This window comes from Pelophylax lessonae (assembly GCF_965119305.1).
Source record: "Pelophylax lessonae genome assembly, chromosome: 4".
Lineage (NCBI taxonomy): Eukaryota > Metazoa > Chordata > Amphibia > Anura > Ranidae > Pelophylax > Pelophylax lessonae.
In genome coordinates, this window is record NC_138771.1 from 620,720,486 (window position 1) to 620,792,574 (window position 72,089).

General features: G+C 40.9%; 1 protein-coding gene across 1 annotated transcript; it reads left to right on the forward strand.

Moving 5' to 3' along the window:
• Positions 1–6,927: 6,927 nt before the first annotated feature.
• LOC309552848 (mucin-17-like) lies at positions 6,928–52,584 on the forward strand (the record flags this gene model as incomplete). The annotated part of the gene is made up of 12 exons (XM_082253761.1): positions 6,928–6,982; positions 12,217–12,936; positions 17,056–17,157; positions 21,831–21,952; positions 23,963–24,021; positions 25,889–26,097; positions 31,474–31,536; positions 31,620–31,788; positions 33,386–33,550; positions 35,402–35,514; positions 41,745–41,815; positions 52,006–52,584. 12 exons carry the CDS (start codon positions 6,928–6,930, stop codon positions 52,039–52,041), a joined length of 1,884 nt encoding a protein of 627 aa, XP_082109887.1. The 3' UTR covers positions 52,042–52,584.
• Between the last annotated feature and the right edge of the window lie 19,505 nt (positions 52,585–72,089).

Consider the following 72,089-nt stretch of genomic DNA (forward strand, 5'->3'; position numbering starts at 1 on the left):
ATAAAGTTTTGCATTGTTGCCAAAAAGCTCAGTTTTGGTTTCATCTGACCAGAGCACCTTCTTCCACATGTTTGGTGTGTCTCCCAGGTGGCTTGTGGCAAACTTTAAACGACACTTTTGATAGATATCTTTAAGAAATGGCTTTCTTCTTGCCACTCTTCCATAAAGGCCAGATTTGTGCAGTATATGACTGATTCTTGTCCTATGGACAGAGTCTCCCACCTCAGCTGTAGATCTCTGCAGTTCATCCAGAGTGATCATGGGCCTCTTGGCTGCATCTCTGATCAGTCTTCTCCTTGTATGAGCTGAAAGTTTAGAGGGACGGCCAGGTCTTCGTAGATTTGCAGTGGTCTGATACTCCTTCCATTTCAATATTATCGCTTGCACAGTGCTCCTTGGGATGTTTAAAGCTTGGGAAATCTTTTTGTATCCAAATCCGGCTTTAAACTTCTCCACAACAGTATCTCGGACCTGCCTGGTGTGTTCCTTGTTCTTCATGATGCTCTCTGCGCTTTAAATGGGCCTCTGAGACTATCACAGTGCAGGTGCATTGATACGGAGACTTGATTACACACAGGTGGATTCTATTTATCATCATTAGTCATTTAGGTCAACATTGGATCATTCGGAGATCCTCACTGAACTTCTGGAGAGAGTTTGCTGCACTGAAAGTAAAGGGGCTGAATAATTTTGCACGCCCAATTTTTCAGTTTTTTATTTGTTAACAAAGTTTGAAATATCCAATAAATTTCGTTCCACTTCATGATTGTGTCCCACTTGTTGTTGATTCTTCACAAAAAAATTACAGTTTTATATCTTTATGTTTGAAGCCTGAAATGTGGCAAAAGGTCAAAAAGTTCAAGGGGGCCGAATACTTTCACAATGCACTGTAGTCTGTGGCCCTCAGAGCTTTGAGAAGCACGTCTGATTTCTGTCCTGGTACAGATATTTGCCAGTTCTGACATACATTATAATCCTGCTGTAAACCAGGACCACGTGAATAGTTAGCATGTTTCTAGTTTAAAGTCTTCCAAAGGTTTGAAGTGTGCAGGAACTGTGATAAAACTGCAAAGAAAAGGAAACAAACTGATGTTTTTCTGTTTCCTGACGTGAAATCAGTAATAAAAGGCACCTTAAGGAAATGGAATAGATTAACTTATCTTTTTTGGTTTGAACTATTATCAATGTATTTTATTATTATTTGACGTTACTAGCAGAACAACACTGTGCTGATGGTAAAGAACTTTTTTAAAGTAGATCTTATCATTCACTTTGTGCAAGATAAAATATATGATAAATAAATGTAAAAAAATGATATATATATATATATATATATATATATATATATATATATATATATATATATATATATATATATATATATATATATATATATATATATATATATATACATATATATATATATATATATATATATATATATATATATATATGTGTGTATATATATATATATATATATATATATATATATATATATATATTTACAGTATCTCACAAAAGTGAATACACCCCTCACATTTTTGTAAATATTTTATTATATCTTTCCATGTGACAACACTGAAGAAATTGTGGGGGGGGGGGGGGGGAGAGGGTCATGGTTAAGTTCCTGCACCTATTTTCTGAGAAAAAAAGCCCTGGTGTACTGTATATATGAATCTTTCTATCCAGGTAGCTCTGTTAAGGTAAAAACAAAAGCTGAACATATTTCCATATTACTGTATATGATTTATGATTATTGTAAATCAGGCTGTTTACGGAGCTGTTTTTAGAATTTTTATTAGCTCTTGTGGGAAACTTTCGCCTACAGTCGCATGAGCTAAATCGGGCTCTCAGATTTAAACCACTTGCTGACCAGGCCTTTTTCTTATACGCTTTGTTTACAAGTACAAATTTGCTAGAAAATTATTTAGAGCCCCTTATATATATATATATATATATATATATATATATATATATATATATATATATATATATATTAGTATCTCACAAAAGTGAGTACACCCCTCACATTTTTGTGAATATTTTATTATATCTGTTCATGTGACAACACTGAAGAAATTACACTTTGCTACAATGTAAAGTAGTGAGTGTACAGCTTGTATACCAGTGTAGATTTTCAGTCCCCTCATAATAACTCAACACACAGCCATTAATGTCTAAACTGCTGGCAACAAAAGTGAGTACACCCCTAAGTGAAACTTTCCAAATTGGGCCCAATTAGCCATTTTCCCTCCCTGGTGTCATGTGACTCATTAGTGTTACAAGGTCTCAGGTGTAAATGGGGAGCAGGTGTGTTAAATTTGTTTTTATCACTCTCATTTCCTCATACTGGTCACTGCAAGTTCAACATGGCACCTCATGGCATAGAACTCTCTGAGGATCTGAAAAAAATTGTTGTTCTACATAATGATGGCCTAGGCAACAAGAAGATTGCCAAGACCATGAAACTGAACTGCAGCATGATGGCCAAGACCATACAGCGGTTTAACAGGACAGGTTCCACTCAGAACAGGCTTAGCCATGGTCGACCATGGAAGTTGAGTGCACATGCTCAGCAACATATCAAGAGGTTGTCTTTGGGAAATAGACGTATGAGTGCTGCCAGCATTGCTGCAGAGGTTGTAGTGGTGGGGGGTCAGCCTGTCAGTGCTCAGATCATACACCGCTCACTGCGTCATATTGGTCTGCATGGCTGTCATCCCAGAAGGAAGTCTCTTCTAAAGATGGTGCACAAGAAAGCCTGCAAACAGTTTGCTGAAGGCAAGCACACTAAGGACATGGATTACTGGAACTATGTCCTGTGGTCTGACAAGACCAAGATATACTTATTTGGTTTAGATGGTGTCAAGCGTGTGTGGCGGCAACCAGGTGAGAAGTACACATTTTGACTTAGGGGGTGTACTCACTTGGGACCTTGTAACACTAACAAGTCACAAGACACCGGGGAGGGAAAATGGCAAATTGAGCCCAATTTGGACATTGTCACTTAGGGGTGTACTCACTTTTGTTGGCAGCAGTTTAGACATTAATGGCTGTGTGTTGAGTTATTTTGAGGGGACAGCAAATTTACACTGTTATACAAGCTGTACACTCACTACTTTACATTGTAGCAAAGTGTCATTTCTTCGGGGTTGTCACATGAAAAGATATAATAAAATATTTACAAAAATGTGAGGGGTGAGATACTGTATATATATATATATATATATATATATATATATATATATATATATAGTATCAAGTCAACTAAACTCCTGGGATATTGATCTGGTCAGTTAAGTAGTAGAGGGGGTTGGTAATTAATTTCAGCTGCTATGGTGTTAATGAAATTAACAACAGGTGCACTAGATGGGCAACAATGGGAAGACCTCCAAAATTGGTAGCATGAGGCGATACCTGGACCCTATAAAGATTGCACAGGAAGTCCAACTCCTCCAGGATGGCACATCAATATGTGTCATTGTCAGAAGGTTTGCTGTGTCTGCCAGCACAGTGTCAAGAGCATAGAGGAGATTCCAGGAGACAGGCAGTTACTCTAGGAGAGCATGACAGGGTCGGAGAAGGTCCTTAACCCATCAGCAGGACCGGAATAAAATACTTGGACCCATAGTCAGACCTTATGCTCATGCAGTGGGTCCTGGGTTCCTCCTGGTTTCCATGCAATACCCGGCCTCATGTGGTGAGAGTATGCAGCCAGTTCCTGGAGGATGAAGAAATTGATGCCATTAAATGGTCCCCACACTCGCCTAACCTAAATCCAGTAGAACACCTCTGGGAAATCGTGTTTCATCACACCTCAGTCTGTTCAGGAGCTCAGTGATGCCCTGGTCCAGATCTGGGAGGATATACCCCAGGACACCATCCGTCGTCAAATTAGGAGCATTACCCCAATGCTGTCAGGCATGCAAACAAGCAAGTGGGGGCCATACAAACTACTGAGTACCATTTTGAGTTGCTGCAATGAAATTTCAGCAAAATTGACTAGCCTGCTGCATCATTTTTTAGCTTAGATTTTTGGGGTGTCTTTGAATTCAGCCCTCTGTAGGTTGATAATTTTCATTCCCATCAAACAGTGTGGCATCCTATCCTTCCTAACACATTACCTAGTCCATATCAGTATAGATATCCAGCATTGAGATTTATTTCGTTTTCAAAGTGTTCCTATATTTTTTTGGAGCATTGTATATATATATATATATATATATATATATATATATATATATATATGTATACATATATTTTTTTAATACATGTATATATATTGTATTTGTTTTTCTTTTTTCTTTTGGAGGGGGGGGGTCTAATCTGAGCAGGAGAAATCTGTGGGATAGATCCCCATTTCCAGAATATGATCCTTTCAGCACCACCATCAATATTTTCTAAGATATTCATATTTCCCTTAAAGTTGATCTGAACCTAATCACCAAAACCCTCATATAAGCTTTGAAGTGGAAGAAAAGCCTAATTAAAAGCCTAACTATCTAAAACATGTTCCTTCCCCTTCCTCCTACCTATCCTGCCTAACCTGTATCTCATCTTTGTTCTTACCTATTTTCAATCCGATCTGGTCATGTGATCCCGCAGCTCTGTGTAAGGGATCTACAGGAGCTACAGTATTTCTCTGAATTCCGGGAGCCCTGACATCACACATAGCCCAACTGTTATTCATGCTCCCTCCTCTCCCCTGCAGCAGCCACTGACTGACACAGGAGAGTTGGAGCTGCAGTATAACGTGATCTGATTGCAGAAGATTAAAAATAAGTACACAGATATATTTATACAGGTTAGGCAGGATAGGTAGGAGGAAAGGGGGGGGGGGGCATTTTTCACAAGAGATATAGTTAGGCTTTCCTTCTACTGTAACATATGAATTATTTCAGAAGCTGTTTTGTCTTTTAAAATCTTAAAGTATGACTCCGCTTTTGTTGAGTTATACATTGTAAGAATTTTCAAAAGCCTTGTAGAAAATGCCTTCCTTTTTCTGTCCTGAAGAAATAGCTGCTTGTTTCATCATGTCCTGATTCTGAATGGAAGGTTTTGGTTCATTAATGGTTTCAGTGGTTAGATGGGGAAAGTTGCAGTGTCTGCATCCCTTTAGAAGTATTTAATCCTTAGGGAGTATCTCACCAAAAAAATGAAATTGCTATTGCAGAGGATGCCTAAAATCTGACTTGCATTTTAGTGCAGATGTCTAAGAAAATCACACAAACATTGGGGACATTCTGTACATCTGGTGACAGGTTCTTTTTACTGACTCGCCTGTCCCCCATTGAAGCTAATGGAGCACACCAGGACTTAGAAGTGATGTTTTAAATGTTGCTTTCAGGTACCTAGTAAAAAGAGGAGATTGGCAAATTGATGCTTCCTTATCTCTGCCCCCTTTACCCAGCAACGCCTGCCATGCCAGTCCTGGGTCTGTCAAAGGGTGCGTGGAGCCTGGGAAACATGCTGAGGGTATGCACAGTTGACTTGTCAGATATAGACACACTCATAGTCAGGGCTCCAACCAAGTCCCTTCACACCAAACTCATCAAAAAATGTATGGAGCTGTATATGTGCAAAGTCATGCTGGAAAAGCCACTGGCCACCACCGCCACCATATGTATGGTGGTAGCAGTAAAAGTATTAAAAAAAATACCCAGTGATGCTGCCATAAAGGTCCTTGTTCATACAGTTCCTGACATAGATTGACAACTATCTCTTTATTGGGTCCCTGCATTGTCATTTTGTCATATGCTTCCCTGGTGGATACCACAAGTGGCTGTACCATTACATATTTTGCGGGGATGGTCCACCATTGGGATGCTAGACCAGAGATTTGATGTGCAGCTTATGCTTCAGCAAATGCATGTATAAAGGAAGTTACACAGTTAGGTTGAAAAAAAAAGGTCATCCAGATCAACCAATAGAACAAAACAAATAGAGGACCTCCATATACACAATCTTATACCAACATTTGATCCAGAGGAAGACAAAAATAAACCCACTGACGGATGGTACAATTTGCTCCAGTAGGGGAAACAAAATCCTTCCTGATTCCCCAGGATGCAACCGGATATTCTCTAAGAGCCCATTCAGACTAGCGCGACACGACTTTGGGGGGCGACCTGTGAAGTCGCGTGCACCGATGTGCACCGCGACTTCGGCGCGACTTGCAGAGACTTCACCTAATGGAAGTCTATGCAATTCGCTCCGAGGTCACCCCAAAGTAGTACAGGACCCTTTTTCTATGTCGGAGCGACTTGTGTCGCTCCTATTAGAACCGGTCCTGTACTACTCAATGGACCGCTGACAAGTCGCCTGACAAGTCGCGCTAATGTGAATGGGCTCTTAATCAACAATCTCAGGTTCTATTTTCTAAAAATATTAATTTTCAGTTATATTTGTACTCTGCCTGAAGAAGGCAAGGGAGATCAGCAGCACTGAAATAAAAAAATGAAAAAAATAAATAAATAAATAAAATCAATATTTTATGGGGCCCAAAAAAAATTGTAACAATAGGTTAATAAAAAATCCCAGAGAACTCACATCCTGAGCATTTTCTTTCGTGAGTGGATGAGGAAAGGCAAAGTGACAATATCTTCCTGGTAATAATTAACAAAAGCTACGATGTCTTGTATCAGCTTCTGAAGCTGTCTAATGGACATTTCTACTCACCACGCCCATAGCCATAATACTTTTTATTATGATACATAGATTTATGCATTGACACAACATCTCGGTTTATAGCTCTAAATATATGCATTATCCTACGTAATGTGACAAGCTTAGGAGGAAGATCATTTGGATATATATCTGGGTTGCTATCTTAAATCTCTCATTTTGGGCTTGGAAGTTGCTGATGTTAGACAGGACCTGAAAGCATCTACTGATTGACAAGCAGCAAGCTATAAGCAAGCATTGACCATGGAAGCCAAAGCACTCATATCAATAATCCTTGGACTTACACTACTAGTAGCTGGTACGTAATTATAAAAACTATAATTTTTTTTCGATATACTTTTACCGATTGATATTCTGGCAATTTGTTTTTTTTTTTTAATTTTACTTGCTTTTTTTTTTTTTTCACCCTGTATTATCATTTTTGAAAATAAAACATCAATGTAGTGTATCAGTAATGGATTACTTACAATTCTGTCTTTTTTTTTTTAACAAGTTCATGTAAACCCCAACTGAATGACATTTAGACTGTCCATACACTAGTAGAATTTTATTCAAAAGTCTTCCCTTTAAGAACGTTCATTCGATATTCTAATAATTAGTGGATTAAATCGGTGTTCATTTATGACCACAGTGATAAGAAAACGCAAAGGAGCAGGATGCAAAATGTTTGTATTCCAGAGATGGCCACATAGTATTTCCTGGGGATGGAGGGGAGATATTAGTTGTGGGGGGTAGTTGATGGTAACACTTGTAGACCATGTCTGTGTATTATTTTTCTGAAATGGCCACTTGAAGTCTCAAAAGGAAATACATGTGGCAGCATTACAAGGCAGAAGAACAATTTGGAAACAGGAATGGAGCATTGATATATTGAGCATTGTGTCACCAACTACTCTTCACCGAATGTCTCTGTCTGATTAATAATTAAAATTGTTGCTGTGCCTAAAATGAGAGAACCACTATACTGTTATCTCTTTAGCTGTGCCTACCATGTTCCAACATCAGTTTGTTGAGAAACTATATAATATTCTAGTATGTTTTGGGAAGAAAACAAAACCAAAGAAAATTACTAGTTTTACTTACTAGCCAGCCTGCAACCAACCAAATTATCCCGTCTAACAGTATGCATTAAAAACAGGGGTTTATTTTGCAACACATTTGCAAATTCATGCGTAGGCTGCAGAGCCACTTCACGGCATTATCTGCAGTCCTAACTCTATACATTTTTTAGATCCTCCATAGTAGAGACACATGCATAATAATGGCTAGGGAAAGGGCATTTGCTTGTATGTTTTGGAAAGAAGACCACACAAACACGGAAAAGGCATTTAAGCATCATGCAGAGAGCAACAGTTTAAAAAAAGACTATACATATATACATATACATATATATATATATATATAATATGACAGCTTAAATGCCCAACGAAAACCAAATAAAGGTATAAGCTATCCCAAGCGCTTCAAATGAGGACCACTCACCAATAAATAAATTGGCTATGCAGCTACTTAACTAAAACATATGGAGAAAGATATATAATAGATAGATACTCAGCAATATCCCTATATATATATAGTAGCCGGGGCGTGACCAGGCGATGTAACCAGGCTGTGTAAGAGGAGTTCGGATTACCCAGAAGGCGCGGCGTCCACGGCGTGGAGCCTGGACATCATCTCCCGAAGGGTATCCCTCCCCTATTCGTGACTGTTTTTTTGCGTTGGATGACATACAGGACATGTGAGTGTGTTACCTTATGTTTTATTTTATTTAATAAAACCCTTTCAAACGGTATCACGCTATTGGGATTATGTTCTCTCCTCCCCATATGCTGCTGAGCTTTTTTTGACTGCGCTGGTGCGATTCCTGTTGTGGATACTCTGGACCAGTGACCATCATTATAAGCCTGAATGCTCAAACACGAAAGTGGGTTGGGCCACAGCATCTGGTGAGTGGGCAATTCTCCTCCCCCCTTGGAGCACGGTGGTGGTGGTGATCCTTTTGAGAAACACGTCTTCGTACATTATCATCCCAGGAGATAGAGTGAAGGATTATGGACTGTTTGAGTCATTTCTGAACTTTTTCCTGCTGCCTATGTGACATCTATTGCATTTCGGACTTTTGTGCAGTGGGCACAGTATTTTTTTTGGCACTTGCTTCTTGACAAGTTTGCGCTACTATATATATATAGGGATATTGCTGAGTATCTATCTATTATATATCTTTCTCTATATATATATATATATATATATATATATATATATATTTACAGTCTGTATATATATATATATATATATATTTATACACATACGAATCGGGGGAAGACCATTTTGGACAACTTGGTCTTTTTTCTGGCATTACTCTTTTTTTCTGTGTTACAAAAGTATCCCTGGGGACATGATTTCCAAGAACAACAATGCAAATCGCTTTGATATATTTTACTTCTGTATCTATGCATTTCATTGTGTTTAATATCTATAGTTTATATTATTATTATCATTATTATTATTGTTGTTATTTTTATTATTATCATTATTATTATGTTTGTAAATAGAGAATTGAGTGTAGCATGCAAAAACTATAAAGGGTGTGTTAAGCTGGCTGTATACCAGTAGAATTGTGTTTACAAATTTAAATTTTGTGGACGTTTGTTAATTTTTCTAATGTTTAGTTGGGACAGATCGACAAATGTTTTCAACCATAGTGAAAAAGCAGGATGGGGTTTTTTTTTTTTTTTTCCTGAATGAATGAAACTCTAACTGTGAATGTGGTTTTCATTCAGGGAAAATTATACATGTAATAAGACCTATTTAATATGTCTTGGATGTCATTCACAGTAGGTCTGGATAAAATGTAAACGGCTTTTCGGCTGGAATTAGAGGACACAGTGATGGCAAGAAAGAATTTTCAAACAAACAATATGGCCCCCTATTTAGTCAAAATATTTCTTAAAGTCCAACCAAAAAAAAAATGTTGGCAGTTTTAAATAGAACCAGGAAGACCTACAATTTCTGTTGGGTTTTTATTTCTGTCTATGACCCCTTTGGGGAGATATTCTCTCACTTCTGTTCCTTGTGAGACCTGCCAGGAATGCAATAGTCACCAGGACATCCCAGTTTGAACTCTTCCCTGCTGCATTTAAAATTGCTTTTTTTTTGTCCCCCTTGGAGAGATTTCCCATTATTTCCTATCCGAACAGGTATTGTAATGCATACATGTGTATTAAATTGATATCTAGAGGAAGTAGCAGAATGCATCAAATTATGTATATATATATATATATATATATATATATATACCGTATTTTCCGGCGTATAAGACGACCGGGCGTATAAGACGACCCCCCAACTTTTCCAGTTAAAATATAGAATATGCATAAAACAGTGTAAGTGGATTAAACTTTTCCAAATTCACTCTGAAGCTGAAAGGAAGTATAAAACAATAAATCCATGGGAGCTGCCATGCTCCACAACCCCCCTCCTTGCATCCCAGTCCCCTCCACAGTACCCCTCCTTGTATCCCAATCCCCTCCACAGTCACCCTCCTTGTATCCCAGTCTCTTCTACAGTTGTCCCCCTTACTTGCACATTACTCACAGTCCCCTTTACAGCCCCCCCCCCCCTTACCTTACACAGCAGATAGAGGATGCAGCATGTCCGAGCATAAGGCAGGAAGTGTCCATCTTTCCATTTAACAGGCAGATTGGTTGCTAGGACCGCCCCTAGCAACGACAAATCACAGGCTTTTTAACTTGGACAGCGGTGGAGGTAGGGGCGGGGGAGCCTGGATGGGAGTTCTGTCAGCTTAGGCAGTCCGTGTGGCAGCATAGCTGAAGTGCTCTCACTCCCCCACCGCATATTCTCCAGTTCGGCTCGAGCATCCGCCGTATAAGACGATACCCGGCGTATAAGACGACCCCCAACTTTTGAGAAGATTTTCCTGGGTTAAAAAGTCGTCTTATACGCCGGAAAATACGGTATATATATATATTAAATTGAAAGATGGATACAAGTTGGAATGATGCATTCAATTTCCTCAGAGCTGCCAAGCAAAAATTTGGATGTACTATATTTGGACATCTTGTTATATTGTCATATTAGCGTTTCTTCTAATGAGAAAGGTTGCATTACGGTAAGCGTGGTAAGCATGTGGAATAATGAATAAATGAATACATTCTCAAATGTGTTGTACAGTATGTGTTCCATGCAGTTAAGGATAACTGTAGTTATAAATATTACAGGGGCACACCATCCAGAGCTAACAATTCAGCTTTGGATAGATGTTGGCATGTTGCAATCCATTCAAAACTAATATTGCAGCTTTGAGTAGATTCTGGCTTGTTGAGGTCTTCTGGAAAAAATTGCTACTTCTCCTAAAAGCCACAGAGTTTTGAAATGTCCTTTTTAAACTTTTTATTTATATCATAGTAAACAAGGAAGTAAATATGGTGTTCCCGAAAAAGGACCGATACAGTCCAATTCTTTCCAAAACTGATATATTATTTGGTCACATTTTCCCTTCCATATTTGTGTTTCCTCCACCTGGCACAAGTCTATAATAAAGGTGCCATTATTTCGTAGCTGGTTCACCTAGTCCTGTATTCTAGATCATTATAGAATAGTGTAATTTGGCTTATATAGCTCTGCAAAGACCACATTATTAAGGCTGGTTTGAGAGCTCTCACCAATGGGTTTCCTACTTGGGAAACAGCAGTGAGGTATTTAGGGCATCACAACTGGTGTGTTTCAAACAGAAATGGGCAAGAACCAGAAAAAATGTGCCACGAAGGCATTGGCTTGGCCAGGAGAACTCCACCCAACTCCCCCCAATAAACCATCAAATTTTCAAAATGAGTTTATTTTTATGAACTCATTCACTAAATTCTGGGGAAAATTCTGTTGCACAATGCTACTTCATCTGCGAAGTGAACAGCCTATTTGCCTTTATTAAATCAACCCCAATGTGTCTTCTTTTAACCTCCCTGGCGGTATGATTATGTCAGGAATTATGTACCAAAAGCGGTACAATTTTTTGCATGGAAATTTGGCGTTATGTATTATAGGCCTACGATTCTTAGCAATTACTGACTTAAACCTGACCAAAACAAGACTCTAGTAGACATCCCAGATGTGATAAATTTGAAACACAAACGCATGAATTATAATCTAATCAATAATATAATTTTATTATAATATATATATATATGTATATATATATATATATATATATATATATATATATATATATATATTATAGTAAAATTATATTATTGATTAGATTATAATTCATGCGTTATATATATATATATATATATATATATGTATATACACACACATACATATATATATATACACACACATATATGGTTGTTTAGCAGCCAAATCCTCCGGGGCTTAAGTGGTTAAGGTGTATACTTCTGAAAAAAAAAAAAACATTTTGACATCATGGCTAGAATTTTTGCATTACTGATTTATTTGTAGCTTTTTCATCCTAAATGTTTCTAAATGATAATGTGTCTCTATTTCTTTCTCCAGTGGCAAAATGGAAGTGGAATGTTCAGCCAGAGCCAGGTTTAGGGCCCCGAGATTTAGAAAATGAGCAAAAAACAAAATATGTGTTGGACCAAGAAGAACAGGAAAAAACAAAACAACAGGAAAATGTTCCTTTACCAAACAAACAGAAGCAACCAAGAAATACAGAAAACATTTACATAAGAAGAAAAAGGTATCCTGTCATACATCCTCATTTAAATAAGCAATTAATTCATGCCAAACAAGAGGCAGAGCTGTTACAGGAAAACTTTGCTGATTGGTATTCGCATAATGTTGAAATCATAGCAGAATCAGATTCAGAATCTGGTTTGAGATATGCTGAAGGCTCTGGAGACATGAAATCAACAACACCGAGGGTTGCACAAACATACACAACACCAGAAGGCTCTGGAGAAGGCTCTGGAGACCTTAAGACAACACCATTAACTACTACTGAAAAATTTACGACACAAGAAGGGTCAGGAGAACAAGAGATAACATCATATACAGATGCATCATCAACTGCCACAGCTGTAATGACAAACAGTACTTTAACCACTGAGATTCTGTCCACTACTCCTGAGTCATCAGCTACTGATCCTCCCAGTTCAATTTCACCCAACAGCACTGCAATAACCTCTGTCAACGATACCACAACAGCTCCTAAATCTCCAACACCTGTATCTCCAACAACGACAACAGGACCCGGTGGCCTAACAACATGTAAGCAATATTTATTTATGTATTTATTTTTTATATTAGTAAACTGTTAGACATCAAGAAAAAAAGAGTGAAGTAGATGCTCCCCTAGTCGTGTAGTCAAAGTGATAGATGTATATATTTAGTACAGATGACTAATACAGGGTACCGGATGCAATAAAATGGAACAAAATAAGGCTTCTAGCTATATTTTTAAGCCATCTCTGTGAAAGTTAATGATATATGTAAAAATCCTTATGGCAGACATGTGTGGTCCAATTTATTACATTCCAAATGGTGTGTCCTGTACAGGTACTAAAAGAAAATATGTCTGGATGGAAGAAGCGTTACTTTTTTTTTCTGTTTAACTATTACTACACCAATGTACACAATTTGTTTTTTTCTTTACTACTGGCATATTCGAGTCTTCTTAAAACATAAGGTTTCTATATGTCTTACTTTTATCACAAATATAAAATAAGGGGTTTAAACCATACCAAACACGCATACCAACTGTACATAAAGAATCAGGTGCAACTCCAGGGCTCTATATTAGATAAACCAGCAGTTCAGTGTAGCCCTGTAATTATGTGATCCTTGGGGTGCCTTTAAAGTCCATAATTCCTTCTTAACCAATTGTCAGATTAGTTACATTACAGTTAGCATGCTCTCAGCACAGAAAAAAAAAATACCCATAAATGCATATGGTGGCACCTCTGTGTTAAAGCCCACCCAGCCACTGGATATATCTGTATAGCCGGCATAAACAGGTTAAAGATCCTCAAAGATCACAGCAAAAATGATAAAGTTGGGTTTTATTTGGTCTTCAAGTATTTGATTTACATGTGGATAAGGGGCAGTAAAACTGGGCAGTTGAGCTGTAGTATTACCAACTTCCACCTGAACAAGGGCTTACAGCCACACAGGGCTCTACACATGCTGCGGCCAAGATGATGTGCTTTAAGGATGCATTAAAAATTAAACAGCATGTTGCGGTGCAGTCTACTTTGTCCACTGAAGGGGATGCCGGGCCATGGCAGATTTGCAGAGGGAGGGGGGGGGGGGTCAAAGAGAGCATGGTTCCTTTATGGTTTTCTGGGTCACTGGGGGAGCTGTCCAATTGGATGCTGGCACCCCATCTGACTCTGGCTTTAGACTTGAAACGTATTTCATGTGTGGGTAGTGTAGGAACAGATCACCCGTCTGTCAGGGACGATGATTAGCAGCACGGAGAGGTTCCAGATTAGAAGGGAAAGTGTACGGACTCGCCATCCTTCCTGGAAGCCTTCCCATTTGGATATAGACTGGACAGGCCGCATTCTGTCCCTCAAACCAACACTGTTGGTGTACCCGAAACCGGCTGTTATACTCTGTGTTGCAACATTCTGTGAGTGTGCATGTTTAGGAAGTATTCCTTGCGGGTGGTTGTGCTTTATTGAACTTTAATTACAATATAGTTCTGTTATTGCAACAGGACTCCAAGTGTTCGCTGCCACCACACCATGCTATCCCTCCCCACAAGCATATCACATTGTGTGGGCAATACTGCCACCGCCATGCAAGTTTACTAGGTTGTGCCATAACAGTCCCACAACTCCCCTGCAACAGCCCTGCAATGCATGGGATGAAGGCATGGTGGCGCTGTGTTTACTGAAAAGTAATCTACTGCAATTGGAGTGTTTTTACATTAGAAGATTGACAGTCTACCAGGATCTACTAAAAAACTAAGCTTTCACTGCCTTTTCATTGCGTCACATCATTCTTATGAAATGCGTAGGGAAGAGACTAGAGCATCATTGCATCACTTCTGGTTTCGAGTTTCCTGTCTGTGGAACACAGGGCGTTCCGGGCACAGTGTTCTGATGGATTGCTTTCATTCTTTGTACCTCTGTAAGTGAGTTTTTTGTTTTCAACAAATAAATGTTCATAGTATGGACTTACACTATGAGATGCCTTTTTTGTCCATATACCCTGTGAGGAGAGTCCCCAGACTAAGGATATGGATTACTAGAACCATGTCCTGTGGTCTGATGTGACCAAGATAAACTTATTTGGTTCAGATGGTGTCAAGCGTGTGTGGCGCAACCAGGTGAGAAGTACAAAGACAAGTGTGTCTTGCCTACAGTCAAGCATGGTGGTGAGAGTGTCATTGTCTGGGGCGGCATGAGTGCTGCTGGCACTGGGGATCTACAGTTCATTGAGGGAAGCAAGAATGCCAACATTTACTGTGACACAATTCACAATTCCAACATAACGACCCCAAACACACCTCCAAGAGGACCACTACCTTGCTAAAGAATCTGAGGGTAAAGGTGATGGACTGGCCAAGCATGTCTCCAGACCTAAACCCTATTGAGCATCTGTGGGGCATCCTAAAATGGAAGATGGAGGAGCCCAAGGTCTCCAACATCCACCAGCTCTGTGATGTCATCATGGAGGAGTGGAAGAGGACTCCAGTGGCAACCTGTGAAGCTCTGGTGAACTCCATGCCCAAGAGGGTTAAAGCAGTGCTGGAAAATAATGGTGGCCACACAAAATATTAACACTTTGGGCCCAACTTGGACATTTCCACTTAGGGGTGTACTCACTTTTGTTGCCAGCGGTTTGAGACATTAATGGCTGTGTGTTGAGTTATTTTGAAGGGACAGAAAATTGACACTGTGATACAAGCTGTACACTCACTACTTTACATTGTAGCAAAGTGTCATTTATTCAGTGTTGTCACATGAAAAGATAAAATAAAATAATTACAAAAATGTGAGGGGTGTACTCACCTTTGTGAGATACTATGTATATATATATATATATATATATATATATATATATATATATATATATATATATATATATATATATATATATATATATATATATATATATATATATATATATAAATGTAGTGATGAATATTTACAAATGATAAATATATATCTCAAATGTGCAATATAATTATCTGTAATTAAAAGCATTATGTTACCACCTCATTTCATGAGCAACTGCATTGAAAATTGAAAGGGTAACGTCAGGTTTGTTAAAAAAAAAAAAAAAATGATGTAATAAATTGTTTTACAAGTTTTTCTGAAATTATCTTTCTAGTTCAATCTACAGCCATGAGTTTCTACAAATTCTTGACTCGGGGAAGTAGTTTGTTTTTCTTAGCAAAAGTGAATTTACAATTTGTTTGCCTCTATTGTTCTGGCTTGCATGAGTTCTGGGCACAGGTTAAAATGTTGGGTTTATTTACCAAAATCTATGCAAAAAAAGGTGAACAATTGAATGATATGCAATTCTAGTCAAAAATGTAAAACATAAAAAATGTTCTAACTCTGACTTTGTGCTTAAACATTTGGTAACTTTCACAGTGAGGCTGGGTTCACATTTAAAGTGGAACTACACTGCACCTGGGCACCACAAACAAAAAACGCTATTTCATTCATTTTTAGTAATTAAAACAAACTCCCGCATCCATCCCTGTCTCCATGCTTTATTCTGCTGAGAAATAATTTTAAAAAACGCCCCCTGGCATTTCTAGTCGTGGCCATCTTGAGTAAGGGCAGATGGTTCATGTATCATTTACTTCCTGGAATTCGTCTCAGGCATTGGCTGAACTGAGAACCCTCCCTCCCTTCCTCAAGACTCCTGGGATGTATGACATCATTTGCTAAGGCATGGAAACCAGGAAGTAACTGAAGAAATGCAAAAAAAAAGTGTAAAACAAGTAAATATGATATACTTTCCTATCTATTTACTAATGCTAGCAGCATAAGGTTTAGAAATAGTCCATGTTGATTGAGAGAGTGAAGTTCCACTTTCATAATGATGCGGCTCACAGCAGGGGTCCGGTGCATTCCTGTTCTCTGTTTCAGCGATGAATCAGGCCCCAATTTTTGCTTAAATTCGGACCTAAAACGGAACCAACCAGGACTCCTGTGCAATCCGCTCCGCAGCTGCCTCGGAGATATGTGGACCAGCTCCAGTGAGAGCCGGGCACATTCTCCTGTCATGCAAATTGGATGTGGTGAAACCCACATCTAATTCACACTAGTGGGAACCCAGCCTAAAAGTATAAGGTTATTTAAACATTCCACATCTGAATTTTACTTTACTGAATCATGTCCATTTAACAACCCTTTTTTTTCACAGCCTATTGTCAAAATGGAGGTTCTTTTGATGGATCGAAATGTATTTGTCCAGAAAACTTCATTGGAGAATTTTGTCAGACTGCCCTTGACAGAGTTGTTATTGGTAAGTCCTTCATGAATGTTTAAACCATTGCTGTGTAATCTAGACATGTGCAATTTGTTTTGGCCCGAATCTAAATTCAGATACATTTTTGGTCATTTGGAGATTCGGATGTATCCGGATCTCTGAATGACAATAGTAATGAATTTCGTTGAAATTTGTTTAGTTTTGTCATTTTGTTTACTAACAATTTCCAAAATTTAGATTCAAAATGATTCAAATTTGGATTGACTGATCCAAATTATGTGTGAAGAATAGCTGGGTATTAGGGAGCGGGCTGGGAAGCCAGCCACTGCATCCTTAACAACCAATGACTCATCAGCTGTCAAAGGGTTTCCTCACTGACAGCTGAATGTAAAGAAAAGAATTGGCAGTAATGAAAAATTAAAAAAAAAAAAAATGGCGTGGGGTCCCCCCCTATCCATACCAGTCCCTTATCCAAGCATGCAGCCCAGCAGGCCAAAGAATAAACATACCAGGTCACATGCCCTCAACATGAGCGGGGCTTTGGGGCAGGAGGTCTTCCCCCAAAGCACCTTACCCCCATGTTGATGGGGACAAGGGCCTTTTCCCCACAACTGTGGCCTGGTGGTTGTGGGGTTGCTGGGGGTGACTTATCGGAATATGAAAGCCCCCTTTAAGAAGGGGGTCCCCAGATCCCAGTCCCCCATGTGAATGAGTATGGGATACATAGTAACCCTACTCAATCACCTAAAAAAGTCAAAGTTAATAAAAACACAACAACAGTTTTTGACAATGTCATTATTAAAAAAAAGAACATAAAAATGCAGACCCAGATTAAAAAAAAAAAAAAAAAAAAAAAAACGCCACCTGCTGACCACAGCTGAATGACAGGCAAACATAGGGGCAGGGGCTACCCGATGATGTAACCGAGTGATTTCGCCCCCATGTCTACCTCTCATTGAGAAAGTGTCATTATGGGGTGGGATCACCCGGCGACCTCACCGGGTAACCTCTGCCCCTATATTTACCTGTCAGATGGCTGTGTCCCAGGAAGGGAACAGTTGTGTTCAGTGAGCAGTGTTTTCTTTTCGTTTGGGTATGGGTTTTTAGGGGGGGGGGGGTTAATAAAGGACTTGTCAAAACCTGTTGTGGTTTTATTAACTCTCTGAGCTTCTTTTGGGACTGAGAATGGGCACTACATTCTCTTTCACATGGGGGGCTTCCAGATTCCAATAAGCCCCCCGCACGCAGACCCCCACAACCACTTGGCCAGGTTTGTGGGAAAGAGGCTTTTTTCTCCATCAACATGGGGACAAGGTGATAGCAGGGCAGCAGCTCCTCTGCCCCAGAGCAAACCCCATGTTGAGGGCATGTGGCCTGGTATGGTTCAGAGGAGGGGGTGCTCGTTAGTTACCCCCCCTTTCCTGGCCTGCCAGGCTGCATGCTCGGATAAGGGTCAGGTATTGATTTTTGTGGGGGGGGGGCATACACCATTTTTTTTGTTATATTTGGAATGGGTTCCTACTTAAATCCACTTTAGACCTGAAGGGCCTGGTATAGATAGGAGGAAACCCCACTCTGTTTTTTTCTGAAGTTTTCATTGCAAACAATTCTTCTGTTTACATTCTATTCAGCTGATGAGTTATTGGTTGTTAAGGATGCGGCGGCTGGCTTCCCAACCTGCTCCTTAACAATCAGCTATTCTTCTCACAAAATTAAGATGAGTCAAACATTTTTCAGTCGATCCGAATTTAAATTGTTCCGAAAATTTGGAATTAATTCGAAAATGAATAAATTAAATAAAACAGAATTAAAGCGGAGTTCCGGGCACAAAAACGATATTTTTTTTTTGTGCCCGTCCGCTAGTTCAGCCTAACCTGAAAAGGAATTGGATAGTTAGATTTTTTTTTTTTAAAAACTCACCTTGTAATTGACGATCGTAAATACTCACCTATGACAGCTTCCTCCCTCGGAGCCGCGGCTCACCCCGTCACTTCCTGTCTCGCTATGATTCCTGGGAGCTGAACGTCATAGCTCCCAGGAATCAATGCGCCGCACCGGCCCCGCTCGTCATTTCCGGGCGACGCCGCATTCCCCTGCTAAACAGCTTCTGGGCATGCCCAGAAGCTGTTTAGGAATGCGGCGCCGCACCGGAAGTGACGAGAGGGGCCGGTGCAGCGCATTCTGGGACACGAAGACGCGGAAGAAGACGGAGAAGAGGACCGCGCCGGCTTCAGCTGCCCACAACCGAGATGGAAACGCTGTGGAAGAAAACTTCTAAGTAAGTATTTCTTCTAAAAGGTAAGTGCGAACCGGGACAGATCAGAGGCTAGCCATTGTGGAATGTGCTAGCCCTGACTGTCCCGGGGGTATGTTAAAAAAAAAAACGATTCTCTGCCCGGAACTCCGCTTTAAATGAAACTAAACAAATTACAAAATAAATTAATGAAATGAAATTAGTAACATAACAAATCTATTCAAAACTAAACACATTTTACTGTTCTGCACATGTCTCCTGTAAACAACAAACATTCAGTTATACACTGAACAAAATTATAAACGTAACACTTTTGTTTTTGCCCCCATTTTTCATGAGCTGAACTCAAAGATCTAAGACTTTTTCTATGTACACAAAAGGCCTTTTTCTCTCAAATATTGTTCACAAATCTGGTTAAATCTGTGTTAGTGAGCGCTTCTCCTTTGCCAAAATAATCCATCCACCTCACAGGTGATGCATATCAAGATGCTGATTAGACAGCATGATTATTGTACAGGTGTGCCTTAGGCTGCCCTCAATAAAAAGCCACTCTAAAATGTGCAGTTTTATCACACAGCACAATGCCACAGAAGTCACAGGTTTTGATGGAGCGTGCAATTGGCATGCTGACTGCAGGAATGTCCACCAGAGCTGTTGCCCATGAATTGAATGTTAACCACTTGCCGACTGCCTAACGCCGATCTACGTCGGCAGTCAGCCCCTCACAGGCAAAGTGACGTAGGGCTACGTCACTAGCTTGTGAGGGTCTAGGGAGCGAGCGCGCGCCCCCGGAGGCGCGCTCCCGCTCCCGCGTGGTCACGGACCCCCCCGCGCGTGTGACCAGTGGACCCGATGTCCGCCGGTCACTCGGCGATCGGCGGGGGAGAGGGAGAATGTCAGGCAGCTTGTGTAAACAAGCTGCCTGTCATTCTCCTCGCTGTAAAGACACTGATAAAACTGATCTAGTATGTAGATCCGTTGATCAGTGTCCTTACAGCTCAAGCCACAGCCAATCACAGTAGAAAGCACGCCCCTAGGGATACACACAGCCCCTCCCTTCCAAATAAAGTTAACCCCTTCACAACCAGTGTATTTTTACAGTAACAGTGCATATGTATAGCACTGATTACTGTAGAAATGTCACTGGTAACCCCAAAAGTGTCACAAATGTCAGTCAAGGGTCCGATCTGTCCGCCCCAATGTCGCAGTACCGCAAAAAAAATCGCAGATCGCCGCCATTACGCGTTAAAAAAAAAAACAACAAAAATGACAAAAATCTTTCCTTTTGTTAGTAAACGCGATAACTTTTGCGCAAACCAATCAAAATACGCTTTTTGCGATTTTTTTTACCAAACATAGGTAGCATAAAACAAATTGGCCGAAAATTTTAAAAAATTTTGATTTTTACTTTTTTTTTGGGGGGAATTTCATATAAAAAAATGTGAAAAATATTGTTATTTTTGCAAAATTGACGCTCTTTTTTTGTTTATATCGCGTGATCAAAAAATCGCACAGGTGATCAAATACCACCAAAAGAAAGCTCTGTTTGTGGGAAAAAAAGGACGTCAAATTCGTTTAGGTACAGCGTCGCACGACCGCGCAATTGTCCGTTAAAGTCACGCAGTGCCGAATCGCAAAATACCCCCTGGTCAGGAAGGGGGTAAAATCTTCCGGGGCTTAAGTGGTTAATTTCCCTACCATAAGCCGTCTCCAAAGGCATTTCAGAGAATTTGGCATTACATCCAACCGGCCTCACAACCGCAGACCACGTGTAACCACACCAGCCCAGGACCTCCACATCCAGCATCTTCACCTCCAAGATCATCTAAGACCAGCCACCCGGACAGCTGCTGCAACAATCGGTTTGCATAACCAAAGAATTTCTGCACAAACTGTCAGAAACCATCTCATGGAAGCTCATCTGCATGCTCATCATCCTCATCGGGGTCTCAACCTGACTGCAGTTCGTCGTCGTCGTAACCGAATTAAGTGGGCAAATGCTCACATTGGATGTTGTCTGTCACTTTGGAGAGGTGTTTTCTTGGATGAATCCCAGTTTTCTTAGACCTTTGAGTTCAGCTCATGAAAAATGGGGGCAAAAACAAATGTTGCGTTTATAATTTTGTTCAGTATATTATGTTAATAGAGGTTTTTTTTATACTATTACAGTTTTTTTATTTCTGTGGGAAAAAAAATGACACAAAATTATTTTTATATCCCTTCTCTTGTGTTTTTCTTTTATTGTGTATTTTTTTTTTTCTACAGAAATGATAAAAATAGCAAAAGGGTAAAATAAAAAGAGTGACATTCCCTTTATTCATTTTTTTGCTGCTGGGGAAAAAAATCAAATAACAACAAAATGCACAAAAAATAAAAGGATGGACATACTAGAAATTGTATGGGTATATTAGGACATTTATATACATTGTTAACCCAGTGTTTATCTTTCCTATAGGCAAAACAGTGGTAGCAACAGTAATGGTGGAAATTAAAATCACTAACAGAGTTTATCAGCCTGAGTTACAGAATTCCTCATCTAATGAATATAAACTGTTTGAGGCTGAATTTATAACAGAGGTGAGATTTCATTTATATTTAATACCTCACTAGATTTATTTGTGAAGAGCAACTCAAAGCGCAATTGCATTGGTTGCAGAATGTTTCATATTTGTCACTGAATGTTTCTTATTGGTCAAGGAATGATCCCGTTGGTCACTAAATCCCATTGGCCACTTAAATTTCCCATTGGTTGCCGAATGTTTGTTATTGGTTATTGATTATATCTTATTAGTCATTGACTGTTGCCATTGGTAAATGGGTGATCCCATTGGTCACTAAATACCATTGGCCACTTAAATTTCCCATTGGTCGCTGAATATCTGTTATTGGTTATTCATTATATCTTATTAGTCTTTGACTGTTGTCATTGGTAACTAAAAGTTTCTCATTAATAATGATGAAATGTTCCTATTGGTTGTTGATAGGAATGATTAATTCTGCGGGGTTTGAAAAGCGAATCCTGTTATTAAGTTCTTACCATCTATAGGGCTAATAGGGCTAACAGATAAACTATGTTTAAAACAAAAAAACATTGCACTGCCATGGGGGACATGTAGCAATGAAAAAAAAAAAAAGTTAAAAAATACTGTCCAGTTTCTACAATTTTAACAGACATGGGTTGATTTACTAAAACTGGAGAGTACAAAACCTGGTGCTGTTATGCATGGTAGCCAATCAGCTACTAACTTCAGCTTGTTCAATAAAGCTTTGAAAAAAAACCTGATTGGCTCTGAAGCAGAGCTGCACTAGATTCTGCACTCTCCAGTTTTAGTAAATCAACCCCATAGTGTCAGCATTTTTGTACACTGACAACGTATATTTGGACTGATGGTTTGTTTTGGGGGTTTTATTTGCAATACGTTTGGCTTATATACAACAGTAGCACCCCAATCAGATTTCTTTCAGTTTGAAGAAAGGCTGTTTTTAAGGTTGTTTTAGTAGCGGTTCATGCTTTTTCCTTTAAGCTATAAAAGGCCAGCCTTGACGCACCTGTCCTTATTCTCGCTGATGAAAAATTGTCCTGCTGTTGGCCAATTTCTATTTAACTCTCAGTAAGGCCCCTTTCACACTTGTGCAACTTGTCCTGTGGCTTGGGACTGCAAAGTCGCATGACAAGTTGTTCCTCATGATTTCCAATGAGTACCATTCATATCTGTGTGACTCTACAAATTTGTCAGTGCCTAAAAATGCAGAGCAACTGAGCATGTGCAGAGCAGGGTGAGACAGTGTAATACTGGATTTTAAACAGTATAGGCACTTATTTTTTATGTTTTACATCACTATATCTACACAAGGGGACAGCCTGAAGCCATGTAACAGAACCTAATTTTCTGACTAAGGCCCCTTTCATGCTTGGACAACTTGTCCTGCAACTTGGGACTGCAAAGTCCCAGGAAAAGTCATACCCTATGATTTCCAATGAGCACCATTCATATCTTTGCAAATTCAAGTCGCAGTGACTTCAAAGTAGACTCTGCACTACTTTGGTCTGACTTTGATGCGACTGGAGATCTATAGACCTCAAGATTACACAGGCAATGCTTCAAGTCGTGTCAAAGTCGTGCTGCAAAGTCACATAAAAGGCGTGCGACTTTCAGGTCATACAAGTGTGAAAGGGGCCTAAGACTTAAAAAACTGCATTGGTTTATTTATTGTTGTCATCATTTAGTCATTGCTTTATTTATTGGTTTATAAACATTGGTTTATTTATTGTTGTCATCATTTAGTCATTGCTAAAGGAAATTTGTTGCACTGAGTTATGGTAAGGTGTTTATACTCACTGTAAGGAAAAGCTACAGTATATTTTTCAATATTGTATGCATAGTACTATTTGAGTAGGAGGAGTCATATATCATATTTGATGTTCATTCAAAGGGATATAGCACCATTTTAATTTAAACACAGTTTTAATTTGCAGTGCTACCATCAGCTAAAATATTAATGGTTACTGCTCAGAATCAAATGCCATAAATGTTGTACACATAAAACAGTTTTATTCTTTCTTCCCTTTTCTTCTTCTCTTTGTAGATGAACATCGTTTATTCAAAAATTGATGAATATGTTGGAGTGGAGATTAAACAGATAAGGTGAGAATAACCACAACTTAGCTTTTCAGGCTCATAGTACAGTATGTGACATCAAATTATTCTCCTAAAAAAAAGGTACAAGGGTGATTTAGAGCACAAATAACTTGCTGGTTCTACCCTGATCCAAATCTTATAGGCACTAGATAGTGTCAGATTCTCCTCCTATTTTTCCATCTGCTATTACTACTCCCACATAATTTCTTTGCTCTTCGACCTTCCACTTTAACTTTATCTTCTTTCTTTCATTTTATTTTTTTCTATTCTGTTTTATGATAGGGTCAGAAATGATAAACTCTTCATTTCTCACAGGTTTCCTTTCAATTGCATACATAAGTCTTTGAAAAGCGAAAAGCCTTTTTAAAATGTGTTTTCGCCATTTCCATACTCGAGATCAAGAGGATTGTAAAATATAAATGTTTAGCGTGTATGTGTAGTGGTCACAAGGAGGTCCAGTCCCCAAAATGACTCACCAACAGCTCAGGGTATGATACAGTTTGCAGTGACTCAGTAAAATAGAACTAAATTGACATGCTTGATTTAGGCATGCTGTCTGCCTCATGCCAGCTGGGGGTACCAGCAGGCCAAAAGGAGCTCCACAGACTTCCATACTAACTGCATTGGAAGGTGGGAGTTGAAGTTTGGGGAAAAGCCATGTTGTAGACTTCTATGGACTATTACACTGCAACTCCCAGAGAAAGACAGCAATAATGGTGGAGACAGAGGCTGTTTTACCGGACTGTGGATAGACTAGCTTTCTCTTAGCTGCAAGGGAACCAGATAGAGAACATCTCCCTGTTTGGAGGTGTGCCTGCCCATACGAGCCACTGGACCACAGAGAGAGAATCCAAGTGTGCAGAGACACTGAGGACTGAGTCATTTTAGAATATGATCTTTTGCTGCACAGGTCCTGGTGTGCTGTACTGTACCAGAGGGCACCTAAACAGCAGGAGTTTTGTGGCTGTATTACTGGGTTGGTGAGAGGGCTAATTTTGCTGCAAGCAGAGAATGAGCACTTAGGAACTGGACATGTCTCAGGGATGGGCTTCTGCTATTTAAGAGCAGCTCTTTTTTCTCCAGTGTGTTCCTGTGTATGACTTAGCCTGGCTGATTTTGCTTCCAATAACAGCTCCTGTTTTAGCTCCTTACTACACTATCTTCTTCCTGACCCTGACTCATCTGATTACCTGCTCTGGCATCCAAACTCTTCTGGCTTCAGTTTTTAACTATGTTTCTGAACTCTGTTATTTTTTGCTATTTTGTTAAAAGTATGATTTAACTGCATTTTCTGTCTCTTCATGGTTCCTAACATAATTTGACCATCAGCATTCACCACTGCATGCATGCTTTACTGTATCTGTATCTGTGTGCACTATCATAAAGACTGGGCCCCAATGCTAACCAGCTGAAGAACTAGGGCAAAAGATAGCTGCTTCATTTGCTGCCCAGGGAAGGGTGTTGGAGTTTAAACATGTTCTTTTACTTACCTATTACCCCTTTAGACTTAGTGTTTGAAGGGCAATGTGGTCACTTGGTAACTGTCAAGAGGTTGGTAGAAGCTACAAGGAAGTATCAAGTGAGTACAAAAACAACACCAGTCACCAGGGGCAATATGCAAGCAGGTTACCTTCCATCTCTAGGTTAAAACATATACAGTATCCTTAGTTGCCAATCTGTAGCTTATAAAACATTTGAAGCTGGGAGTAAAAAATCTAATCAGTTTTGTATCTGAGCAAATCATGAAACATTAAAAGCCAAATCTGGGTTCTCACTATCCTGCCCTGCAATCATCCCCACCGACAATCTCATAATGTGTTTAGTATAATGTAAATATGGATTCTCTCAAATGCCCTATGTGTTTCTCTGGTAGGCCTGGAAGTGACACAGCTAGGAAAGGAAGAGTCTTTCCAAGAAATGCCGATGAATCTGCTAAGAGTGACAATATGAGTGTGAATTATGACGTCAAGTTCAAGTTACCATTAAATAAAGACTCGAATACGACCAACGCTAAATACAATAAAGCAATACAAACACTAACAGAACAATTGGAATTACTTAAACAATGCACAGATGACAACTGTAAGTATTTTTATCTGTAAGTGAAATAGGTCCATCCTTTCACACAGTGACTCTTGCACTGGTGAGCGTAAATGATCTTCCTGCTCTAAAGTACTTATCTGCCCATATCAGAGGTATGGGCAGACAGCTGTCCAGAAAGTTTCAGCAACTGGACATTGCACCCGTGATCTGATGATAGTGAATGCAATGCTTTGCAGGCTTCTTAAAAAAAAAAAAATAATAATAATAAATTCAATTTTTTTTTTACCTGCAAAAAAAATTTGCATTTATTTTATTTTGTTCAAAGGGGAACTTAGCCTTACAATACAGTTTTTTTTTTTTTTTTTAATTGGCGAGTATGAGTACCGATACTTTTGGTCATTTTCTCCCCAATACTGAGTACCAATATCTTTGGGGTGCGATTTGAGCCCATACAAAGTGAATGGGCTTAAATTGCACTGCAAAATAATTGCATAGAATTTGAACAGGAATGTTCAATTCAAATTCAATTCCTGTCCAAATTGGATGGATTTCCCCCACCGATCCTGTATGATTCAGTAAAGAAAGACAGGGAAGCACCATCTAAGAAGTAAAGCAATGGGCAGTTTATTAAAAAAAATGTTATGTTATCACAGTTTACATGTTTGGAGTACATAATATATCTTGCATGTCAAATCCAAAACCACGGCCGCTTGCGGTGCTCACAGGGCTGGAGGAGATGTAGAAAGTTCTGGGACCCCTGTGGGTATAGGGCGGAAGTAATGTCAGCTTGGGGGCAGGCCGCCTATGCATCTCCTCCAAACCTGTGAGCGCCACAAGCGGTTTTGGATTTGATGTGCAAAATATAATATGTACCTTTAACATGTGAGTTGTGGTAACATAACATTTTTTTTTTTTTTTAAATCAGATCATTTTTATTAAACTTTTCTTTTCCATTTTTACAAAACACACAATTCACATTCATCAAACTTTTCACTCCAGTTCACTTAGTTTTAAAATATTTTATAGCCTACAATATCTACATACTTTATATACTTGAGCATAAGCCGACCCGAATATAAGCGGAGGCCCCTAATTTTACCACAAAAAAATGGGAAAAATTATAAACTCGAGTATAAGCCTAGGGTGGGAAATGCAGCAGCTACTGGACCACCACGAGACCCAAAACAGGGGCTGCAGGCATGGTACAGGAGAATGCAGGGCTGTGGGCATGGTACAGGAGATGCAGGCTGTGGGCATGGTACAAGAGATGCATGGCTGCGGGCATGGTACAGGAGAATGCAGGGCTGTGAGCATGGTACAGGAGAATACAGGGCTGCAGGCATGGTACAGGAGAATTAAGGGCTGCAGGCATGGTACAGGAGAATGCAGGGCTGCGGAAATGGTACAGGAGAATGCAGGGCAGTGGGCATGGTACAGGAGAATGCAGGGCTGATGACATGGTACAGGAGAATGCAGGGCTGCGGGCATGGTACAGGAGAATGCAGGGTTGCAGACATGGTACAGGAAAATGCAGGGCTGTGGACATGGTACAGGAAAATGCAGGGCTGCGGGCATGGTACAGGAGAATGCAGGGCTGCGGGCATGGTACAGGAGAATGCAGGGCTGCGGGCATGGTACAGGAGAATGCAGGGCTGCGGGCATGGTACAGGAGAATGCAGGGCTGCAGGCATGGTACAGGAGAATGCAGGGCTGCGGGCATGGTACAGGAGAGTGCAGGGCTGCAGGTATAGTACAGGAGAATGCAGGGCTGTGGGCATGGTACAGGATAATTCAGGGCTGTGGGCATTGTACAGGAGAATGCAGGGCTGCGGGCATAGTATAAGAGAATGCGGGGCTGCGGGCATACTACAGGAGGTGCCGTGTGTACCATGCCCGCAGCCTCTTGTAGTATGCCCGCAGCCCCGCATAATGGCAGGTAGTGCAGCTGTGGAGGAGTCTCACCTGTTCCTGAGGCCCCTTCGATTTAAAAAAGGCGCCGCCCGGCGCCAACGCGTCCTTGCGCATGCGCCGCCGCTCGGGAAAGCTCGTATACGTTTGGCTATTCCCGGTAATAGCCGAACGTGTACGGCCTTACCCCAGCAGCAGCTGCGCATGTGCGGTGACATGTTGGTGCCGAGCGGCGCCATTTTTAAATCTAAGGGGCCTCGGAGCACGTCGGCCCGGAAGGGAACGTTTTTTTTGTTATGACTCTAGTATAAGCCGAGGGGGACATTTTCAGCACCCCACAGGAACGATATTTGAAGGATTTTTTCATTTTTATAGTTTCACTTTAAGCCTCATTAAAATCAGTAAATCACTGCTCCTTTAAAAACAATCGTTTTTAAAAACTTTTTTTTCATTGCTACATGTTCCCTAGGTCAGTACCCAAACCCCCATAACTTGCATTTAAGCCTTCAAAATGAGGCCTTTGATTTTCAAGGTTCGAGTCCCATAGACTTCAATAGGGTTAGGGTTAGTTTGTCCGAACAAACTTTTCCTCTGTTCGCGGTGTTCTGGTGCGAACCGAACCGGGGGGGGGGGGGTTTCGGCTCATCATTAGTAGTCATTCATTAGTAGTCACTAGTAGTCATAGTAGTCATCATTAGTAGTCACTATACGGCGGTTTGTCATGCCACTGATGTGGCATGGATGTGGCATAGATGAACACGGATTTGGCATGGATGAGCATGGATGTGGCATAGATAAACACGGATGTGGCATAGATGAGCCACGGATGAGCACTGAGATGGCATGGGTGGGCACAGATGTGGCATGGGTGGGCATGGATGAGGCATGGATATGGCATGGATGGACATGGATGAAGCATGGAATGAATATGGATGAATATGTTATTATATCTTTTTATGAAAAGAAAGATTTTCCCCTTGTTGTGGGACTTTTAAGGCACTCACATAAATTACAAAAATAGTATTGAAAAAAGTTAATTTTTATTAAATAAATATCAACATTAGTGAAAATATTATTAAAATATTCAAACAGTTCATTACATGCTATACATAATACATGTGGTTGTCAGCCTAAACAGTGAGAGATACCCAATGCATTTCGAAATCAAGAAACTTCTTCCTCAGGGGTAGATCTGACATCTGTAGCTAGACTTATCCACTGCATATCATATCATTTAAAAGCAACTGGTGTCAGAAAGACATTTGCCTGGTGGGTCACAGTTAGGAAATAGTGCGGTATTCCCCTGAAGGTCCGTCAAAGAAGTACACCCCCCCCAGTGTGCAGCCCTGTGGACAACTGGAGTCCAAAAGAGATAATGAAGCCCTTGATGTTAGATAGGGCTCATATACACACCACCGACTCTCGCAGCAGGCAGAGTGTTAACACTCTTTTGGACAGCAACAAACACCAGGATTTGTGGCTGTCTCAGTGGGTGGGCAATGCATCCTGGGATTGGCTATAAACCTGGAGGGAGCATGTGAAACGGGGACTTTTGGTGGGAGCAAAGTCCCAGGAAGAGGTGGACGGCTGTCTCTCCTCCTGCAGGTGTGAGGAAGGTGGTTCTGGTGGCCGGCCTTGTGAACCAAGTGAGTGGAGCTGAGCTGCAGAGTATCCAGAGCACTGACAAGTGGAGTCGCTGGAAGAGACTGTTGGGAAAAACAGTATCGTGAGTACCAGGAGTTCTGCCTAAGGGTCTGTCTAAGAGAGGGGACCACTCCAGAGAGGTCAGGGGATCAAGGAGCTAGCTCACACTGGGAGTGTTACAGTGAAGGGGGTGCCGTGTAGTTGACCCTGAAGGGCCCTGAAGTTATTCAGCAGTACAGTACAGATTACCTCAGAAAGTTTATTCAGTCCTGTGTCACAACTTGTGTCCAACTTAAGCAGCGTTACTCAGCATTATTAAGTCGTCGCAGCAAATTGTGCATAGTTGTATAAGTTGGAGTATCCCACTCATTCCCTTCTCCTATCCAAGTTCCAAATAAAAACACAAAAAAAACAAAGATACTGGACTGTTTCCTGACTGAGCTAAAACACTTGAGAAAATGTCAAAATGTCATGTTGTTGCTAATGGTAACCCAGGGGAACCCGTAATCAGCAGCTCCCAAGGGAGTAGTGCTACACCTTTGAAATCATTAGATGTCCAGCAGTGCCATCAGCACAGAACTGGTGGAAACACCCATCTACAGTCTGGAGAAGTTTGGCCAGAAGTGGCCTTCATGGAAGAATTATAGCCAAAAAGCCATAACTCAGATGGGGAAACAAGGCTAAGCGACTCAACTATGAATGAAAACATAGGAACTGGGGTTCAGAAAAATGACAGCAGGTGCTCTGGACTGATGAGTCAAAATGTGAAATATTTGTCTGTAGCAGGAGGCAGTTTGTTTGCTGAAGGGCTGGAGAGCGGTACAATATTGAGTGTCTGCCGGCAACAATGAAGCATGGTGTTGAGGATCAATGGTGTCCTCAACGCTAAAAAATACAGGCAGATACTTATCCATCATGCCATACCATTAGGGAGGCGTATGATTGGCCCCAAATTTTTTCTGCAGCAGGACAACGACCCCCAACATACAATGCCATTAAGAACTATCTTCAGTATAAAGAAGAACAAGGAGTCCTGGAAGTGATGGTTTGGCTCTCAAAGATTCCTGATCTCAACATCATAGAGTCTGTCTGGGATTAAATAAAGAGACAGATGGATTTGAGGCAGCCTGCATCAACAGCAGATTTGTGGTTTGTTCTCCAAGATGTTTGGAACAACCTAGCCACCGAGTTCATTCCAAAAGTGTACCTAGAATAATTGATGCTGTTTTGAAAGCAAAGGGCGGTCACACGTATTGATTGTAATGGATTTCTCTTCTGTTCATTTACTTTTCATTTTGTTATTTGATAAAAAGAAACTATTAACACTTCTATTTCTGAAAGCATTCCTCCACAACTGCCTAAAACGTTTGCACAGTAGTGTAAATATGCTATTCTCTTTGCAAGGGAAATTGCACTTTTTAAGGAAATTTGCCCAGAGCTTAGTGAATGGGGTGAAGTTTCACTTTGTAAAGAATACCCAATCCCGTGCAAGAAAAAAAAAACAAAACACAGCATTTTTGCTTGCACATGATTGGGTAATGGAAGTCAGCAGATCCTAACCTCATTCACTAAGCTCTGAGACAAATGTCCTCACAAAGTGAGCAGTCTATCTACCTTTAGTAAATCAATGCTATTACCCCAGACTTCTGATGTGTTTTCTCAGAATGCTCAAATATCTTAGAATTTCTTTCTTATCTTTGGCCACAGTGCACTCATAAATAGACTGGTCTGGTGATGTGACCATGGAAACCACACTTGGCAATAATAAGCAATATGCTGCATTTCATCATGTTAAATATCCATAAGATGATTGCTGCCATTGTAAAGGCTTATTTACCAACTTTCCTTATTTTAACCTTACAGCTAGATTCTGTATTGATGGTGAAAGTTTGAAAATCATACAAGTGGAACTAAAAACTGCAGAGGGTAAGTCTCTTCATGGTGATTTAAGTTTGCTGCTGCAATGTTTCCCATGCGAGTAGTAGCCTGATTATGCCTTGTCTTCACAGAGCTCTGCTTGGAAAAATGTTCAGAGGGTTTTAAAGAATTTTATAGCCCATACTTCTTCACCGATGATGAACTGACTTGCATATCTGACTGTGATAGTTCCTCTAAGAAGTACAAAAGCTGTAACAAGGGCACTTGTCAAATCCGGTATCAAACTGGCCGTTCATGCTTGTAAGTATGTACTTCAAAGCAATTAAAGGTAGTGCTCTTTTGTATGCCTCCCAACATTTTGCGGTAGGAATGGGGTTCATAAAAAAGTATTGAAAAAATAGTGTATAGAACACCAATGCAATTGCGCACAGTTCAAATACGTTTTTCAATGAATATATAAGTGAATGTAAAATTAATAAATTGTGAAATACATTTATAAGTACTTAAATAAATAAATAAATATCCATATAGATAAATAAATAGATAAGTAGATATATATATATATGTGTGTGTGTGTGTACAAACAACAAACGTGCTGAGCGGCCCATCTAAAAGCAACTAGGCTTAAATTGATAAGAAAAAAAGGGGGGGGGGGGGAGACCGCGTTTAAAAACAATAAGTCCAACAAATGCGAATATTAAAGTGAAGTCCGTGTCCAAAAAAATGTGCCTAAACTCCTATGAGTGAGTATGATGGGTTTCCTTATGTCAAAAGACATTAGCTCATTTGTGTTCATGGGTTAGTGCTCTCCTCCACTGACACCACATGCACAACCCACTTACCAGATGTCCCTTGGAAAATGTCAGTACAGATAAAGATCCCCACAGCAGTCCACTTGGTACCAAGCAAAACCCAGGCAAATGTAGAGAAAAGATGGAGGCTTTATGGTGTAGTATGCTTAAAGTTCATTTATTATAAATATAGCAACTTACATTTCCAAATAGTAATGTCAACAGAGAGGAATCGCAGTTACGAGGTCTAGAACGCCATTCTGCATTCTATCTGCATTCCAAATACCGGAAGAGACGTAGCGCCGTACCCTAGACTTGACACGTTTTGTCAACAAACGTCTGACGTCATTAGGAGTCATAATGACTCCTGATGACGTCAGACGCTTGCTGAAGAAACGCGTCGAGTCTAGGATACTTCAGAAATGTAAGTTGCTATATTTATAATAAATGAGTTTTAAGCATACTACACCATAAAGCCTCCACTTTACTCACCCTTGAAGGGTGTATTGTGGTGTAGCAGGTTTCAGGGGTCAGCTTTCGAGTGCTCCACTAAACACCACTATAAAATAGTATAGGAGGGCTTTTTGATTTTAGTAGAGTTGCAAGCAGAACCAGAACTGGGGGTGGAGCAGCTGCCTTGGGTGAAGTATCTAAATGTGTAGGAGGGGTTGAGAATCTGCCCTCACCTCTTTTGTTCTTTACTGACTAATCATCCTTTACTTACTGACCTGCCCTGTTGCCTGTTAGCTGCCCTACCTGACAGGAGGAGCCTAAGCATGGGAGCAGTGATCTTTAAAGTGGCAAGGTCCATTGTCTGCCCCAATGGCACAGAGGTGTGGGTGTGTGGTCCTTACTAAGTGATGGCACTCTGAGGGTACTAGCTGACCGCCTTATGTTTTTTTTTTCATGCACCTTTCAACTGTCAGACAGGCAGAAATGGCATTGTAGTGCTGGTATCATAGATCCTAGTTGCACAAGATGATCAGGGATGCCCACATAAGTGATAGGGGATGCACAATTTGGTATGACCTTAACCCAGCACTGGTTGCAATTATTCCTGTTCCTGTTGCAATGAGAGCGGTCTATTTTTTTTTTTTTTTGCATAGCTGTCCTGAGACAGACATCTACCTCTATATGTACTCTGACTGTAATGGGCCCATACTGAAGGCTGGTTTGTACGGAGGAGTCGGAGCTGCCATCGCTGTCTTATCCCTTGCCTTAATCACTATGGCTTACTTCTTGTTCAAACGTGGTAAAGACACAAAATTACTGTGAGTACTATTTTTTTTTTTTCTGTTTTATCTCAATAGGCATCTAAAGTTTAAAGCTTGCTGTATAATCTAACATCCACATGGTAATTACAGTGTATGTAAAGCCATTGTTTTTTTTTTTTTTTGGTTATAGTAGATAAGGATTAAACAACAACATGAAATGGGAGGAAATCTCTCCACAAAGTGAAGGAAATTTCCTTCTTAGAGACTTGTCATAGGAACATCTGTCCCAACTGGAAGATTTTCCCTTGCCTTTTGCTCTGATGACAACTTTAACACTTTGGATTTCCCAACCCCTTTGTTTCTTTACGCTCTTTTAAATGGTGGCAGTTCTTACCCCCCCCTCCTAAAGGTGACCTGCAGGGGCAGTATAGCAGGGGCCTACCACCTCCTTAATATCTGCTTTTTTCAATTTGAAAGGGGACTTTGTATTCAACAACCACAACTTCGAGCCAAGTATTTGGCTGGGGGTTGTGGCACTCTCCCATTGACCTTAGTGTGGGACTGACAGGTGGGGCCACCTATCAAACTCACTAGTCTAAGTTAAAATTGCTAGGACAGCAGCATGTGTATAGACCGGTCTAGCTGTAATTTAGCTGGGTGGCAAGACTGGTAAATCTGACACTCAGCCAGTCATCTATATGTCCCTTTCTGCTTTGTAGAAGAGCCCTTAGTGAAAATGGTCACAAGGACAAAAAAACATGAAAGAATGTCCCCAGCAGGGACATGACCAGTTATTTAATAAACTCCTAAATCTAAGATGCCTTTACATGCAATTTAATTAAAGCTGAATTCCAGCTGTGGCATTTTTGCATTATTACGTTAGTCCAGATTTGGCCAATGTAACTATGGATATACCATAACACTCCTATTCCCATGGAAGCTGGAAATCACTGAAGCTCTAACAAGCAGGGCCTTCTGATTCTTTTTTGTACCAAATTGTATTGTAACTGCAATGTCTGCCTTCATTTTGTTAAGCGGTGTGCAAACTGTTGGCGCTATATAAATCCTGAATAATAATAATAATAAAGTAGGCACTGTTACTCCAGTGATCTCCATTGGCTTCAAGGTACTAACCCAGACTGCTGCCCTGCAGCACTGTAAACACGGAAGGTTACTTGCTCGGCAGGGTCACTATTCAGAGAACACTTTGCATTTTTCCAATGAATGCAAAGTGTATTCTGATTGGATGATGTGGAGATTGTGACATCACTAGCCCACCTTTACACCTCTTCCAATCAAAAAAGCTACCACTCGGTATAGGACCCGAAAGCCAGTGACAAGGCTGTGGTGGAAGTTCCATCTCCAGTGATTTCCATCATCCAGGGGCATCGGCCAGGTATGGCACATACATACTTGCATTAGTACCAGTGTAACTATGCAAAAACAGCCACACCTGAAATTCATCTTTAATGCAAAAGTGTTAATGAAGAACAGTCAATGGCTCAGTAGCCCCCTTATTAATTATAACTGCCATTTAATATGTGGCTACACAAAACTAACTCAAGGAAGGTGTTCATGTAATAGAAGACAACAAATACTTATTTTGCCCCTGCCATTACTACTAAAGGCTGATTCCATCCTGAGAATTGCAGAAATCTGCAGGGAAAATGACAATTCAGTGTCGATCTCCTGGTCCCCTGGTTTCCACATTATTAGAAAGAGCAGTGTTATGGAGGTCAGCAGGAGGAACTAGTGAGAGCTTTGGGGGACCGTAGAATTCTGGAAAGTGATGTAGGTTTTTTACACCCCAAAAACATGTTCTTGCATTGTATCACTATATCACCATGATACTTGGGCAGAGTTGTATGCAGTTTTTTGCTCAACTTTTAAAATCATTTTTGTTACCAGAGATCCTTTTGCTAAAGATCAAGAAGAAAGCTGGTGTGAAGAAAATGACAGCGAGTGGCATGCAGATCATGGAATCACCAACTTTTCTGCACATGTGTATGAAACAAATGGAGGTAGGTAGTTGCAATCTGATTCCCTACTTTCTGTGTTATTCTGAAGGAGCACAGACTCATAGCTCCCTTCTGTCTGTATCACCCTGCAGGAGGAGGACAGACTCATAGCCCCCTTCTGTCTGTATCACCCTGCAGGAGGAGGACAGACTCATAGCTCCCTTCTGTCTGTACCACCCTGCAGGAGGAGGACAGGCTCATAGTCCCCTTCTGTCTGTATCATCCTGCAGGAGAAGGACAGACTCATAGCTCCCTTCTGTCTGTATCACCCTGCGGGAGGAGAACAGACCCATATCTCCCTTCTGTCTGTATCACCCTGCAGGAGCAGGACAGACTCATAGCTCACTTCTGTCTGTATCACCCTGCAGGAGGAGGACAGACTCATAGCTCCCTTCTGTCTGTATCACCCTGCAGGAGGAGGACAGACTCATAGCTCCCTTCTGTCTTTATTACCCTGCAGGAGGAGGACAGACTCATAGCTCCCTTCTGTCTGTATCCCCCTGCAGGAGGAGGACAGACTCATAGCCCCTTCTGTCTGTATCACCCTGCAGAAGGAGGACAGACTCATAGCTCCCTTCTGTCTGTATCACCCTGCAGGAGGAGGACAGACTCATAGCTCCCTTCTGTCTGTATCACCCTGTAGGAGGAGGACAGACCCATATCTCTCTTCTGTCTGTATCACCCTGCAGGAGGAGGACAGACTCATAGCTCCCTTCTGTCTGTATCCCCCTGCAGGAGGAGGACAGACTCATAGCCCCTTCTGTCTGTATCACCCTGCAGAAGGAGGACAGACTCATAGCTCCCTTCTGTCTGTATCACCCTGCAGGAGGAGGACAGACTCATAGCTCCCTTCTGTCTGTATCACCCTGCAGAAGGAGGACAGACTCATAGCTCCCTTCTGTCTGTATCACCCTGCAGGAGGAGGAAAGACTCATAGCACCCTTCTGTCTGTACCACCCTGCAGGAGGAGGACATACTCATAGTCCCCTTCTGTCTGTATCACCCTGCAGGAGAAGGACAGACTCATAGCCCCCTTCTGTCTGTATCACCCTGAAGGAGGAGGACAGACTCATAGCTCCCCTCTGTCTGTATCACTCTGCAGGAGGAGGACAGACTCAAAGCTCCTTCGGTCTGTATCACCCTACGGGAGGAGGACAGACTCATAGCTCCTTCTGTCTGTATCACCCTGCAGGAGGAGGACAGACTCAAAGCCCCCTTCTGTCTGTATCACCCTTTAGGAGGAGGACAGACCCACAGCCCCCTTCTTTCTGTATCACCGTGCAGGAGGAGGACAGACCCATAGCTCCCTTCTGTCTGTACCACCCTGCAGGAGAAGGACATGCTCAAAGCTCCCTTCTGTCTGTATCGTCCTGCAGGAGGAGAACAGACTCATAGCTCCCTTCTTTGTGTATCACCCTGCAGGAGTAGGACAGGCTCATAGCCCCCTTCTGTCTGTATCACCCAGCAGGAGGAGGACAGACTCATGTTATGGATGATATGTTTCTTTAAATGCAACTCTATGGTGCATCTCTGTTGTACTACTTCCTGTGTTGTGTTTCCTTTTCCTGTTGGTTTACTTCAGTAAAGCATGGCTTCTGTACAGTAATGGCTTGTGCTGTCTCCTTCCATATATCACATCAAACATGGTGTCAGAAGATTTCTGGATCCATACTCCTTCTACACATTTGATGCTGAGAGCCTGCTAGCCTTGATGTGAGTGTTCTTAGACCTGATTGTGCTTTCTAACACTTGCAGTCCTGTCCTGGATACTGAGTATTTGCAGCAAGGAGAACAGCATCATGGCAGCTAACAGCATTCCACTGCCTGAGACAATGAGGGTGAGTGGAGATGTCAGCAGTAACTGGGACAATTTCAGGGCTGAATTTGAGGACTACTCCCTAGCCACAGGGATGAATGAGAAGCCTGCAGCAGTGCAAGCAGCCACACTGAGGAGGGTGATGGGCAGTGAATGCCTCCATGTGTACAAGCATAATCTGAACCTCACAGAGGAGGAAAAGAGTGACACCAAAACCATTCTGAATGCATTGGAAGCTTTCTTCAGACCCTCTAGAAATGTAATTTATGAAAGATATATATTTGGCTGCTGTGAGCAAGAAGACTGTGAATCAATAGACAGGTTTGTCACACAGCTAAGAGAAAAAGCTGCAAGCTGTGAGTATGGCTCTCTGAGAGATGAACTTATTCGTGATAAAATAGTTTTGGGTATCACCAGTGAAAGCACACGTCGCCACCTGCTGAGGAAACATGATTTAGATCTACATACAGCAATTGAGATATGTCGCACTGCAGAAATTACTGACAAACATATGAAAGCTATGGAGCAGGATAAACTGGTTGACAATACCCATGCAGCCTCTAAACAACAGCAAAACTTCAGAAACCACCAGCATAAGTTTCAGCACAAGGGTCACCTACACAACTCACCTGGGAGGAAGCCTGCATCATGCAAGTATTGCGGCAATGTGCATGTACAAAAGAAAGAAAAGTGTCCTGCATATGGGAAAATTTGTACTGCATGTGGTAAACCAAATCACTTTGCAAGGGTGTGTCTCTCCAGTAAAATGGAAGCAAGGAAGCTGCACATAATTGAGCAAATATCCAATCCGGAGGACGCACACCTGCTTAGCACTGATATGGTTTACTCCTCAGAATGCATTGGTGCTGTAAACACAAAGGGCAAAAAATGGTTTGTAAACCTCAGATTAAACAATATAATCCAACCATGCCAGCTGGACTCGGGTGCAACGTGTGATGTCATGAGTATAAAGGACAAAATGAAACTGGCACCCAGAACACCCCTTCAGCCTAGTAGCACCAAACTAAAATTGTATTCAGGGGAACTAATGGAATCATTGGGGCTATTCCAAACAGAATGCAGCATACGTGATTGTATACACAAACTGAACTTTGAGATTGTAGACGCGGATCAGCAACCTCTATTATCGGGTTCAACATGTGAGCGCCTTGGACTGATGCTGTTCACCATTCCTGCTGAGCTACATAATGTGGATAAGCAGCCTGCAAAATCTCTGACTAGGCCACTGACAAAACAGCAAATTCTTCACGCCTACAGTGATGTGTTTGAGGGCCCGATAGTCTCTGTTCCAGGAGAGGTTCGTTTTGAACTGGATCCTACCATTCAACCTGTACAATGTGCCCCTCGCAATGTGCCTATCGCCATTAAGCCACAGGTTAAAGCTCAACTAGATAAATATGAAGCTGAAGGACATCTAACTTCAGTATCAGAGCCTACAGATTGGATCAGTAACATGGTCGTTATCAGAAAGCCTGAGAAGATCAGAATATGCATTGATCCCAAGTTTCTGAATATGGCCCTGAAACGGTCACACTACTTAATGCCAACGCTCGATGATATTTTGCACAAACTTCCTAAAGCGCGTGTCTTCACACTTGTTGATGCTAGAGATGCCTTTTTGCAGTGCAAACTGGATGAAAGGAGTAGCTACATGACCACGTTCTGGACTCCTTGGGGCAGAAAGAGATGGCTCAAACTACCATTTGGAGTCTCTGTAGCACCTGAGGTATACCAGCGAAAGCAGCATGAACTATTAGGTGGTCTTCATGGAATTGAGCCAATAGCTGATGACATTCTTATAGTTGGCTGCGGTAATACTGATAAGGAGGCTGAGCATGACCATGATGAAAAGTTAATAGCGCTACTGGATCGTTGTCGGCAGGTGATGCTGAGGCTTAGTGTAAAGAAATTGCAGTTCAAGGTGGGAGAAGTTCGTTTCCATGGACATATCCTGTCTTCACAAGGCTTAAAAGCTGACCCGGATAAGATTAAAGCCATTGTGGACATGCCACTGCCTGCTGATGCCAAAGCGGTACAGAGATTTATTGGCTTTGTTACATACCTGGCAAAATTCCTCCCACACTTATCTGAGGTGTGTGAGCCATTACGACGACTTCTGGACAAAGATGCAGTTTGGCACTGGCTTCCCAAGCATGACCAGGCAGTAGAGGACATAAAACGCTTGGTCACCTCTGCCCCAGTGTTAAAATACTATGATGTCACAAAGCCTGTTACGATACAAAGTGACTCCAGTAAAAATGGTCTAGGTTGTTGCCTTTTGCAGAAAGGTCAACCAGTTGCATATGCATCCAGAGCTCTTTCATCAGCTGAGCAAAATTATGCTCAAATTGAGAAGGAATGTTTAAGCATTGTATTTGCTTGCCAGCGTTTCCATCATTATCTTTATGGAAGGGATTCAATTACAGCTGAAACTGATCACAAACCTCTGATAACCATATTCAAAAAGCCCCTTTTGTGTGCTCCCAAGCGTTTGCAGAGCATGATGCTTACATTGCAGCATTACAACCTCAATGTTGTCTACAAGCCAGGATGTGATATGTATATCAGCGATACCCTGAGCAGAGCTACGTCAGATGATGTGGCACCTGGAGGTGAGCATGAGCATCGTACAATTTGTCTGCTGCAACGGGAACAAAATTTCTTTGCTGATATCAATCAAGCGGACTATCTTAATGTCACAGATCAGCGATTACATCAACTCATACAGCACACTGACAGTGATGCAACTTTACAAGCTTTGAAGTCTATTGTTTTGAGTGGGTGGCCGGATGTAAAAGAGGCAGTACCTGGAATTGTAAGGGAATATTGGTCCTTTAGAGATGAGATCAGCATACAAAATGGTATCTTGTACAAAGGTCCAAGAGTCATCGTGCCAAAGTCACTGAGAGCAGAAATGTTATTGCGCATACACTCCAGCCATATTGGTGGTGAAGCATGCTATCGACAAGCTCGTGATACCCTTTACTGGCCCAACATGCATGGTGAGATCAAAGACTTTGTCAGTAATTGTCCCACCTGCAATGAATATGCCCACTTACAACAAAAAGAAACCATGATGTCACATGAGATACCTACACGTCCGTGGCAGATTATCAGTATGGACTTATTCAACTACGCAGGCAAGGAATACCTGCTATTAGTTGATCATTATTCAGACTTCTGGGAAATAGACCTTCTTCCCGACTTATCCACGGAATCTACAATTAAGAGGTGCAAGGCACAGTTTGCACGTCATGGCCAACCAGATACAGTGATCTCCGACAATGGCCCTCAATTTGCAAGCCTACAATTCAGAAAATTTGCTACTGAATGGGAGTTTGAGCATGTTACCTCCTCACCCCGTCATCCACAGGCTAATGGCAAAGCAGAATCAGCTGTAAAGATTGTTAAAAATTTATGCAAGAAAGCACAAAGTGATGGTAAAGACCCATGGAAAGCCATTTTACATTGGAGAAACACTCCAACTGAAGGCATGGATAGTAGTCCGGCACAAAGACTTATGTCAAGGAGATTGAAGACCTCCTTACCAGTAGCAAATAGGCTGCTTGAACCCGCTGTCATACAAGGTGTCCCAGAAAAATTAAGGATTAAGAGACAAGTGTCTAAGGCACGATATGACACGTCGGCCAGAGATTTGCCAGAATTGAATCTGGGGGAACGAATCCGTATGAAGCCATTGCCTGGCGATCGTACAGGCCGTTGGAGAATAGGTACTTGTCTGCAAAAGGTGGCACCACGCTCCTATCTTGTGGACGTTGACGGTACTCGTTATCGCCGCAATCGAGTGGATTTGAGAGTGGCAGAGCAGCCTGAATCTCAGTATCCCGTTGGTAGTTCAGACTCACCCATTGACAGTGAGGAGTGTACAGAGGCACAGCCTCATACCAGCGGCAATGACAGTTCTGGGCAAGCAAGTATGCCTGACGACCGTCAAGCGCAGAGCATACCAGTACCTGATGAGAGAAGCCCAGTAAATTCAGAGAGGGCTAAAGGAATCCTTGCACAAGGGCCAGTCTTCACCCGTAGTGGTAGATGTTCAAAACCACCTATGAGACTTAACCTATAGAATGTGTTATTACTGTGTCTCTATCGAATTTCACATGTTCATTTATTAATACTAAAAGGGGGAGATGTTATGGATGATATGTTTCTTTAAATGCAACTCTATGGTGCATCTCTGTTGTACTACTTCCTGTGTTGTGTTTCCTTTTCCTGTTGGTTTACTTCAGTAAAGCATGGCTTCTGTACAGTAATGGCTTGTGCTGTCTCCTTCCATATATCACATCAAACAACTCATAGCTCTCTTTGCCTGCAATTCCACTTCATTTTTTTGATTTAAATCAATTCTGCATCACTTTTTTTTTTTTACTTCCAGACCCATCCAACAACATCTCTTCAAGGGAGAAGTTTAAACCAGTCCTGGAAAAAGTAGATACAACAATTGAGGTAATTAAAGGTCTATAGCTGGCCATATACATTAGAAAATGTTCTTTCTAGTTTGACTTATAGACATGAGCTGGTGATGTGCTGATGACCAGGGCCGCTGATAGGGGGGGACCAACAGCCCTCTTGTAGGGGACCCGAGCACACAGAGGGGCCCACAAAGAGAGGGGGATTAGTGATGGACAACAGATACAGAAATCTTCCTCCAGCACCTGAATCTGATCTGTCCCTCTCCCTACTATTAGCTTTTATCTGCTGAGAAAGAGACAGTCGTCCCTCACTAATCCCCCTCCCTGTGTGGGCCCCCCTCCCAGCACTGGCTCTAATGTTATCTCTGCTCAGGAGTTTATTTGTAACTTTGTTTCTCTCTCTCTGTCTCTCTGATCACTGAGCTCCAACTGCCCAGCCTGTATATTTTTCTCCTCTCATCATCATTTTTATTTAACATAGTTTTTCTTTTTTTAAGATTTAGCAGGAATTATGTGAGTTATGTTATATTTGCGTCTGCTAATAGTGATATTGTTGTAATTTTAGCTAAATATATCTTTAATATTTTCTTGGGGGGGCCCTGCCAGGTAGTCTGTACGGGGCCCTGCGATTTCTAACAGCAGCCCTGCTGATGACACTGTTGCTCTTGACGTGTAGACATGTCCTCTTTAATGCTTGTTGGAAAGTGGTGTTTTCACTAGGGAGCAATAGATACCCATCCGGAGGATGACTTCATCTACCTACCTAAAACAAAAATCTAGAGGTGTCTCCTCTCTGTATTCAATGACAGAGATAGTTATTTATTATGCACACAACCACAGGGTCTGCTGGTGGAAAAGCTGAAACACTGACTAGCATAGGCTCCTGTATTTGGGAAAGGGTGAGATACTAATCATAGGTTAATGCTGTTGCATATACACTGATCAAATAGAATGGCAAGCTCATGATCAGTCAGCCCCTCCACAAACTGGTCAAGTGCTGGTCCAATCCGTAATCAAGAAACTCCAGAGATAAAAGTAAACAGGTTGACTGCACTCCAAACGATAAAGATATTCAATGACGTTTATTGCAATCTTCCATATAAAACACATGCAAATATCACATTTCCGAACCAGGGAAATAGTAGTTAATGGATTTCAACCAGAATGTTCTTAGTCATAATTAGAGCACATCTGTCAGAAAAAAGCTTAAATAGTCAAAGGTCAAGCAGACTCTAATTAACGGCTCCAATTCCCTATACATATTAAGCTAAAACAGTTTTTAACAGATTACAAGGACAAACATAAACATACTACACCAGGCCCGGACTGGGACAAAAAATAGGCCAGGGCATTTTAGACTAAGCTGCCCATGATACCAGTACCTTCTCTGCTCTCCATCCTGACAGATCCCCCACAGCAGCTGGCGGGAGAGGGGAGGGGGGAACCTGGCAGTGCTGGCGGGGTGAGGGGGGCCAGGAAAGAGCACAGGGGCGGTGGAGGGCACAGGCAGGGGTGGAGAGCATGGGAGTGGGGCAGAGAGCACTGGGGGGGGGCTGGAAAGCAGGGGGGCAGAGAGCAGGGGGAGCAGAGAGCAGGGGATGGCTGGAGAGCACTAGGGGGGTGGAGAGCACAGGGGCGGAGAGCATGGGGGGACCACTGGGGGGGTCTGAGATCATTGGGGGGAGGCAAGAGTGCTGGCGAGGGTTGAAGAGCACGGAGGGGCAGAGAGCACTAGGGAGGTTGGGGAGCACTGGGGGGGGGGTAAGGAGCACTAGCGTGGGTGGAAAGCACAGGGGGGCAGAGAGCAGGGGGTGGAAAGCACTGCTGGTGCCAGAGAGCACGGGGGCAGTGGAGAGCTTGGGGATTGAGAGCACAGGGGGTGAATAGAAATGAGGGGCAGGGAGCACAGTGGGGTGGTGTCAGAGAGCACAGGGGGGATCTGGAGAGCATAGGGGGGAGCTGGAGAGCATGGGGGGACCTGGAGAACACTGGGGTGAGCTGAAGAGCAGTGGGGGGGAGCTGAAGAACAGTTGGGGAACTGGAGAGCACTGGGGGGGCTAGAGAGCAAGAGAGGGAGCACAGGGGAGGCTGGAGCGCACTGGGGGGAGCTGAGGAGGACTGGGGATGGGATTGGACTGGAGAGCACTGGGGAGGGGTAATAAAAGAAGAAGCGGCGGGGCAGCTGCATATAGAGGAAATTATCTTTCCCTATTCCTCCTGCAGCCACTGAATGCCTGCTTCTACTCTTCTTCCTGCAGGCATTCAGTGTCTGCAGAAGGAATATAGAAAGATCAATTCTTCTATATGCAGCTGCCCTGCCGCTCCTCCTCCTCCTCCACACAAGGGGCTGCATGGGCACTCATTTCAGACAATGGCTTCAGACAATGGGGTCTATTCGGTTCCTTCCCCCCTCACGATTATGGGGCAGCTGGGTAGTTTCCACCCCCCCGGCCCTTACTGCTGATCTAAATAGGCGACCGGCCACGGAGAGGCTTGGTGAGTGGCACAGGCTCAAGGAGCAGCCCAGCTACCACTGCTGCTTTCGGCCCTACATGGTGCCGGCCCACCAGGCAAGCGCCCGGTATGCCCTGTGGCCAGTACGGGCCTGTACTACACATACAAATAGATACAAACACCAATGTAATGCAATACTGTACAGTGTATATTTAACTAATACTGCCGCACTATGGAATAAATGTTTATATATAACTAAACTTCAATATATTAATGTATTACGGTGAAGGAAAAATATATTATAATCATATCATGCAATGGTAATATATCCTCCAATAAAGCCCAAGGGGGGGGAAAAGCCAAAAAAGGAAAATGACAGTGAAAAAAAAACAAGTAAATACATAAAAGGGGCCATAACAGACAATCAGGGCTAGATCCAGATGCACACGTTCCACATGGGAAGAACAATACATCCATCAAACCCTAGCATAAAAAGGCAAATAAATCTAACCGATCAAAAATTAAATTAATAAATAAATGAATAAATAAATGGATCGATCAAATATATGTCCTGTGAAGAAGGAAAGGTCCCAGACGAATAGGTCAAAAACCCAAAGGGAAAACGTAATCAATTATAATACTGGGTAACATCCCAATGGGATACATGTTGTCACATACCTGATGGCTGAGCCTGATGTGCAAAGGGAAGGCCTCTCATACAACCCCGGCTCTGGGACCACCCATGTTGTGACATTGGCCAGAGCGTGGTGGTGTAAGGGTGCCTGGATCGTCTTCCAAATGGTGGGTGTGGCACCAGGATGGACCAGAAGGTAACAGCAGGTAGGCAAAACTGGTAGACTGCAGGCAGGTGGCAGCAGGCAGGTGCATGCAGGGCAGGAGACACAGGAAGCATGGTCAGACAAGCCGGGTCGGAGACAGAGAATCAATTGCAGGCAAAGACAGAAGGCAGAGAATATCCAGGGTTCAGGCAGAGATCAGCAATGTGGATTCAGGAAGGTGGGCAAAGACAAAAGGAAAGTCAAGATACAGGCCAAGGTCAAGGTGGGAGAGATGCAAGCAGAGTCAAACGCAACCCGGGTCAAACACAGAAGAAGCAGGATCAGATTTCAGTAACTCAGGTACAGCTGCAGATCAGACAGCAAAGCCTTAGTGCAACTGCTGCACTTATATATATATATATATATATATATATATATATATATATATATATATATATATATATATATATAATGTCTATTGGCACGCACGCATGCATAAATATTTGTGCACATGCATGCATTAGCACATCTAAAACGTTGGACACTTGCGAGATTGGGCATGCGCATTTGCATCCACCTTTGGTAAGTAACAGTACTGTGGACAGCATGTTCCTGACACATGTCTGGAGATGGAAAATACAGAACACTTCCCTTCTGTGCAGAAGATGAAAGACATCTACCCTCTCCAACTGGGAGTCCTTACCTTCTCAATGACCTGTACACTGACTACTGAAAGATTACTTGCATATCTCAAATTATAATTTCTAGCAACATTGGTAGATCGGTTATCTTTAATATAACTCAGATGTTCCTGGAATCAGTCTCTAGGTCTTATGGTAGTATGTCCCACATAATGGTTGGAGCAAATTCCACAAGTAATCATGTAAATTACAAACTTCGTGTTACAAATTAAAAACTTTTAAAATGAAGCCATGTGATCGACTGAGCTGACATAAGATTGGAAAACCTAGGGGACAAGATGCTCCCAAAGGAGCAACCCCTCCTGGGGACAATATTGATACCTTCACTCAAGATATCTGAGCAGGTTAAACAAAAGTGGCAAATATTTATTGCCAATATAACTAGTTTGCCTAAATTCTAAATTATACAATAACACCAGTGATTGCCAAAGGTTTCTCATAGATTGTAGCTGTTATATCCCTTTTAGCATTTTTAACTGATCTTTATTTTTGGCGATGTTGTAGGCTATATTCAGAGGCCACCTAGGGTAGCTCCTCTCAGAAAACTCCTGGTATAATAGAGCAGATTAATGTTCAAAACCAGATGACTCACTGCAGATGTGTCAGAGAAGCAGAAATTGTCCTCCTGGAATTCTCATTGGAGTGTGTCAAGGATGACTAGATTGAGAAAATGATATATAATAACAGACAAGAAGCTATTACCTATTAGGAGTTGTCTGTATAGATGTGTAAATATCCCAATAGAGATAGGCATACTTTTCATTCATTGTTTGCTTAGAAATAGGTTGATCAGAGGCTGGGAAAGACTCACTGGCTTGGTCAAGGGGGGGGGATCAAAGGACGCCAGAGTTAGCACTGCTTTTATTGGCTCCTCTCTACATGGCCTAGATTTGACTGGGCTAGCTGTTGTGGGTAAGAAGGGAGGAGAAATGCTGGTGGGCAGTGTCAGGCGTGCAAGGTCCTGCTTTCGGTGTGCAGGCTGAGCATTGTGTCACTGTGGAGTCACTTTAGTGCTGGTGACTTAACGGAGCTCCCGGTCTAAGTTGCCATCCGCGATGGAGGCAAACTACATCCCCCCTATGAATATCCAATCTTATTTTGCTATAAGCTGGACACCTAAAAACATGATTTGCTTCTTGTGTAAATGACCAGTAAAATGTAAATTACAATTATTGTTATTCATATAAGCAAAAAAGGATCCAACTCTTTAACTCTTCCATCACAGATAAAAAAAAGATCATCTATATATCTAAAATAGGCTGTTATATGCCCATTGAATGGGTTTGCCATCTCCAAAAATATGAGATAATGTGTGAAGATTGGTACCGGCGCTACCTTTATATGTGACTGTAAAACAAACCACGTGGTGTACAGTAAAAATTAAAAGGTGAATCTGTATAACAGTGTGACCCAAATTATTGTGGGTGTGATCTTGTGAAAAAAATAAATTACCATAAATATTGCTAACAGAAATAATATTGTTTTATTAGAACAGTGCAAATATAGACAAAGCAAGAAAACTGTGATTATGAGTGAAACACTCCAAGTGAATATTGAGGGATAATGACTCCTCCCACCAAGAGTGGAAAAAACGAGGATTTTCTATGGCTAACTTGTGACGTGACGAGCCTCTACTCCTCCATACCTCATGGTCTAGCATGTGTAGTTGTTTCATACTATTTGGAAAACCACACTGGATTCCACTTTTATTCTGCTGTTAGTGCAATTTTATTTTGGAGGTATTCCATTATTTGTTGAAATATAAATATTTTTGTTTGATGGTGTGTGCTATCTCCAGGGATGCTATGTTTTCGCCCCCACACTTGCCAATATTTATTATAGGCTGGTGGGAGGGGTCTCATATTTTTGGATTATATTATAAGAGAGTGACCAGCACTATGGAATACTACACATAGAGGATGTGAATTATCAAAGAAATAGGTGTAAGCTGCCACCAATCAACCCTCGGGGGGCAAGGGTGAGTATATAGAGATAATGTGTGAAGATTGGTACCGGCGCTACCTTTATATGTGACTGTAAAACAAACCACGTGGTGTACAGTAAAAATTAAAATGTGAATCTGTATAACAGTGTGACCCAAATTATTGTGGGTGTGATCTTGTGAAAAAAATAAATTACCATAAATATTGCTAACAGAAATAATATTGTTTTATTAGAACAGTGCAAATATAGACAAAGCAAGAAAACTGTGATTATGAGTGAAACACTCCAAGTGAATATTGAGGGATAATGACTCCTCCCACCAAGAGTGGAAAAAACTGAGTGATGACAGCCAATGTGTAAATTGACTTATAGGAGTCAAAACCTGGGTATGTATACCGAAAACTCCGTGATTATTATCCAATGCTGGTGAACACCATAAAGTGAAAAAAATGAAGTATATGTGCTCATCCAAATATGCCACTAGGTGGCGTGCTAGTAATATGACCTGTGTGTAGTCCCCACTGTTTGTGTGGTTCTGGGGTTCGTGCTCCGCTTCTGGAGAACAGTGAGCCGATGGTCTTGCTCTAAACACTCCAACAGAGATAAAACCCCATAATGTATGAATTGCCAATGCAGTAGTGTAGATCGACGATATGCACTCACTCGTTAGTTGATCAGGATCAGAGAAAAAGTTTGCGCTGGGAAGCTTCCGCGTTCCACGGCCGTGGAACGTGGAAGCTTCCCGGCGCAAACTTTTTTTTTCACTTTATGGTGTTCACCAGCATTGGATAATAATCACGGAGTTTTCGGTATACATACCCAGGTTTTGACTCCTATAAGTCAATTTACACATTGGCTGTCATCACTCAGTTTTTTCCACTCTTGGTGGGAGGAGTCATTATCCCTCAATATTCACTTGGAGTGTTTCACTCATAATCACAGTTTTCTTGCTTTGTCTATATTTGCACTGTTCTAATAAAACAATATTATTTCTGTTAGCAATATTTATGGTAATTTATTTTTTTCACAAGATCACACCCACAATAATTTGGGTCACACTGTTATACAGATTCACCTTTTAATTTGTACTGTACACCACGTGGTTTGTTTTACAGTCACATATAAAGGTAGCGCCGGTACCAATCTTCACACATTATCTCTATATACTCACCCTTGCACCCCGAGGGTTGATTGGTGGCAGCTTACACCTATTTCTTTGATAATTCACATCCTCTATGTGTAGTATTCCATAGTGCTGGTCACTCTCTTATAATATAATCCAAAAATATGAGACCCCTCCCACCAGCCTATAATAAATATTGGCAAGTGTGGGGGCGAAAACATAGCATCCCTGGAGATAGCACACACCATCAAACAAAAATATTTATATTTCAACAAATAATGGAATACCTCCAAAATAAAATTGCACTAACAGCAGAATAAAAGTGGAATCCAGTGTGGTTTTCCAAATAGTATGAAACAACTACACATGCTAGACCATGAGGTATGGAGGAGTATAGGCTTGTCACGTCACAAGTTAGCCATAGAAAATCTTCGTTCCATACCACATCCTTTATTACTCCCACTAAATTATTAGTATGTCCCAAAAAGCCATGTAGTTTACAAACCAGTGGCTGTAACTGTCCATCAAACAACTGGATAATTCTCTCATTGAGAGAACCAATTCCAATGATGATGAGTCTACCATGAAGAGGGTTTAAACCCTTATGTCAAAAACAACAAAAAGACTTACATCAGGATGGTGTTCCGCTCACAGCGCAACTCTCAATGGATTGACTATAATACACCAAAAGGCTATGTGTGACATGAATATGGCCTCAAATTATAAATATAAATGTAAAGACAGGAATCATTAAATAATGTGAACTGCTGAGCTGGTAGCCCAACACCTAGACACACAACTACTACACACTAGGAGAATATCTGCTGTAACCAGGGAGAAGGAATTCCACCTTTGAAGACAAAAGCAAGGGAAGGGAGAAAGCAGCGCAGACCACTGCTGTAGAAAAAAGACCAAAGAGCTTTATGAAAAACAACGTAATATGTACTCATAAAATGAAATGTGAGAGAGCACAAATAGTCCATGAGAAAGAGCCCATTCAACAGACAACACAGTCACAAGGAAAGGATGCATGAGCAGCTGGGAGCTGGAAGAGCTGGGCTAGATGCCAGAAGTCTATTCTCCTGCTACACTTGCTCAATCCCAAGGACAAAGGGTCGCAGGATGCATTTTGAGGACTCCTCTTCTTCAGCTAGACCCCACGGGCTGCCCGCTTGTTTAAGTAGCCCCCATGAAAGCAGGTAGTCATGAGTTAGCTGAATAAGAGGAGGAGTCCTCAAGACATCCTGTGACCTCACTTTTACAGAAGACCACCCATCTATTGAGTACTGTCCTTGGGAAAGTTATAGTAACATTACGTTCAAATTTAGTTATGTTACCCTCTAATCTGATTGAATATGTTTTCCCTTTGGGTTTTTCAACCTTTTCACCTGAACCTCCATCCCTCCCCCTCCTGCCCAGTGAATATATATGTGATTAATCCATTTGTTCATTCATTCATTTATTTTTTATTGATCCGTCTGCCTCTATTCATCCCTTCATCTCTTTCCCTCTCCCTTTATCTTTGTACCTTTTTTTTTTAACCTTTCTCTTTTCTTTTCTTTATCTGGAGGATTTTTTCCTCTTGCAATTCCCCTTTTCATGTGTTGTTTTTTCATTTTTCTAAAAGGTTATGGCATTGGGAATTGAGAAGGTTCCTCAAAGGGAACATTTGACTTCTTTTATGTTATTTCTGATAACCTTACTGTCACATTCCGCTGGTTAATGTATATTACTTTGTCCAGTATGTCTACTGATATGTCCCAAGACAAGGGCTGATGTTGTTTCTTTTTTCAATACGTGTCCTAAATAAGCTGTTAATGATGTAAATTGTTGGAACATACACTACCTACAGGTGTAGGTATATATATGTTTACCTTACACGAACCTACCTCTTTTTCTGTGGTTGGTCATGTATTTCCTTTTGTACTTAAATATGTCAAATCATTAATAAAAAGAGATTAAACATAATTTTTGATCGGTAGGATTTATTTCTCATTTTGTGCTAGGGTTTGCCGGATATGTTGTTCTTCCCATATGGAATGTGTCCCATCTGGATCCAGTCCTGATTTTCTGTTATGGCCCCTTTTATGTATTTACTTTTTTTTTTTTGGCTTTCATTTTTCTTGCTTTTTATCCCCCTTGGACTTTATTGGAGGATATATTAACAGTACATGATATGATTAGAAATATATTTTCCACACAAATGGAGAGGTTCCAATTTTCTAATGTTTTTCTTTCCTTTACCTTGAAACTTTAAAGTGTTGAAGTATAGTTATATGCTGTATATATATATATATATATATATATATATATATATATATATATATATATATATATATATATATATATATATATATATATATATATATATGTATATATATGTATAAATATATATATATATATATATATATGTATATATATATATATATATATATATATATATATATATATATATATATATATATATATATATATATATATGTATATGTATATATACGTATATATATGTATAAATATATATATATATATATATATATATATATATATATATATATATATATATATATATATATATATATATATATGTGTGTATATATATATATGTATACATATATATACTTATATATATATATGTATATATATATATATATATATATATATTTATACATATATATATATATATATATATATTTATACATATATATATACTTATATATACATATATATATATATATATATATATATATATATATATATATATATATATATATATATATATATATATATATATATATATATATATATATATATATATATATATATATATATATATATACAGTATATAACTATACTTCAATATTTTAAAGTATCAAGGTAAAGGAAAAAAAACATTAGAAAATTGCAACCTCTCTCTATATATATATATATATATATATATATATATATATATATATATTTTTTTTTTTTTAACATTTATTCTACAACTCTTCAAAAAGGCTGAAGTTCTCCACCTCAGTGGTGCATACCTCTTCATAGTCCATACCAGAGTTCAGGCCTAAACCCTTCATCAAATGCACTGGTAACCAATCATTACCTTATCTGTGTTAATGTTAAAACCCACTTGCTAAACCTTGCTTCCTTTAGTCTAGGCTCCCTTTCTCTAGGGGTTCAAAATGCTTTTATTGTTACTACCCACAATTAAGTCACTCTGTCTCCCCTTTAGATCAAGATACAGAGACCAGAGGTTACCAGGATGTGATCTGACCTCTTGGACAGTGCAAACATGGGGGTCCTCATCATAGAAACATCACTCTGAAAAGTGTGATTGGCCAGCTGCAATCTGATCTTAAACAGTGTTCTTCAGCAAGGAGCCCTACCAATGGTCAATCTCCATCAACAGATTAAGTCCTTACTTCACTGGGTTGATGTAAAGATGATGACGATGATGATGAAGCAGATGAAGCAGCCAACAGGAACACAAGCTTCTATCCAAAGCTCCATTCTCAATTTATGAACTCAAATCTGACTATACATTCTCCTCTCAGTTCTGCACCATTGTCCTAATCTGGTATCATCCTATCTTCCCCATTCTTCTGTCACTTTATCCCCCATGTAAATATCATTCATTCGTAAATTATTATTTAATTTTAATATTTTTTTTATGTTAAAGACAGGTACATGTGTTGTTTGTTGTTAAAGACTGTGAACTGAACAGAATATTTTGTTAACATTTTTGTAATGCACATTTTGCACTAAGGGAAAAATGTATGTGTACAAACAAAGGAAGTTAGGATTTATTATATACAGGCGTATCTCATAAATATAGATAATCATCAAAAAGTTAATGTATTTCAGCAATTCATTACAAAAAGGGAAATGTGTATATTTTATATGGATGCGTTACACACAGAGAGATATATTTCAAACATTTCTTTCTTTTAATTTTGATGACTATGGCTTACAGCTAGTGAAAACCTAAAATTCAGTATCTCAGAAAATTAGAATATTTCATAAGACCAATAAAAAAAGGATTTTTATTACAGAAATGTGGGCTTATTAAAAATTATGTCCATTTACAGTATGGTATGCACTCAATACTTGCTCAGGGCTCCTTTTGCATGAATTACTGCCTCAATGTGGCATAGCATGGAGGCAAACAGCCTGTGGTACTGCTGATTTGTTATGGAAACCTAGTTTGATAGTGGCCTTCAGCTGCATTGTTGGGTCGAGGGATGAGCTTCAAATTCGAACAAATGTTCTTCTTCGTGGGAAATTCGAGTTTCCCATAATGCACTGCATGCACGCCACGCATGCAGAGCATTATATGATTGGCCAAAGCATGCACCCTGACCTAATGCTTTGGCCAATCAAATGATCTCTGCCATGATTGGACTAAAGGCAGGCTTGCCTTTAGACAATCAGGGCTCAGGGGCCAAGTACACGCCCCACACTACATTAAGGTTGCTCGCCCAGCCGCAGCGTGTAGTGTCATTGTGCGGCGATCAGACAGGGACAGGCACGTGATTCAGGCAGGGAAAGAGTTGTTTTTTTGAGTCAGACAGTGCAGAAAGACATTTCTAGCACTGTAGGGAGGGCAAGGTTCCTGTGTGAGGTAGGGATAGATTGATTTATTTACATCATATCAGACAGTATAGCGCCAGTGAGTGAGTAGCAGTGTAGGGAGGGCCAAGGTTCCTATGTGAGGTAGGGATAGATTGATTTCTTTACATCAGATACCTTTACCAGTATTGTTCATTGGTCAGTTTCTGCAACATTTTAAAATCTTTATAGAACTGTAGGAATAGAGATCACTACAGAAATCAGCCACAGTAACCTTTGCTCGGTTATGTTTTTTTCTATATGGGTCACATACCTGTAGGAATAGAGATGACTACAGATATCAGCTACAGTAACCTTTGCTCAGTTGTGGTTTTTTTCTATAGGGGGGTCACATACATACCTGTAGGAATAGAGATCACTACAGATATCAGACACAGTAAGCTTTGCTCAGTTGTGTTTTTTTCTATAGGGGTCACATACCTGTGGGAATAGAGATGACTACAGATATCAGCCACCCTAACCTTTAAATTGGTTGTGTTTTTTTCTATAGGGGGCACATACCTGTGGGAATAGAGATCACTGCAGATATCAGCCACAGTAACCTTTGCTCAGTTGTGTTTTTTTTTCTATAGGAGTCACATACCTGTGGGAATAGAGATCACTACAGATATCAGCCACATTAACCATTGCTCAGTTGTGTTTTTTTTCTATAGGAGTCACATACCTGTGGGAATAGAGATCATTACAGATATCAGCCACAGTAACCTATGCTCAGTTGTTGTTTTTTTCTACAGGGGTCACATACCTGTGGGAATAGAGATCACTACAGATCTCAGCCACAGTTTCCTTTGCTCAGTTGTGTTTTTTCTATAGGGGTCACATACCTGTGGGAATAGAGATCACTACAGATATCAGCCAGAGTAACCTTTGCTCAGTTGTGTTTTTTTTCTATAGGGGTCACATACCTGTGAGAATAGAGATCACTACAGATATCAGCCAGAGTAACCTTTGCTCGGTTGTGTTTTTTTTCTATAGGGGTCACATACCTGTGGGAATAAATATCACTACTGATATCAGCCACAGTAACCTTTGCTCAGTTGTGTATTTTACTATAGGGGTCACATACCTGTGGGAATAGAGATCACTACAGATATCAGCCATAGTAACCTTTGCTCAGTTTTGTTTTTTTCTATAGGAGTCACATACCTGTAGGAATAGAGATCACTACAGATATCAGCCACAGTAACCTTTGCTCAGTTTTGTTTTTTTCTATAGGGGTCACATACCTGTGGGAATAGAGATCACTACAGATATCAGCCACAGTAACCTTTACTCAGTTGTGTATTTTACTGTAAGGGTCACATACCTGTGGGGATAGAGATCACTACAGATATTAGCCACAGTAACCTTTGCTCAGTTGTGGTTTTTTCTATAGGGGTCACATACCTGTGGGAATAGAGATCACTACAGATATCAGCCACAGTAACCTTTGCTCAGTTGTGCATTTTACTATAGAGGTCACATACCTGTGGGGATAGAGATCAGTACAGATATCAGCCACAGTAACCTTTGCTCAGTTGTGTTTTTTTTTTTTTTTTTTCTATAGGGGTCCCATACCTGTGGGAATAGAGATCACTAGAGATATCAGCCACAGTAACCCTTGGTCAGTTGTGTTTTTTTCTACAGGGGTCACATACTTTTGGGAATAGAGATCACTACAGATATCAGCCACAGTAACATTTGCTCAGTTGTGTTTTTTTTCTATAGGAGTCACATTTCTATGGGAATAGAGATCACTACAGATATCAGCCACAGTAACCTTTGCTCAGTTTTGGGTTTTTCTATAGGGGTCACATACCTGTAAGAATAGAGATCACTACAGATATCAGCCATAGTAATCTTTGCTCACTTGTGGATTTTTCTATAGGGGGGTCACATACCTTTGGAAATAGAGATCAATATCAGGAAGAGGAAGAAAAAATAAAAAAAAAAAAGGGAAGGGAAAGGAAAAAAAGAAAAAGAAAATTACATGGATAAAGATCAATTAAAATGAATGACATATAACGTGAGAGGCCTAAATTCCCCAATAAAAAGTTACAAAATATTGGAAGAGCTTAGAAGAAACAATGCTACCATAGTTTTTCTACAAGAAACGCATATTTCACAGGATTCCAATATAAAATTATATTCAAAGCACTTTCCAAAATGGTTCTATGGAGACACTCCAGATAAAAGAGCAAAAGGGGTGGCAATTGGGTTTGCCAGGAACATCAGTTTTTCCCTTGAGGAGGGTAGGTATGACCCAATGGGCTGATATATCTTCCTTAAGGGACAAATACAAGGAATAGAACTCACTTTGGTTAATATATATTGCCCAAATAAAAATCCTAGTGGTTATTTGGGGAAGATCCTACATGAACTATCCTTTTTTAGGAAGGGGTTATCGGTGTTGGCAGGAGATTTAAATTTCTGCATGAATCCAGCTCTTGACTGTACATCGAGTGCAAGGATGACGGGAGAAAGTAAACTTAGAAGTATAAAGAGAAAATTACATCAAATTCAGTAGATGCCTGGAGAATCCAACATCCAAAAGCAAGAGACTATACCTATTACTCTGCCGTGTACTTGATGTACTCAAGGCTGGATTACATTTTGATTGACCATCAAATGATAGACACACTCGCCAATACAAAAATAGGATCTATAACCTTGTCTGACCACGCGCCATTAAGTTTGGAAATAAAAATCTCACGGTCTCAGGGGAACATAAAAACATGGAGGTTAAATGAAGATCTACTTCAGGAGGAAGAGATAGAAGTGAGGATAAAAAGAGAATTGGAACAGTACTTTCAAGAAAATGAATCCCCTGGAATCTTGGCAGCGACCATCTGGGAAGCCCATAAAGCATATATCAGAGGAATATTAATATCAATAGCCTAAAAAAAAAAAAAAAGAAAGAAAGAACTAAACCGATAAATGGCTTAACAACAGAGATTTAGGATTTAGAACAAAATTATAAAAATCATCTAACAAAAGAGACAGAGGCCGATCTCTTTCTAAAGAGAGATAAATTAAAATATCTTTTAGAAGAAGAATCTAGAGGCCACTTTAACAAAATAGCAAGGTATAGGCATGCATTTGGAAACAAGCCTGGAAAATGCTTAGAAAGAATATTAATGAAAGAAAAATCCCAAAACTATATAGAAAAAGTAAAAAATAGCAGAGGGGAAACAGTCTACTCGACAACAGAGATTGCTGGTGCTTTCCAGACCTTCTATGGTGCCTTATATAATGTCCGTCAAAAAGGAACACAACAAGTAGAACAAGAGAGAGGCTTACCTAAAATAGCAAAGAACAAATTAGAACGGTTAGAAGCTCCTATTTCAGAAGCTGTAACATGGGAAGCATTAAAAAGTACACAAAATGGAAAAAGCCCAGGCCCTGACGGATATACAGTACGGTACTATAGGAGGTTTGGAGAAATCCTAGTTCCAAAGATATGCACATACTTAAATGAGATTAATAAAGGAGAAATAAGAGAGGAATCCCTACTCGCTCATATAACTGTAATCCCAAAAGAGGGGAAAGATCTAACCCTGTGCCCTATTTATAGACCGATCGCCCTATTAAATGTGGACACTAAATTATTCACAAAAATATTAGAAATGAGTAGAGATGTACAGAACTGTTCGCCGGCGGACAGTTCCCGGCGAACTTAGCATGTTCGCGTTTGCCGCTGCGGGCGAACATATGCGATGTTCGGTCCGCCCCCTATAATACATCATTGAGGCAAACTTTGACCCTGAACTTCACAGTCAGCAGGCACATTTCCAGCCAATCAGCATACCTCCCTCCCACACCCTCCCACCTCCTATAAATAAGCAAGGGCAGCATCCATCTTAGATCATTCTGAAGCAGTGTGTTAGTGAGAGCAGGGAGAGTGTTGCTGCTGCTGCTGTTAATAGCTAGGGACAGTTGTTAGTCAGTGTTCCTGGTCTTGCTAGTCAGTGTTCTTGGTCCACTACTGCTGTAAGGACAGCATCCTGACAGCACCCCAAAAAGCCCTTTTAAGGGCTGGTATTTGTGTAATTTTTATATATATATATATATATATATATATATATATATATATATATATATATATATATATATATATATATATCTAGTATCCCCAAAAGCCCTTTTAAGGGCTGGTAATTGTGTATTTTTTTTTATTTATATATATATATATATATATATATATATATACATCTATTGTACACTGCAGTTGCCTGCTCGCTGTGTGTGAGAGGCCACAGACCCACCACAGACTGTACTGTGTGCACACCACACTCATTTCGGGTGGCACAGGCACAGTACCTTGCATTTTAAAAAATATTTTTTTTTCCTCTGTCATAATTGCAGTGAGTGCTGTGTCAGGTCCACATAGTGCACTGTACCCACTGCAGTGCACTGCCCACCACTGATATATATACGGTGGCACAGCATCTTGTTGCAAATTGAAACTTGTTGCAAATTGAAAAAAAAAAAATATTTTTTATTATTGCAGTTGCCTGGGCTGCCAGTGACTGTCAGGTCCACAGAGTGTACTGTGCCCACTGTAGTGCCACTGCGTGCCCACCCACCACTGATATATATACGGTGGCACAGCAGCTTTCAAAGTAAAAATATATATATTTTTTTTATAATTGCAGTTCCCTGGGTGCCAGTGACTGTCAGGTCCACAGAGTGTACTGTGCCCACTGCAGTGCCACTGCCCACCCACCACTGATATATACGGTGGCAGGCATGACTTTTTTTGGATTAGTGTCTGGGGGGGTCTAAAAAGCGTACCTGTGAAGTTTTAGCTCTGTAGCATGTCCAGAACCAGAAAAAAAAGATCATATAGGTGTAAAAGGGGTTCCCACCATCCCTGCTCTACTGAAAAATTATCTTTTTTTCTGGTTCTGGACATGCTACAGAGCTGAAACTTCACAGGTACACTCTTCACAGGTACACCCTTTTAGACCCCCTAGACACTAAATCACACAAAAAAAGTTCTTAAAAATTGTCATTTTTGATAGAGAGACAATTATTGGAAAAATTAAAAAAAAAAAAAACTTAAAAAAAATGTCTTTGTATTTATTGTCTGGGGGGTCTAAAAAGCGTACCTGTAAAGTTTCAGCTCTGTAGCATGTCCAGAACCAGAAAAAAAATAGAATTAGGGTTAGGGCTAGGGTTAGGGTTAGGGCTAGGGTTAGGGTCAGGGCTAAGGTTAGGGTTATTTTTAGTGCTTAGGGTTAGAGGGTTAGAGTTAGAGGGGTAGGGCTACTAACTCTAACCCTAAGTATCTCACCGTAACCCTAAACAAAATGAGGTTGAGGGATTGTAAGAGGTGCATGAAAGTCAGCCAGCCCCCAGTCTGATGTACTCACCCTCCAGTCTGTCACCAACCAAATAAAACCTGTCTCTTGGTACAAAGAACAGGGGTTTAGTTGACACACATTTGCAAACGCATGTGAAAGCTGCAGAGCCACTTCACGGCACCCTGTTTAAATCTGCAGTCCTACACTCTTAATTTAGTGTCCTCACACTGGAGGCACATGGCCGCTAATGGGTGGATGGGGAACAGGTGAGAGGGAGACAGCCCAACCTCCCCCAACCCATCCCCATGCACGACTGGCTGTTGTCTAAAAAGCTCAAATAATTAGGTTATAATATAACCATGGTGCAAACTGGAAAAGACCAGCTGAAAAGCATTACACCTCCATCCCCTTGGTGGATGCAGTATATGGATAGGAAGGGATTTTATGTATAGGGCATGGCCTGTAAAGCACACTGCCTTTGAAATCCCTAATTTCCTTTGGGACTTTATATGAGACAAGCAGGTCATGCTATTGGTCTCCATCCCTGAATACGGAAAACACTAGGGTCAAATCAAAACTGCATCCACCAAAAACGCACGAAAATCGCACTGTGGGACTTTAGATGAGGCACCAAGCTGTAAGCAAGGCGTCTCCATCCCTGGTTGCTTTAAACATATTGGACTAGGTGGGACTTTAGATGAGACCCAAGCTGGTGTCGCCCGGCGTCTCCATCCCTATAACGAGAAACAAAATGAGGTTGAGGGATTGTAAGAGGTGCATGAAAGTCAGCCAGCCCCCAGTCTGATGTACTCACCCTCCAGTCTGTCACCAACCAAATAAAACCTGTCTCTTGGTACAAAGAACAGGGGTTTAGTTGACACACATTTGCAAACGCATGTGAAAGCTGCAGAGCCACTTCACGGCACCCTGTTTAAATCTGCAGTCCTACACTCTTAATTTAGTGTCCTCACACTGGAGGCACATGGCCGCTAATGGGTGGATGGGGAACAGGTGAGAGGGAGACAGCCCAATCTCACCATAACCCTAACCCTAGCCCCTAACACTAAACCTAACCCTAACCCTCTAACCATAACCCTAACCCTCTAACCTTAACCCTAACCCTCTAAGCCTAGCCATAAAAATAACCCTAACCCTAACCCTAATACCTATTTCTAACCCTAGCCCTAAGCCTAACCCTAGCCCTAAGCCTAACCCTAGCCCTAACCCTAATTCGTAATTTTTTTCTGGTTCTGGACATGCTACAGAGCTGAAACTTACTGTACACAGGTACACTTTTTAGACCACCCAGATGCTAAATCCAAAGAAATTATATATATTTTTTTTTTTTTTAATTTTTCCAATCATTGGCTCTCTATCAAAAAGGACAATTTTTAATAACTTTCTTTTGTGTAATTTAGTGTCTGGGGGGGGGGGGGGTCTAAAAAGTGTACCTGTGAAGTTTCAGTTCTGTAGCATGTCAAGAACCAGAAAAAAAATAGAATTAGGTTAGGGCTAGGGTTAGGGTTAGGGCTAGGGTTAGGGTCAGGGCTAAGGTTAGGGTTATTTTTAGTGCTTAGGGTTAGAGGGTTAGAGTTAGAGGGGTAGGGGTAGGGCTACTAACTCTAACCCTAAGTATCTCACCGTAACCCTAACCCTAGCCCCTAACACTAAACCTAACCCTAACCCTCTAACCATTATCCTAACCCTCTAACATTAACCCTAACCCTCTAAGCCTAGCCATAAAAATAACCCTAACCCTAAACCTAACCCTAGCCCTAACCCTAACCCTAACCCTAAGCCTAACCCTAACCCTAACCCTAATTCGTATTTTTTTCTGGTTCCGGACATGCTACAGAGCTGAAACTTCACAGGTATACTTTTTAGACCCACCAGATGCTAAATCCAAAGAATTTTTTTATTTTTATTTTTTTTTATTTTTCCAATAATTGGCTCTCTAACAAAAAATTACAATTTTTAAAAACTTTTTTTTTGTCTGATTCGGTGTCTGTGGGTCTAAAAAGTGTACCTGTGAAGTTTCAGCTCTGTAGCATGTCCAGAACCAGAAAAAAAATTAGAATTAGGGTTAGGGCTAGGGTTAGGGTTAGGGCTAGGGTTAGGGTTATTTTTAGTGCTTAGGGTTAGACGGTTAGGGTTAGAGGCGTAGGGGTAGGGTTACTAACTCTAACCCTAAGTATCTCACCGTAACCCTAACCCTAGCCCCTAACACTAAACCTAACCCTAACCCTTAAAGCCCAGTTCCTGTCCCATTTTGGTCGGTTCTGGTCTGTTTGCGGTTGTTTGCGGTGCGTTAAACGGGGAGTTTGGTCTGTCACTGTGAAGCGGGCGTAACCCTTACACTACCTGATCGATACAACATCATACCTGATCGTATACACACACTGGATGTTTTAAAGCACGTTATTCCAAACAATTTAGGAATGTTAGGTGATTTATGCCCTTTATGGAATAAAACCCGACTCTGCGTCAACTACGTAATTTTCCATGGGAGTTTTGCCATGGATCCCCCTCCGGCATGCCACAGTCCAGGTGTTTGTCCCCTTGAAACAACTTTTCCATTACTATTGTGGCCAGAAAGAGTCCCTGTGGGTTTTAAAATTCGCCTGCCTATTAAAGTCTATGGCGGTTCGCAATGTTCGCCGGTTCGCGAACATTTACCGATGTTCGCGTTCGTCGTTCGCGAACGGCGAATTTTATGTTCGCGACATCACTAGCAATGAGATTAAAAAGTATATTGAAAGATTGGATACATCCAGACCAAACATGATTCATACCAGGCAGGGAAGGAAAAGATAATGCAATTAGAACACTATTGTTACTACAAAAAACTAAAGATCATGAAGTCCCCACCCTACTACTGTCGATTGATGCCTAGAAAGGCTTTGACAGGGTTGAATGGGACTTTAGGATGGGGACAATAAAAGATCTTGGGATTGGATTAAAAATGAGGCAATGGATAGGGGATTTATATAAAAATCCAACTGCAAATGTCAGGATAAACGGGGGACTATAAACAAGCTTCAGGATGGGTAATGGGATGAGACAGGGGTGTCCCCTCTCCCCCCTGCTGTTTATTTTGGCATTGGAACCCCTAATGGCAAATATAAGGCAAACCCCAGATATAAGAGGAGTAAAGTTGGGAAAAGAAGAACATAAGATTGCAGCTTATGCTGATGACTTGCTGTTTTACATCACTAATCCCAGAATCACCCTCCCAAATATCCAAAAAGAATTAAAAGAATATGGAGAGTTGTCAAATTTTAAAGTAAACCCAGTAAAATCTGAAATCCTCATTTTAAGCCAAAGTAGCAAAGAAGAACAAATTTTGAAATCCCTCTTTCCATATACCTGGGCAAAATCTAAATTTAGGGATTTATATAACGTCACAAATTGAAAAGTTATATCGAATCGATTATATACCCTTACTAAATGAAATAAAAACAGATATAAGGAGAAGATCTAATAACCAAATCTGATGGGTTGGAAGAGTAAATGTGGTCAAGATGTTCCTATTACCCAAAATGATATATAAGTTCTCAAAGCTACCAATAGATATTCCACCCTCCTTCTTCAGAATTATGAAAACTATGGTACTAAAATATATATGGCAGCGGAAAAAAAACCCAGAGTACAGTAAGCGATCCTCACAAGGGGTAAGACACAGGGAGGGTTGGCAGCTCCAGATATCGAAAGGTATTATAGAGCAGTGATTATTTCACGAATGACTGATTGGACAAAAGGGACAGTAGGGAAAAGATGGGTCGAAATTGAATGCACACAGAATAATACACAGCTACACAAAACAATATGGATCCCACCAAAATATAGAGAATCACAAGGAGCACATGAATAAACAAGAGTGGTGTATAAAATATGGGATGAGGTTAATATACAGTTAAAATGGGAATACAACTCACCGCTGATCTCACTAAAAGGCACAAAATATTTTCCACCGGGCAATGAAGGTAAATTTGGAAATTGGATAGGAAAACACACAATTAAGAGATATTATTCACAAGGGGGAAATTAGGTCACTTCAAGAGTTAAAATTAAATAATAGCGATATGAAACTGAATGAATGGAGGTATCTCCAGCTGAGCCACTTTGTGAAGTATTTACCACAACCAATAGGATCGGAAACAACACTAAATAGTATTGAAAAATTATGTAATACAAATACTAGATTAAAACACGGAATATCACAAATATACAAGATGTCAAAGGAGGGGCGGGGCCAGGAGAAACCCCCATTTATCACAAAATGGGAAAAAGAGATAGGGTCACAACTGTCAAAAAAAGAATTGGACGCAGTATTAAGGGCTATAAGCTGCTCGGCTATAGATATAAGTACCATAGAATGAAACTACAAATGTTTGACAAGATGGTATATAACACCTGTACTAGCACATAAATACCAACCAGACAAAACAAACAAATGTTGGAGCGAATGTGGAGACATTGGGTCAATGTACCACATTTGGTGGGACTGCCCCCAGATCAGAGAATATTGGATAAAAGTGCGACAAACCATCGGTAAAATTACTGAAGTGGCCATCCCTAAGGACCCCGGGGTATGCTTATTTCACAAAACAACGCTCCCATTAAAACAATATAAAACAACCCTGGTTCCAATTTTATTAAATGCAGCAAAGGGAACGATCCCCGGAAAATGGGGGGGAAGAAAGCCCAAATTTTAAAGAATGGTGCAGTAGAGTAAATTATGTGTATAATATGGAGTTTGTCATCAGTAGACAAGAGGAATATCCACCGAACATAATTAAAAAATGGGGAAAATGGGCAGATTTTAAAAAACTAGCAACTATGCTGAAATTAATATGTAGCCATTACGGATGTAAAAAGGAAGGTAGGGGAATAGGAAGCGTTGAAGTTAATACTCCTAAATAATGGACAACTGCTGAGAAAGGAGTTTAGGTTAAAACATCTAACCATTATTATTAAAAAGGGGAAAAGAGGAAACATTTCTTTATATAAATTAGGAGTGAACTAGAAGTAGCTCAAGGAGATAATGGGGAGGTGGTGGGGGGGAGGGAGAGGGGTGGGGAGCAGGGTTGAGTTACTCGCAAATATATATTGAAAATGTGTATTTCTTCTTTTTTTTAAATGTTTGTATAACTTGGATTGAAATTCAATAAAAAATTAAAGTTAAAAAAACATACAGATATCAGCCACTGGGTAACTCTGCTGGCAGTTGGGAAGGATGCAGGACAGGGTTCGGTCTTGCAAATTGTTTTGCCACCACGCATCCAAAAAGCTGGTGCTGGTTCTGCCACATCTGGCTGCTCCACCACCACCACCACAATTCTTCTCTGCAGCAGCAGTGCTCCCTAAGCGTTCAAGGGACTACGCAAGCAGTCAGGCCAAAAAATGCCATGCTGTGCTTCAGGTGGTCTGTCTAGGGGATAGGAGTCACACTGGTGCAGAGATTCTGTCAGCTCTGCAAGGGCAGGCTCAGAGAGAGTTGACGCCATGACAGCTTGAACCAGGAATGGTTGCATGCGATAATGGCACCAACCTTCTCTCCGCCCTCTGACAGGGACACTTGACACATGTTCCATGCTTGGCACATGTTCTGAATTTGGTGGTGCAGCATTTCTTGAGCAGATACCCGGGCTCCCAAGATATCCTGAGGCAGGCCAGGAAAGTCTGTGTCCATTTCCACCATTCGTTCAATGCCAGTGCTCGCTTATCTGACATTCAACGGGAATTCAACCTTCCCGCCAACTGCCTCATTTGGGACATGCCCACCAGGTGGAACTCAACCTTGGCAATGCTGCAGCTGCTGCACACACAGCAGAGGGCCATATATCAGTACCTGTGTGAGTATGGCGCAAGGACAGGGTCAGGGGAGCTTGGATTTTTTTCACCATGCCAGTGGCTTTTGATTAAGGATGCATGCATCGTCCTGTCACCATGTGAGGAGGCCACTTGGATGGTGAGCCGGGACGATGCATGCATCAGTGACACTATCCCACTAGTCTACCTGCTGGAGCACACGCTGCGTGGAATCATGGACAGGGCACTTGAGGCAGAACAGCGGCAGGAAGAGGAGGACTTCCTTTCCTCACAAGGCCCCCTTTATGCAGATATCATGCCTGCAGGGGCACAAAACACACAGGAGAAAGAGGAGGAGGAGGATTTCGGCATCATGCATGTAGAAGAAAAGGATAGGATGCAGCAGTCTTCAAGGGATGGTTTGGATTCCCCAGAAACCCCAGGAGTTGTACGATGTTGGGGAGAGGTTGCTCCTGCTGACAATGTCATCCTTAGTGACCCAGAGGACTCAGAAGCTCATGCCTCCTCCAACTTACGTTGCATGGGCTCCCTGATTCTGCAAAGCCTGCGAAAGGACCCCAGGATTCGTGCTATCAGGAAGAGGGATAATTACTGGTTATGGCGCTGCCTAGATGAACAGTTGAATAGTGTATATATAGAATGTATCATAAATAAATGAATAAGTAAATAAATATCCTATACAAGACATATAAATAGAACAATGGTAATGTGTAAAAATCCAAATAAATAAATGCAAAAACAATGTGAACAGTGGGACATATACAAACAGACCAAGATAAGGTGGCTAGTGCTGTAAAGTGTAAACACACTGAACTATAGTAAATAGTGGTAAATCCTAAGTGAATAAATATGGTTCAAAAGGATAAAATAATGTGACCATAAATATAAATATCCGGTAGATGGGTAAATTTATCAGAAGGGTGAATCAAAAAAAAAGTGACCCAAATAATCTGATAAAAAATATAAAATATATATCAATAAATAATAAATAATATTAATAAATAAATAAATAAAGTGGCAATGTGCATAAATATAGTGAATAACAGTGTGCAGCAGATATATGGTGACTATATATTAGTAATGGCAACAGTCCATATATAACATGCAACATAGCCTGTGGGTCCTCAAATAGTGATAGCAGTGATGACCCTGTGGTGGGAATATTGGTGGGGTTACCGTTGATAACATCAGCTTTGATGAAGCGCGTCGGGTCACGGCTTGCTGACGTCATCCCACGTGTCCAGGAAGGACGGGCGGAATTGCCGATCGGCCGGCGGCTTGTTTGAATTTACAGCGCATATACTCTGCATTGCCATGAAAGTGCAATTCTTTTAGATTAATAAATGTATTTGATGGTTTTATGCTATGGAGCTTTTATTATTCTATGTTGCATGATGGTGGTGCAATATTGCGGAATAGAGCTAGTCTTAGGGTGATATTATTATCAGGCAACCTGGCCACCCCTCTTTGTCCGGTTGAAAGAATGTGACTGTCTACTGTCGGGATTTACAGGCTCAAATTTACCAATATCTGGTAAGCAGCTTTATTGTTGGTGGAGGATTGAGCACTCGTGGTGGACTGCACATATATTTCCGCTTCACTTTATATCACATCCCTTGAACGGGCTCTTGGACTCTTATTAGAGACTTTATGTATTGCACTCATTTACCTTGTGCACTTTGGTTATTTTTATTTTTTATTTTTATTCACTTAAATTGGTTATTTGATCATCAATATTTTATTGTGTACAATTTTTGGTCACCAATTAATTTGATTATTTGATCACATTTTATTTGTATTATATTAGTTGTGATTTATGATTGATCACATACGATTAATCAACCTTTTAGCTCATTTAGCGCAGCTTGTTTATTATTATTGTTTATATGGTACAGGAGATGCAGGGGCTGCGGGCATGGTGCAGGAGATGCAGAGACTATGAGCATGATGCAGGGGCTGCAGGCATGGTGCAGGAGATGCAGGAGCTGCGGGCATGGTGCAGGAGATGCCGGGGCCATGGACATGGTGCAGAAAATGCAGGTGCTGCAAGCATGATGCAGGGCTGTGGGCATAGTACTTGCAGGGCTGGGGTATGGTACAGGAGAGGCAGTGCTGCGGGCATAGTACAGAAGATGCAGAGGCTGCGGGCATGGTGCAGGAGATGCAGGGGCTGCGGGCATGGTACAGAAGATGCAGGGGCTGTGGGCATGGTGCAAGAGATGCAGAGGCTACGGGCATGATGCAGGGGCTGCGAGCATGGTGCAGGAGATTCAGGGGCTGTGGGCATGTTGAAGGAGATGCAGGGGCTGTGGGCATGGTGCAAGAGATGCAGGGGCCACGGGCATGGTGCAGGAGATGCAGGGGCTGCAGGCATGGTGTAGGAGTGTCTTGATTACTGGGTCAGGCTCAGAGTCCAGTCGCAGGAAGCAGCAGCACAACCGTGGTCAACAAGCAGGGTCTGGTACACAAGAGATCAGCCGGAGTGAGGGAGCAAGCAGAAGAGTAGTCGTAGTCTTAGCCGAATATCAGTACACAAGCAGTGAAGAGCAAAATGGCAGCAGGCAGAGGCGTAGTCCTGGAACGTAGCTGGAGGTCGGTACACAAGTAGAAGATTCGGGAGAATGAAGCACACAAAGATAGATCTTGGCAAAAGCACAATAATCTGGCATCAGGAAGTTCCCAGATCAGGCTTAAATAGGAAGTTCAAAGGAGTGGCCAAAGGTTCAGAGTTCACAGGAGGCTGGGCAAGGAACTAGAGAGGAAACTGGACAAGGTCTAGGTCACCACATATATTTAGAATGCATAGATATCAGCTGCTGGATAGCTCAGCAAGAAGAAGCACTGTCAGCAGCAACCACAGACCTGAGTTCAAATCTGGGCCCTGACAAGGAGATGCAGGGCTGTGGGCATGGTACATGCAGAGCAGCGGGCATGGTTCATGCAGGGCTGTGGGCATTGTACAGAAGAGACGTAAATGGATGTCCTCCTGGCAATTTAGGCCTAGGCTGTAGCCGTCTTTCGACTATAGCACAGGCACGAAGAGGTTAAATACCAATGGTATTTGAAATATGCAGCATGAAGGGGATTAATGCATTAGTGACCAGTGTCAGTTAAATAACCCCTTTGTGCTGCAGTGGTGTCAGTGTTGATAAACCCCTACATGCTGTAGCATAAAGGGGTTAATTACCTGACAATGGTCACTAATGCATTAATCCCCTTCATGCTGCATATTTTAAATACTATTGGTAATTAATTAACCTCACCTCACTCTTAAATGCCCCCCCCCCTCAGTTAGCTGAATAATCAGTAGATGGCCCCCTACTTACTTTAGATTCGCTGCCCGGTTGCTTCCTCCTCTAAGTTGCGCTCACTTGCTGCCTGGCTGTTCTCTATGGTACTCTCCTGACCGGCCTCTCAGTGGCGCCACGCCTTGCTGGGACTCAGAAGTGTCTGTCAGACCAAGATTACTCTGCGGTTCGTCTGACAGCGAAGTAAAGGCTGGGTCCCAGGCTTGTGCCGGGTGCAGGAACGCACTCGACACATCATTGCAGGCAACTCATTGTAGCCCCTTCCACCCACCTCTTGAGGCTGAGAGCTGTGATGGCCGCAGCAGCGCCCCTGTTGCACATGGCACCCTGTGCGGCCACACAGCTTGCACACCCCAAAGGCCGGCCCTGGTCAGAGGACCACTACCTAGACACTGGCTGCAGTGCAACAACTATATCTTCAGGAGCTCTGGTGAAGACCAGGGGCGTCTTAGACCACACGGCACCTCAACTCTTTCCAGGGCACTCAGCAAAGTTCTTTGTGTGTCTAAGCTGTGGCTTTTGCTACTATCTGCTGAAAATTCTGGCCAGCCTAGGAACAGGTTTCCAAACTGTGACACTGACATCCTGAACATTTTCTTTCGTGAGTGGATGACACGAGGCAAAGTGACAATATCTTCCTGTTAATAATTAACAAAAGCTGCGATGCCCTGTATCAGTTTCTCTAGCTGTCTAATGGGCATTTCTGAGTTTATAGTCCACAGCCATAACATTTCCTTATTACAATACACAGATATAAGCCTTAACTCACTTTCTTTTTATAGCTCTAAATATTTGCATTATCCTACATAGAGTGCTGAGCTTGAGGGAAGGATCACTGAGATATAGATCAGGGTCACTATCTTAACTCTCACTTTGGACTTGACAGTTGGTGATGTTAGACAGGACCTAAAAGTATCTACTAATTGATGAACAGCAAGCTATGAGCAAGCACTTACCATGGAAGTCAAAACATTCATACCAATATTCTTTTAATCTTTGGGGTAACACTATTAGTCTCTGGTACGTAAATCTCTACATTTTGTTTTTTTCCTATTATCATTTGGATATGCTTTTTGTTTTTACCCATTTCGATTTTGGTTCTTCTTTACATATCAAATAATATTTAAATTTCTGGTCGAAAGTTACTCACTTTATTGTAGACAATTTTCATCTCCCTAATTTTTGTACTCCTTTACTGTGTCTATTAGGGGTTATTGAGGATGAAGCTACAGATAATGCTACTAAAAAAGTTTCTGAGGTTACTCGTTCTATGCAAGGAAAATGATGATAGTGTTGCAATGGTTACACACTAGACCTGTCCATTAAATGGTTTGGAAAAGGCTAATGAAAACTGTTATAGCACTTCACAGAATAAACTGACCAATGTAACTAGAGGATGCACCCCCCCCCCAAAAAAAAAAAAAAAAAAAGAAACAATTGGCAATTGGTTCAGATAGTTGGACTGACATGGAACTCTAGGGAATCTAAATGATGAGGACAGTGGGGTTCCCTGGGATGATGAGCCCAGTGATTCTTTACAAGGTATTTTAAAGAAAAGGATGTGGAATTGTGGATAGGCACAGATAGAAACAAAGTATCTATAGATAATAACTGATGGTTATGTTTGAAATCAATGCAGTCCATAGTGTTACCTTGTTGGGTTATTTTGTATTTTTTGTTAAAATGCTGCCAGTTTTCTGTAAAATTATAGTAACATTACTTACAACATTGTGTATATTACATTGGATTTTTGCTAACATGTATGTAATTGCTGAAGATACCATTCTTATTGTCATCTAGATTGTTTTTTTTTTTACTGTATATGGATGGATCGTATGCTATTATAATGCGCTATTATCTTTGTAAATTATATATGGTAAAAAAAAAAAAAATGTTCTAACAACAATTTCCATACAAAAAAAATTCTAAAGAGAGTCAAACATTTAAAGGAAAAATGTCTATATGCTGTCATGAGAAAAGAAGGATAAAATAACTATCTAAATGATATTTGCAGCGCTATCCTAAAAAAAAAAAAAAAAAAAAAATTATGTTTGCAGCGCTAACCCCAAAAAAAAGAATTTAAATAATATTTGCAGTGCTAACCCAGAAAACATGTAAATGACATTTGCAGCGCTAACCCAAAAACATATATATAAATAATATTTGCAGCGCTAACCCGAAAAACATATGTAAAAAATTTGCAGCGCTAACCCAAAAAACATATAAATGATATATGCAGCTCTAACCCAAAATAAATATATATAATATTTGCAGTGTAACCCAGAAAACATATAAAGGATATTTGCAGCGCTAACCCAAAAAAAATATAAATAATATTTGCAGTGCTAACCCAGAAAACATATAAATGATATTTGCAGCGCTAACCCCCAAAAAATATATAAATAATATTTGCAGCGCTAACCCAAAAAACATATGTAAATAATATTTGCAGCGCTAACCCAAAATAAATATAAATAATATTTGCAGTGCTAACCCAGAAAACATATAAATAATATTTGCAGCGCTAAGGATAATAGAAATCTTTGGCTTTTTTTTTTTTGCACATAACTACCCTGCAGAAGAATGGGGCAGTCGTGGCTTTTATATCTGTATTATTTCCTTTAGTTCTCTATTAATGTAGTCATGGGCCCGGTGCTGTCATATGGGCTTCAGGAATCTTTTGAATGCTATGGCTTCTGGATGAGATCAGGTGCTCAACTAAAACATTGGCATTTATTTACTAAAGGCAAATTGGCTGTTCACTTTGTAAAGGAATTTTCCCCAGAGGTTATAGAATGAGGTGAAGCCGATGCATGGGTCAGGCAGCTCTGATTACCGCTTGACACCCGCGGTCGCTCCCCGCTGAGAGAGAAGGACGGTCGTCTTTTGGAAAACACAGCCGACCGTTCTCCCTGGAATGGTCATAGAGCCCATGTGATTCTTCTATATAGGGTCACATGTCTCTATGGTCATTTCAGAAGCCATGCCCCCAACAGTTAGAATCACTCCCCTAGGCTCACATTTAACCCCTTGTTCACTCACAGGGTTAACCCTTTCCCTGTCAGTGTCATTATTACAGTAAAAGTGCATATTTTTAGCACTGATTACTGTAGTAATGTCACTGGTACCCCCAAAAATTGTCGAAAATGTCAGTTAGAGGTCCGATCTGTCCGCCGCAATGTCAAAGTCCCACAAAAAAATCTCAAGTCGCCGACATTACTAGTAAAAAAGAAAAAAACAATAAAAATGACATAAATCTTTCCCGTATGTTAGTAAACGCAATAACTTTTGCGCAAACCATTCAAAATATGCTTTTTGCAATTTTTTTTTACCAAAAAATATGCAGCAGAAAACAAATTGGCCTAAAATGTTAAAAAGTTTAGATTTTTTTTTTTTTTTTTTTTTCGGAATGTTTTATAGCAGAATGTGAAACATATTGTAGAAAAAGGGTCCTGTACTACTTCGGGCGACCTGGAGCGACTTGCATAGGCGTTAATTTAATGAAGTCCGTGCAAGTCGCACCGAAGTCACGCTGCACGCGACTTCACAGGTCGCCCCCTAAGTCGGATCCGACATAGTGTGAATGGAGTCTAAAAGATCTAAGAAAGCAACACATCATGCCGCAATCCAAAGAAGTTTCAAGAACAGATGAGAAACAAAGTCATTGACATGTATCAGTCTGGAAAAGGTTACAAATCCATTTCTAAGGCTTTGGGATTCCAGCAAACCACGGTGAGAGTCATTATCCACAAATCAAGAAAACTTGGAACAGGGGGGAACCTTCCCAGGAGTGGACAGGCAACAAAAATGACTCCAAGATCACAAAGACGACTGATCCTGGAGGCCATAAAAGAACCCAGAACAACATCTAAAGAACTGCAGGCCACACTTGCCTCAGGTAAGGTCAGTGTTCACGATTCAACAATAAGAAAGAGATTGGGAAAAAATGGCATCCATGGGAGAGTTCCAAGGCGAAAGCCACTGCTGATCAAAAAGAACACAAAGGCTTGTCTCATATTTGCCAAAAAACATCTTGATAATACTAACACAGTATTTCATAAAAAGAACATCATACCAACAGTCAAACATTGAGGTGGTAGTGTGAAGGTCTAGGGCTGCCTTGCAGCTTCAGGACCTGAACGATTTGCCATAATTGATGGAACCATGAATTCTGCGCTCTACCAGAAAATCCTAAAGGAGAATGCCCACCCATCAGTTTGTGACCTCAAGCTCACGTGCACTTGGGTTATGCAGCAGGACAA